Raw genomic sequence first — 64,453 nt, forward strand, 5'->3', positions numbered from 1 at the left:
TTTTTTTTTTTTTTTTAAGATTTTATTTTTAAGTAATCTCTACACCAAACTGGGGGGCTTGAACCTGCAACCCCAAGATCAAGAGCCACATGCTTTGTAGCTTGAGCCAGCCAGGCGCCCCAGATCAGACATATTTAAGTGCTCAGCAGCCACTTGTGACTAGTGGCTACTGTACCTACTTTGCTACTCAAAGTGTGGTCCTTACAGGGCAGCATCACAACTGGAAGTTTGCTGGAAATCTCAGAATCTCAGGCCCCACCCCACCCCTACTGAATCAAAGTTTGCCTTTTAAAGAGCTCCTGGAGTGATTTGTTTGCATATCAAAGTTTGAGAAGCTGACCTAGGGGTCAACTGCACTGAGAGGGTATTTTCCAATGAATGGCAGATAATAGCTCCCTAACCCTGAAATCACAACCACAGGGCCTCTCATTAAACACTTCATTTGTTGACTTCCCTCCTTTTCTTTTCCCTTCCTCCCTCCCTCCCTCCCTCCCTCCCTCATTTCCTTCCTTCCTTTCTCGCTTCCTTCCCTTGACTGGTTCCCACATTAAAAAGAAGACTTTTTCCATCAGGACTGCTGCTTCTCTCAGATGACAGTGCCAAGCTATTAAATTCTGCCAGCTCATCCTTAGTGAATGAGGGAAAGTGGATTCAGCGGCAGCCCTATCTTTCTGCCGTTATCCTGTATTAAATGTCCTTCAATTAGTATGTGCTGCGGGTCCCCTGCAAGACCCCCTGCTGGTTTATGTCACTTGCGCATTAACCTCATTGGTTACCAAACATCCCTATTATTAAGCCATTAAAAGCCAGGCTTGTTCACCTGCCAACCCTTTTAGTTTCCTTTCCCATCTCCTGGACGATTTTCTCAGATGGGATTTTTGTGATTCTCTCCACATCGCTCTTCTTTTTTATCTTGCAGGAATTTATTTCCTCTGTAGCCCCCTCTTCTCTCCCTTTCTAGTTCTCTATTCCCTTCTTCCTCCCCCCATGCAGCGTGCTGTCTTTCTGCAATTTTTTACTCCCAGTCTCTCTGCCCAGGAGAAGGTAATTACTTGGTTGAGAACAGGTTGGTTATAGCTGGGTGTGCATTCACCAAGCTGAAGCCTCGTCAGCAAGGCTGTTTCCAGCGACATTTGGCAAGTCATCGCTTTCCGACCCCAGCCAATTGTTTCTGCCAGTTTGATGAAATTGCAGAGCGGGTTGCAGTATTGCCAATTTGAAAGTGGATATTGCATAGGGTTATAGAATCATATTTTGAAAACCTGTTTTTTGTACATCTTGTCCACCTTACGTGTATGTTTTTAAAGAGCAATGTGATATAATTTTAGCAATGTGTGTGTGTGTAGTGTTAGGCTTGAAGTTTTAGAGGGAAAATTTGGGATGAAGGTAGAAATAGCCTGTGGGAATGTGCTTTATTTTCAAGTTGACATTTCACCAAGGGGGCAATGGAAGCTCCCAATTTGCTCCCCTTGCTCTGGTATCTCATGTTGCTGATGGCAGCTATACCGGTGAGCCAAATCCACCAGCCTCGTGGTTTTTTTTTTTTTTTTAAGATGTTATTTATTTATTTAACGGGGGGCGGGGAGGGAACACAAGCAGAGAGAGGGAGAAGCAGGCTTCCGCCCGACGCGGGGCTTGATCCCAGGACCCTGAGATCATGACCTGTGCTGAAGGCAGACACTTAATGACTGAGCCACCCAGGTGCCCCCAGCCTCCTGTTTTTGTATGGCCAGTAAAGCTAACAATGGTTTTTATATTTTTAAATGGTTGAAAAAAGTCAAAAGGCAGATATTTCATGACACCTGAAAACTCCATGAAACTCACATTTCAGTGTCCATAAATTAAGTTTTCTTGGCACACAGCTACACCATTCATTCACATATTGTCTGGGGCTACTTTCACACCACAGTGGCAGAGTTCAGTGGTCACAACAGATGGTATGGTCTGCAAAGCCCAAATATTTACTCTCTGCCCCTTTATAGACAAAACTTACTGACCCCTGATCATAGGGCACTGGTTCTCAACTCGGGCTACATCTTGGGGAGCTTTAAAAATATAGATGCATGTGTCCTGCCCCTAAAGATACTGGTTTAATTATTTGGGGTGTATCCTAGGAATTGGTCATTTTATTTTTTTACTTTTATTTTTTTAAAGATTTTTATTTATTTATTTGAGAGAGCGAGAATGAGAGAGAGAGAGAGAGAGAGAGCACATGAGAGGGGGGAGGGTCGGAGGGAGAAGCCAACTCCCCGCTGAGCGGGGAGCCGGATGCAGGACTCGATCCCGGGACTCCAGGGTCATGACCTGAGCCGAAGGCAGTCGCTTAACCGACGGAGCCACCCAGGTGCCCGGAATTGGTCATTTTTTAAAAAATTTTTTTATTGTTATGTTAATCACCATATATTACATCATTAGTTTTTGATGTAGTGTTCCATGATTCATTGTTTGTGCATAACACCCAGTGCTCCACGCAGAACGTGCCCTCTTTAATACCCATCACCAGGCTAACCCATCCCCCCACCCCCCTCCCCTCTAGAACGCTCAGTTTGTTTTTCAGAGTCCATCGTCTCTCATGGTTCGTCCCCCCCTCTGGACTTACTCCCCTTCATTCTTCCCCTCCTGCTATCTTCTTCTTTTTCTTTTTTCTTAACATATGTTGCATTATTTGTTTCAGAAGTACAGATCTGTGATTCAACAGTCTTGCACAATTCACAGCGCTCACCATAGCACATACCCTCCCCAATGTCTGTCACCCAGCCACCCCATCCCTCCCCCCCCCCCCCACTCCAGCAACCCTCAGTTTGTTTCCTGAGATTAAGAATTCCTCATATCAGTGAGGTCATATGATACATGTCTTTCTCTGATTGACTTATCTCACTCAGCATAACACCCTCCAGTTCCATCCACGTCGTTGCAAATGGCAAGATCTCATTCCTTTTGATGGCTGGATAATATTCCATTGTGTATATATACCACCTCCTCTTTATCCATTCATCTGTCGATGGACATCTTGGTTCTTTCCACAGTTTGGCTATTGTGGACATTGCTGCTATAAACATTGGGGTGCACGTACCCCTTCGGATCCCTACATTTGTATCTTTGTGGTAAATACCCAGTAGTGCAATTGCTGGATCGTATGGTAGCTCTATTTTCAACTGTTTGAGGAACCTCCATACTGTTTTCCAGAGTGGCTGCACCAGCTTGCATTCCCACCAACAGTGGAGGAGGGTTCCCCTTTCTCCACATCCCCGCCAACATCTGTCGTTTCCTGACTTGTTAATTTTAGCCATTCTGACTGGTGTGAGGTGGTATCTCATCGAGGTTTTGATTTGGATTTCCCTGATGCCGAGTGATGTTGAGCACTTTTTCATGTGTCTGTTGGCCATTTGGATGTCTTCTTTGGAAAAATGTCTGTTCATGTCTTCTGCCCATTTCTTGATTGGATTATTTGTTCTTTGGGTGTTGGGTTTGATAAGTTCTTTATAGATTTTGGATACTAGCCCTTTATCTGATATGTCATTTGCAAATATTTTCTCCCATTCTGTCGGTTGTCTTTTGGTTTTGTGGACTGTTTCTTTTGCTGTGCAAAAGCTTTTTATCTTGATGAAATCCCAATAGTTCATTTTTGCCCTGGCTTCCCTTGCCTTTGGCAATGTTTCTAGGAAGAAGTTGCTGCAGCTGAGGTCAAAGAGGTTGCTACTTGTGTTCTCCTTTAGGATTTTGATGGACTCCTGTCTCACGTTTAGGTCTTTCAACCTTTTGGAGTCTATTTTTGTGTGTGGTGTAAGGAAAGGGTCCAGTTTCATTCTTCTGCATGTGGCTGTCCAATTTTCCCAACACCATTTGTTGAAGAGACTGTCTTTTTGCCATTGGACATTCTTTCCTGCTTTATCAAAGATAAGTTGACCATAGAGTTGAGGGTCCATTTCTGGGCTCTCGATTCTGTTCCATTGATCTATGTGTCTGTTTTTGTGCCAGTACCATACTGTCTTGATGATGACAGCTTTGTAATAGAGCTGGAAGTCTGGAATTTTGATGCTGCCAGCTTTGCTTTTCTTTTTCAATATTCCTCTGGCTATTCGGGGTCTCTTCTGGTTCCATACAAATTTTAGGATTATTTGTTCCATTTCTTTGAAAAAAGTGGATGGTATTTTGATGGGGATTGCATTGAATGTGTAGATTGCTCTAGGTAGCATTGACATCTTCACAATGTTGGTTCTCCCAATCCATGAGCATGGAACGTTTTTCCATTTCTTTGTGTCTTCTTCAATTTCTTTCATGAGTATTTTATAGTTTTCTGAGTACAGATCCTTTGCCTCTTTGGTTACATTTATTCCTAGGTATCTTATGGTTTTGGGTGCAATTGTAAATGGGATCGACTCCTTGATTTGTCTCTCTTCTGTCTTGTTGTTGGTGTATAGGAATGCCACTGATTTCTGTGCATTGATTTTATATCCTGCCACTTTACTGAATTCCTGTATGAGTTCTAGCAGTTTTGGGGTGGAGTCTTTTGGGTTTTCCACATACAGTATCGTATCATCTGCAAAGAGTGAGAGTTTGACGTCCTCTTTGCTGATTTGGATGCCTTTGATTTCTTTTTGTTGTCTGATTGCTGTGGCTAGGACTTCTAATACTATGTTGAATAGCAGTGGTGAGAGTGGACATCCCTGCCGCGTTCCTGACCTTAGGGGAAAAGCTCTCAGCTTTTCCCCATTGAGAATGATATTCGCTCTGGGTTTTTCATAGATGGCTTTTATGATATTGAGGTGTGTACCCTCTATCCCTATACTCTGAAGAGTTTTGATCAAGAAAGGATGCTGTCCTTTGTCAAATGCTTTTTCTGCATCTATTGAGAGGATCATATGATTCTTGTTCTTTCTTTTGTTAATGTGTTATATCACGTTGATTGATTTGTGGATGTTGAACCAGCCTTGCAGCCCAGGGATAAATCCCACTTGGTCATGGTGAATAATCCTTTTAATGTACTGTTGGATCCTACTGGCTAGTATTTTGGTGAGAATTTTTGCATCCATGTTCATCAAGGATATTGGTCTGTAATTCTCCTTTTTGATGGGGTCTTTGTCTGGTTTTGGGATCAAGGTAATGCTGACCTCATAAAATGAGTTTGGAAGTTCTCCTTCCATTTCTATTTTTTGGAACAGTTTCAGGAGAATAGGTATTAATTCTTCTTTAAATGTCTGATAGAATTCCCATGGGAAGCCATCTGGCCCTGGGCTTTTGTTTGTTGGGAGATTTTTGATGACTGCTTCCATTTCCTTAGTGGCTATAGGTCTGTTCAGGTTTTCTATTTCTTCCTGGTTCAATTTTGGTAGGTGATACCTCTCTAGGAATGCACTCATTTCTTCCAGGTTATCTAATTTGCGGGCATAGAGTTGCTCATAATATGTTCTTATAATTGTTTGCATTTCTTTGGTGTTGGTTGTGATCTCTCCTCTTTCATTCATGATTTTGTTGATTTGGGTCATTTCTCTTTTCTTTTTGATAAGTCCGGCCAGGGGTTTATCAGTCTTGCTAATTCTTTCAAAGAACTAGCTCCTAGTTTCATTGATCTGTTCTACTGTTCTTTTGGTTTCTAGTTCATTGATTTCTGCTCTGATCATTATTATTCCTCTTCTCCTGCTGGGTTTAGGCTTTAGTTGCTGTTCTTTCTCCAGCTCCTTTAGGTGTAGGGTTAGGTTGTGTATTTGAGACCTTTCTTGTTTCTTGAGAAAGGCTTGTATTGCTATATACTTTCCTCTCAGGACTGCCTTTGCTGTATCCCAAAGATTTTGAACAGTTGTGTTTTCATTTTCTTTGGTTTCCATGAATTTTTTTAATTCTTCTTTAATTTCCTGGTTGACCCATTCATTCTTTACTAGGATGCTCTTTAGCCTCCATGTATTTGAGTTCTTTTCAACTTTCCTCTTGTGATTGAGTTCTAGTTTCAAAGCATTGTGGTCTGAAAATATGCAGGGAATAATCCCAATCTTTTGGTAGCGGTTGAGACCTGATTTGTGACCTAGGATGTGATCAATTCTGGAGAATGTTCCATGGGCACTAGAGAAGAATGTGTATTCTGTTGCTTTGGGATGGAATGTTCTGAATATGTCTGTGAAGTCCATTTGGTCCAGTGTGTCATTTAAAGTCTTTATTTCCTTGTTGATCTTTTGCTTAGATGATCTGTCCATTTCAGTCGGGGGGGTGTTAAAGTCCCCCAGTATTATTGTATTGTTGTCAATGTGTTTCTTCGCTTTTGTTATTAATTGCCTTATATAATTGGCTGCTCCCATGTTAGGGGCATAGATATTTACAGTTGTTAGATCTTCTCGTTGGATAGACCCTTTAAGTAGGATATAGTGTCCTTCCTGATCTCTTATTACAGTCTTTGTTTTAAAATCTAATTTGTCTGATATAAGGGTTGCCACCCCAGCTTTCTTTTGGTGTCCATTAGCATGGTAAATGGTTTTCCACCCCCTCACTTTCAATGTGGGGGTGTCTTTGGGTCTAAAACGAGTCTCTTGCAGGCAGCATATCGATGGGTCTTGTTTTTTAATCCAATCTGATAGCCTGTGTCTTTTGATTGGGGCATTTAGCCCATTTACATTCAGGGTCACTATTGAAAGGTATGAATTTAGTGCCATTGTATTGCCTGTAAGGTGACTGTTACTGTATATTGTCTATGTTCCTTTCTGATTGATGCTGCTTTTAGGCTCTGTCTTTGCTTAGAGGACCCCTTTCAATATTTCTTGGAGGGCCGGTTTCATGTTTGCAAATTCCTTTAGTTTTTGTTTGTTCTGGAGGCTTTTTATCTCTCCTTCTATTTTCAGTGATAGCCTAGCTGGATATAGTATTCTTGGCTGCATATTTTTCTCGTTTAGTGCTCTGAAGATATCTTGCCAGTCCTTTCTGGCCTGCCAGGTCTCTGTGAATAGGTCTGTTGCCAGTCTAATATTTCTACCATTGTAGGTTACATATCTCTTCTCCCGAGCTGCTTTCAGGATTTTCTCTTTGTCTCTGAGACTCGTAAGTTTTACTATTAGATGTCGGGGTGTTGACCTATTATTATTGATTTTGAGAGGGGTTCTCTGTACCTCCTGGATTTTGATGCCTGTTTCCTTCCTCACATTAGGGAAGTTCTCTGCTATTATTTGCTCCAATATATCTTCTGCCCCTCTCTCTCTTTCTTCTTCTTCTGGGATCCTAATTATTCTAATGTTGTTTCGTCTTATCATATCACTTATCTCTCGAATTCTGCCCTCGTGATCCTGTAGTTGTTTATCTCTCTTTTCCTCAGCCTCTTTATTTTCCATCATTTGGTCTTCTATATCGCTGATTCTCTCTTCTGCCTCATTTATCCTAGCAGGTAGTGCCCCCATTTTTTATTGCACCTCATCAATAGCCTTTTTGATTTCGACTTGGTTAGATTTTAGTTCTTTTATTTCTCCAGAAAGGGTTTCTCTAATAACTTCCACGCTTTTCTCAAGCCCAGCTAGTATCTTTAAAGTCATGATTCTGAACTCTAGGTCCGACATCGTACTAATGTCCGTATTGAGTAGGTCCCTGGCTGACGGTACTACCTCTTGTTCTTTTTGCTGAGGTGATTTTTTTCGTCTTGTCATTTTGTCCAGAGGAGAATAGATGAATGAGAGAACAAAATGCTAACAGGTTAACAACGTCCCCAGCAAATATACTGTATACAAATCAGAAAAGACCTGAAACCAGGGGAAAAGAAAGGGAAAGAAAGAAAAAAGAGAAAAAAAAAAAGATAAAAACAAAAACAGAACAATACAAAAAAAGCAGAATATGATCAAATATGATCAGGCTAGTGCATAGATCAGTGCCACACACTAGATTTTGGGTGTATTTTGGTCTGTTAGAAAAGACTGCTTCCTAAAATTTTAAAGGAAGAAAAACATATATGTACAAAATAAGGGTTGATACAATGAAGGGATGGAAGATGACTGTAAAGATGAAATTTATAAAAGATTTTATAAAAGGAATTGATAAGTTGTTTGAAAAAAGAAAGAAGAAGATTTAAAAAAAAAAAGGGAGAGAATGTGATCAGGCAGGAGACTAGAACAAAGCCATACACTAGTGATTTAGGGTATATTTTGATCTGTTAGAAGAAACTGTATCTCAAAATTTTAAAGAGAGAACAACTTATATATATATGCCAAAAATAAGGGTAACTATTATGAAGGGATAAAATATGACTCTAAAAATGAAAAATAAAAAATGGTTTTTTTTAAAAAAGGGATTGATAAGATGTTGGTTGAAAAAGGGAAAAAGAAAAATTAAAAAAAAAACAGTTAAAAAAATTAACTTTGATGAACTAATGAATCATGGTAAAAAAGCCATGAATTCTATGTGCAGTATTCCCCTAGCGCTGGAGTTCTCCTGTTCTCCTTGACCGGTAAACCTGGTCTTGGCTTGCTGGCTGTTTGTGCTGATCTTCTGGGGGAGGGGCCTGTTGCCGTGGTTCCCAAATGTCTTTGCCGGAGGCGGAATTGCCCCGCCCTTGTCTGTCCGGCCTAAGCAAGCCGCTCGGGTTTGCTCTCTGGAGCTTTTGTGCCCTGCAAGCTCTCGGTACAGCTTTGGAGGACCAGGGTGAAAATGGTGGCCTCCCAATCTCTGCCCGGAGGAGCTGAGAACTCGGGGCCCCGCTCCTCAGTGCGCCCCCAGAGAAAAGCAGTCACTCCCGTGTCCCCGGTCTCCGGCCGCACTCCGTGCTCACCCGGCCTGTGATCGAGCGTTTCTATCTCTGGCACATGACCGCGTGTGGAGTCTCCAAACCCAGCAGATCCCTGCGGTGCGCTCCCGCGCCGCTCCTCCCAGGGGAGAAAGGGGAGTCTCCCCGGATCTGCCACTTGTTGGGTCCCTGCTGGAGGAGCAGTGGCCCGACTGGGCCGCGGATCACAGTTTATGGCCACCCCGAGCTGAGAGCCCGCGCCTCGGCTCCGTCTCTGCAGCCGGCTTCCCCGCTCCGATACCCGGGAGCTCTGCCGCACTCAGGCACCCCCGGTCTTTCTGTGACCCCAAGGGTCCTGAGACCACACTGTCCCGTGAGGGTTCCACCCCCCGCTTAGCCACTGCAGCGACGTCCCTCCACGGAGCCAACTTCTAAAAGGTCTGATTTTGCGCTCCGCGGCTCTAGCACTTGCAAGAAGCGGCCGACGGAGGCCCCCTCCCCCGCCGTCTATCCTCCCGAATATCGCCTCGGATTCACTTCTCCGCACGTCCTACCTTCCAGAAAGTGGTCGCTTTTCCGTTCAGAGTTGTTGCTATTTTTTTCTTCGATCTCCTGTTGAGTTCGTAGGTGTTCAGAATGGTTTGATCCCTATTCAGCTGAATTCCTGAGACCAGATGAAATCTAGGTCTCCTTTTCCTCCGCCAATCTGGAATTGGTCATTTTAAAAACTCTCGGTGATTCTCCTTTGTAGCCAAGGTTTAGAACCACATAACCCAGTATAAGGAGATGTAAAACTTGATTCACTCATGATAATTTGAGGACCTAAAAAAAATACATGCTCCCTTACATAACATGGAAATACTAACTTCATTTCCTTTCCTTGCTTTTATCGAGTTGTTTCTGATTCTTGCTTGCTTGCCTAGTTGTGATTTCATGTCTTTTCCCTATCTGAATGTCTGTTTGGCACACATATTTCCAAGCACCATTGAAGAGAAGTAAGGGAAGCATGGTTGAATGATGGTTGCTTCTAATTTTAGGACCACCTCCTTGGGGCTTTGAGTAGGAATTCGTGGCTCCTGTGGGTGGAGGAAGGCCATGGTGGCAGGTGAGTGCGTAACTGAGAAAGTCTCTTCCTTTTTTCTTTTTTTTTTTTTTTTAGATTTTATTTATTTGAAAGAGTGAGAGAGAGTAGGGGGAAGGGGCAGAGGGAGAGGGAGAGGGAGAATCTCAAGCAGACACCCCACTGAGCACAGAGCCTGACATGGGGCTTGATCCCACGACCCTGAGATCATGACCTGAGCTGAAATCAAGAGTCAGACGCTTAAGCAACTGAGCCAGCCAGGCGGCCCAAAGTCCCTTCTTTCCTGACCACCCAGCGACATTCTGTTCACCCCTCTTCTGAGATGAAGCTTAGGAATTGACTTCTTACAAAACCCTTTCTGCCTGTCCTCCTCCTCACTCCAGACCTAATAGAACTGTCCCCTCCTGTCTTCATATCCCCCTGCAACTCCCAGAGGCTTTTCCTCGGGCAGCTGGGACACCAGTTGGCATTTACTCGTTTATATGCCTGTGTCCCTCCACTAGAGTGTTGTTTGTTTGGGGGTAGGGCCATGTCTTATTAATCCCTGTGGCCCTTGCTCCCAGCATCATGCTTATTATCCAGCAGGTGCTCAATAAGTATTTTATAATGAAAGAAGCAAGGAAGAAACGAAGCTTTGTTTTCTCAGGGCATCATGGTGTTTCCTGAAATGCTGTCACTGATACTCTAAGCTGCAGGTTGGAGACATAATGTATTCTTAGAGATAGCACCTTAAGGCAAATCACTCAAAGATGAACTTCTGGCTTTGGCAGAAAGCCTTAGTGGAAAGGCAAGGCAAGTCATAGGGATCTTATTGAACAATATCAAATTAAATGGGAACAGCCACCATACTGAAGACAGTCAGGACTACTCCAGGGAAGGGCTGAGCAGGTGTCCAGAGTGTCCCCACTGGAAAGTCTGCTTTGCTCAGGAGAAATTCTTAGCAATTACCTCTAAAAAATTCAGCTAGAGACTTGCCCATCGTTTGGTTTGAACCAGCCCTCTAGATTCCAGCTCAAATGGCCAACTTGCCCTCTCTCTGAATCTTTACTTCACCTACCTTTTCTTCTTTATTCTCTTTCCTCTCCACTGGTCTAAAAACTATATGAGTGGAGAGATTATGTCTCTTAAGTCACTACTGTATACCTGTACATAACATGGTGCCTAACACATAGTATGTATGCAATAAATAGTTGTTGAGTGAATGAATGAAGAATGAATTTGCAGGATCCAAAGCTCCATTTTCCTTCATCTACTGTGATGGGTCTTGGTTTCAACTGTCCAGCATCCAACTGGTGAGTCTAAAAGTTCAGATGTTGTTAACCTTGGATCCATTGACATTTAGTTGGTCCATAGATTGAATTTAAGGTGTCTATGACTGGGCATGGAAAAAAATACATCTTTATTTACCTCTTTATTTCCACTAACCTTTCATTGAAATGTAGTTTTTCTTTCAATAATAAATGTAGGCAACAAACAACAGTAGTGTATTAGTAGGATCTGTGATTTTGTCACCAGTTGAATCCTTTACGCTTGTCAGCAATTTGGAATTATTGTAGTAATTATACCTGCCACTAGATTTTGTTATTTAATGTGTTAATAAAGAAGCACACATACTACTATGTCATAAATTTATTGAATGACCAAATTAATCTTAATTAACCTAAATGAATGCATTAAAATTCTATTAATGTCATTTCCAAGTAACTCCTTTGTAATCCTACATATGTTACTTTATACATTTAAAAACATTCCTAGAAGGGGTCCCTAGGCTTCACCACATTGCCAAAGGAGTCCCTGGCACAAATGAGGTTAAAAGCCCTTATTTAGTTCTAGTTACAAAGGTGGATCCAGTTTAAAAATGAATCAAGGAATATACATATTTTTAAGTATATTATACTTCAAAAAAATTTTTTAATTGGTCTGAACTAATCATGGCAATCCCATATCAGTAATTAATTTAATAAAGTGTATATGTCCCAATCTCTGCCAATGAAACGTAAGAGGAAATTCTGCTGGGGCCCCTGGGTGGCTCAGCTGGTTAAGTGTCTGACTCTTGGTTTCAGCTCAGGTCATGATCTCAGGGTCATGAGATCGAGCCTCGTGTGGGGCTTCACCCTTAGCCTGGAGTTTGCCTCTCCCTCCCCCTCTGCCCCCCCCCCCTGCTTATACATGTACTCTCTCTTAGATAGGTAGGTAGGTAGATAGATAGATAGATAGATAGATAGATAGATAAATCTTTTTTTTTTTTTTAAGTAGGGATTGAAGCCAAACAGCCAAATTCTGCCATCAGGAAGTGTGTCAGGGTCCAGCTGATTAAGAATGGCAAAAAAAAAAAATCACAGTCTTTGTACCCAATGATGGTTGCTTGAATTTTACTGAGGAAAATGATGAGGTTCTGGTTGTTGGATTTGGTTGCAAAGGTCACGCTGTTGGTGACATTCCTGGAATTTGCTTTAAGGTTATCAAAGAAGCCAGTGTCTCTCTTTTGGCCTGATTCAGAGGAAAGAAGGGAAGACCAAGATTGTAAGTTTTGGTGGTGATAACATGACAATAATAAACATTAATATACCCAAAAAACCCCCAAACTTCCCAGGCATGGATGAGGGGGCGTCTGCTACAGACACCCTCACAGATTCTGCTTCTCCTGGTTCAGCTCAGGAGCTGATTCCCTGCTGGCCGCTGATCTCCTCTTCACACCCGAGTATGTGGAGCTTGGCTGACCACCCGAGGACCACACCCTGACTAACCACACAAGTTAGCAGCTGACGTGCACTGATGGACTGGTTTGGGCCCAATTCAGTATTCATTCAACTCCCTTTTGTGAGCTTAGCATCACCCAAACTTTGATATTCTTCTCTGGCCCCCGGGCTTGGAAAGCTGTGTGACGCCCTCTATTGTTTATCAATTGTATTCATCTTTTCAAAGAACCAACTCTTGGCTTCGTTGATTATGCTCTATTATTTTCTGTTCTCAGCTTTATTATCCAGCAGGTGCTGGGTAAGCTTTAAGTATTTCCTTCCTTCTGCTTTCTCTGCATTTGCTTTGTTGTTCTTTAACTCTGAAATGGAAACATGATCATTGATTTTCAGCCTGCCTTTCCTAACATATGTATTTAAAGCTATGATATCCCCTCTATCCACTGCTCTAGCTGCACCCATCAGTTTTGATATGCAGTGTCTTTCCTTATCATTAGTTCATTAGTTCAAAATGCTTTATAATTTCCACTGTGATTTCTTCTTTGACTCATGGATTATCTAGAAGTGTATTGCTTAATATTCAGTCAGTTGTGAACTTTCTAGTAATCTTTTTGTAACTGATTTCTAGCTTAAGATCACTGTGATCAGAGATCAGGCTCTGAATGATTTCCATCCTTTGAAATTTTTTTTTTAAAGATTTTATTTATTTATTTGACAGAGAGACACAGCGAGAGAGGGAACACAAGCAGGAGGAGTGGGAGAGGGAGAAGCAGGCTTCCTGCCGGGCAGGGAGCCTGATGCGGGGCTCGATCCCAGGACCCTGGGATCATAACCTGAGCCGAAGGCAGACGCTTAACGACTGAGCCACCCAGGCGCCCCTCCATCCTTTGAAATTTGTGGAGACTGGATGAACCAGTGTATGGCAAATGTTGGCAAATGTTCTTATGCGTTTGAAAAAGAATGTGTGTTCTGTTATTGTTGGGGACGGCCTCCTGTTCTGAACCTCTCCCCGTATTTCCTCACTGTTTTGTCTCTTCCCTCTTTTCAGACTCTAGCATCATATTCTGTAATGGGACTTCCTGTTGAGTGCTCCCCCATATCCAACACCAAGGCCACTGAACGCCTCTTCACCAACATGCAGGTGAGTTGCGTGGCGTTTGGACAGCCAGTGCCTTTTCTCTGGTTCTTGGGAGGCAATTAGGGGTGGTCACTCTGTACCAGGGAGAATGAGCCTTAGCATTCAGACCTCGAAATGGAGCAATAATACCATGAGAAACTGCTTCACTTCCACAGAGGGTGATCCAAATAAACATCCCCTTCCTCAATAAAAATACACTTACACACATAGATAAAGTTTCTGTCTGGGAGCAGGTGGCAAGTGCCACAAATGGCCATGGAGAGGGTGGGCTTGGGGAAGCTGGGCTCTGGCCCATATATCACTGCCACGGAAGCAAGATGAACTACACATTGTTTCAAGTGCCCCTGCGTGGCTGTGTGGTTGAAACCTAAAGATAAACTGGAATAAAGGTGCATCCTAGCTGTGATATTGTGAACCTGTGAAGAGTGTGAGAAAGGGTATGTATGTACATTGAGGCTTTAAAAATATGTATGACACTCCTCAGTCCCTTGCTGTTCTATGTGAATCTATCTAAACGGTAATGCCTACTAGTTAGCTCTCCTGACTCTGAATGCTGTATAGGCAGCTTTAACTCTATGTATGTTTTCCACAATCAGAATAATTTGGGACAAAATAGGCACAAACCGTCAGTGCCGAAGAGAATCATTAGAAAAGAAAGACAAGAGAGCTAAGGTAGATGGTGACAGAGCAATGCTCTGCCTAGGGTGATAGTAAGGAGACTGAAGCAAAGCAAATTAGGAGGTCAGAACTTCATTTCTAGGGGGTAGGAGTGGAGATGTGTGGAAGACAGGTTCTTGATGTGCTTGACCATGAAGACCTCGGCTCAGAGTCAATTCTTCTGTAATCTTGATGGAAGGGACTTGGGAAGGGTTGATGGAGAAACAGTTCTGAGTAGTCAAGGACTTTCCCTCCATGGTTGACACAAATTTACTTCTCCATACATGTTCAGGGAGCAGCTAGTCAGGGGTTCCATTGGGTCTTCCTTCTCGAGGGAAAGCTTGGAATAGAGTTTAATGTGATGAACTGTAGCCCCTCTTTCTGCAGTGGGACTTGGGGCTGCAAATGGTGCTTGTCGTCGTCATCTTCAAGTGTCGTCTCTAAATTCCCTTCAATTTCAGCTACTGTCTCTGCTGGTCTCAGTGGTTTGCCCAGTGATACGACCTCAACCCTCATTCCTGAGGCATCTGAGCCTTTCACAGACTGAGGCTGATGCACTTATCCATTCACAGTTTCCTTTGGACAAGGGAGTACCACGAGGTGCCCAAGCAGATCACTTGGGTTTCATGGATAGTCCTCCCTCGTCCCCACGCGCCACCCCTGTCATGTAAAAGCAGCCTTACCTCTTCCTGCTGAGCAAGGTCAATCTCCCCTGGAAGATGGTGACTCCTCTGTTTGCCTGCTGAACCCGAGACACAGGAAGCACAGAGTGTCCAAGTAGCTTCTTGCTGTGTCCTCTGAAGGGGTCTTGGGTGGCAAGAGTGTGCCCCCTTTGGGACGTCCTAATCGAGCAGAGCCCAGAGGTGAAGGCATGGAAAGCACAAAGCCCCCCAGTAGGTCACTGGGGATAATGGCAGGTGAGATCACTTCTCCTTCCACTTCTTGGTTCAGAGACCGACGTACTCTTCCTGCGGGGGACGCGGTACTACATAGAGGTCTCTGAATCGGTGTGTATACTGAAGCGTAGAAGATGGCACTCCATCCTCATGGAGTCTTGCCTCTGAGCCAGCACTTCAGTTGTACCTTTAGCGGACTGTCCCATTGCTCTGTCATGGCCGGTTGCATTCTGAACAGTACGGTATATAATACAAGCAGTGGATCCCATGATCATGGGCTCACTCCCTTACCTCCGGCGCTGTGAGATGAAGCATCCTGGTCAGATGCTATGTTATATAGGATTGTATCTTTGTGCCTTAGGCATTTTGTAAACCCTTGGATAGTAGAGCTGGCTGAGGCTCTGCAGACATAAAAGGCAAACCTATACGTGGAATGAATATCTGTTTCTGTGAGAAGGAACTGCTGGATCTTCCAGGGTGGAAGTGACCCAAATGAAATCAGCTGTTATGAAGTGGCCCATCAATCCCCTCAAGAGAAGTACCATGCTGGAGGCTCAGCATTGGCCTGTGGTGCTAACAGGTTGGACATCCTGAGGTGGCAGTAATAGGTTCCTTTGGGCCCATGTGTGACCTCCATCTCTGCCCCTGTGGTTACTCTGTTGTTTCCATTGTGCCAATTCTGTGGTGGCCCATGACAAACTCTGGATGCCATCAATTAACCAGGTCATTTTTGTCTACGTGGTTGGTCAGTGCTCATCCATGGTGAATGCTTTTTGGTGGGTGTTAACTTGAGAATCACAGATCTTGGTACTTTGTACCCACTTCCATATATCCATCCACATGCTGGAATTAGTCACCAGGCTCACCCAAACACAAGGGGGCCGAGAAATGTATTCCAACTTATATGCTCAGAAAATAGAGGAGGAACTATTTGGAGAATATCAGTGATGACTACCACAGTCTCCACTTGTTACACTCTGTTAGAGGGTTCTCAAAGCATGTTCTTTCTCTAGTGTTCTACAGAGTTTTAGTGAAAGTAAATGTTTACTTATAGCTTTCATTCTTCCTAGAATCCAAGCAATGTTTCCTTAGGGCTGGGTTAGAGACAGCGTAACTCTTGGGTTTTACTCAGAACAGTACTCCCTTATGCTTTGTTACTGGTAAAAGCAAGTTATTCCTTGCATTTTCTGTCCTGTTTGGGAGGGACTTTTTAAAAGCAGCTGTTGAATACTCATGCAGAGAGTCTTCTGGTGAGCCCACCCAACCGGTCTGCTGATCATGCCCATTCACATCCAAATCCCACTGAAATACAAGTCTCGCCTCCTACCACACTTATATTACTACTTATATATTTTTGGCCCTTGATTGATTCCCCAACTACAATATAAGCTTCTTGGATGCTGAGACTCTGTCTCCTTTCTCTTTATAGCTCCTGTTCCTAGGACAATATCCTAACCACATAAAATGCTTTGTAATATTTGTAACTAATGATGAAGTGATTCTAGAAAGCAAACTAAACAGGTTTTATGACAAAGATAGCCACCCATGCAAATAATGCAAGGCAAACAGTCCTGAAAGGATAAACGAGACCCAGGATGCTTTTTTCCCCCAGGGCCCCCGCTGATCTGATATGTGTGCTTTGACCTCTAGCAAATGGAACTTCTGTGGATTGAACCCAGCAAGTTGGAGGGCCTGGTTGACATTTTATGTGGTGAATGTTCAGAGGATTGCAGCTCCTCAGGAAGGTTAATCTGAATCTCAGAAAGCAGGACAACCTTCGCCAAGTCTCTGTCAGTTAGAAGAGTGTAACCATTTTATTTTATGTGCAAGACCTTAAGCTGCTCAAGGCAACATTTTCAAGTTGAAAAAGTCCATTTAGGGGCCCTTGCTTCCTATTTCTATTCCTTTCCCTATTTGAACTTTCACCCCAACCCAGAAGCAAAAACAAAATGCCTTCTATTTGGGAAAACCAAGAAATTGTTTTGCTGTTTTGTTTTATGACCCAAATCTATATATTGCTGCCTGCCACAGTGTTATTCCCCCCCCCACACACACACACTCATCATTCATAGCTACAGGGGTGAAAATAGTCCAAAATGGTATGTGATGTCTGTTACACATTTAGGTGCATAAATTTGGTTGTCAAGATGGTGATTTAATAGAAACTTATAGGTTCATTGTAGACTATTTTTAATGCCTGGAATTTTTTTTAAAGTGTGTACATGTGCATGTGTGTTGTTTTTATTTCTCTCTTCTTGGAATTGTCATTGCTTTGTAATATAGTCCCACTTTATTTATCATGGCCTGGACCTAACAAATTCTGGCTATGGACTTAGAGTAAATTAAGGAAAAAGCATTTATTCTCTTAAGAGTCAGGAAGTGAAACATCTTGATTTCATATCCATAATGTCAATGATAAACCCAAAGTCTTAAGTCCTGTGACATCAGGCATGGAAGTTGACTGTGGGATTTCTCATTTTGACATATTATTTCTTTGGGACTATAAATCATTGATATTGGACTAGCCCCCTGAGAATTCATGTTGTTGAAAAACAAAATTCATCGAAATTTTAAAGATTGTATTGGCTTTATTCAATGATTCATGGATCAGGCAGTGTCCATCCAGCAGATAGAAAGGAGCTTCAAGAAGCTGTATAAGATGAAAGACTGTTACAGGCAAAAGGGAGCAGGAACAAGGAAGTTATGCTCGGCAAAAAGCAGACTGGCTGTGGCAAGGTCGCTTTCCTTTAGGGGACAGCAAGGGTCCATCAGGCAGATAACCTACCTAGTGCTGACCAGGCAATTCCTGATTGACTGGTTTAAGGTTCTTTTTCTGTAACAGGTTAAAACTATAATAAAGTTAAGTCTTGGTTTGGTGACGTGGGGCTTAGCATAAGTGACTCCATTTTGGACCTGTTGTCTTGTTTTTAGCAAGGTTTGTGCCAGTCTGAATTATCTTGAGTATATTTTTAGTTTCATTCGAAATTGGTATTTAATGCTTTTTAAAATGTCGTTTCTTTCTCTCTCATTCACGTGCTCTTGTTCTCCTCCTCATGTTTATTCTCACTCTTGTTAATTAGTTTGATGTTACTAATCCCCTCTGCTAATTTCCTCACTGGTTTGGGATGAAATTTTTTGCCATTGTAATGCTTTCAAGCTCCTGAAATCAGAGTTCAAATTTTTCATCTTCACGTAAGTATTCCAGAATGAAAGTCAGGATATAAACTGCAAGATATTTTTCAAGTAATTTGAAGAATTCCTTAGTGGGAAGTTAAGTTGTAAATGCCTTCACTACACTCTTTTGAAATGTGGGGCAGGAATGAGTTATAGTATGAATGAGTTATAGTAATGAACAGCTCACATTTCTGTGCAGTGAAAAAGATGGTGGTGATTTTTCTACACTGTGTTTAGTAATTCACCTTCAGGAATTTTCAGGGCCATTCTCACCAGCTGAGGCTAGGGAGGAGAAGGGGAATCAGCCAAGAGTGCCACTAGAAATTGTGCTATTCATATCTAATCCTATTGACTGTCATCCCTGACTTTGGAGAACACCACCAATACAAGATAAGCAGTCAGAATATTATAGAGCAGTGCTGTCCAGAGGAAGTATAATGTGAGCTATATGCATAAATAAAAAAAATTTCCCAGTAGCCACATCAAAAAAAAAACAACAGGTGAACGTAATTGTAATAACATATTTAATTTCACATGATATGTCCATGATATTCACCTTTCAATGTGTGAAGATAGAAATATTAATGAGATACTTTATATTATTTTTGGCATAAGTCTTCAAAATGTGGAATGTATTGTACACATCCAGCATATCTCAATTTGGACTTGCTGCATTTCAAGCTTCCAGTAGCCACACCTGGTGAGTGAGTACCACAGTAGACACAGCAGACATGGAGGATATCTCATCCAATACTCACTCTCTCTCTCTCTCTGACAAATTAGGATTCCGGAACCAGAGAGGGCACACTACTTGCCACACTCACACTGTTGTATCAGAAAGCAAGACTCAAAGCCAGATCTTCTAATTACCTCTCAAGGCCACTTTCCGCTACTTCAAGAGGTTATTTTGGCCTGAAATCTTATTGACTACTTCCCCCCAAATCTCAATTTTATTTTGCCTCTGTAGTTTTCATCAAGAAAAATAATCTTACGGGGCGCCTGGGTGGCTCAGTCAGTTAAGCATCCGCCTTCGGCTCAGGTCATGATCTCAGGGTCCTGGGATCGAGTCCTGCATCAGGCTTCCTGCTCCATGGGAACCTGCTTCTCCCTCTCCTCCCTGCTCATGCTCTCTCTCGCTATCTCTCTCTCTCAAATAAATAAATAAAATCTTTAAAAAAAAAAAAAAGAAAAATAATCTTACAACAGGAATGAGAGGAAAAGACAGATTCTTATGTGAGACTTCCAACAATGATGTCATGGGGGCCCTCACCTGGTTAAGAAGGGAGTGACGATGAACCTGAAACCTACAATATTGTATGTCAAGTACATTTCAATTTAAAAAAAAGGAAGTGTTCTTAAACACTTCACTACAAGCACAGGAAAAAAAAGGAAGTGAAGAGATATTAAATAATATTTTAATAGCCCCTATCTGCTTTAAACAGGTTAAAAATCTATAAGCCTGGGCAAATTGTATCTGGGGTCATTGAAAGAACATGCAGATGAGGCAACAGAGCTGCTGGTGGTTACCAGGAAAATGATGGGGAAAGGAAGAAACACTAGAGGATTGGCACATATCCAGATTTTCCAACTGGAAAAGGCAAATGATACTAGTAGCAAATGTGTCTGTAGTACCTAATAGGTGCCAGGTTCAGGTTCTGAGTGCTCTAGATATGTTGATTCATCAATTCCTCACACCAACCTTATGAGTTAAGTATTAATACTGTCTTCACTTTTCAGATGTGGAAACCGAGACAGAGAAGTAATCTGCCCAAGATATATTGCTAGATGTAGATGGCAGAGCCAGGATTTGAGCTAGGGGGCCTGACTCTGGAGTCCAATTTTTTGAATTGGTATTACACTATGCTTCTCACGAATGAAAGATTTCCGGGGCGCCTGGGTGGCTCAGTCGGTTAAGTGACTGACTCTCGATCTCAGCTCAGGTCTTGATCTCAGGGTCGTAAGTTAGAGCCCTGCACTGGGTTCCACGCTGGGTGTGGAGCCTACTTAAAAAAAAAAAAAAAAAAGAAATTTCATTATTTGTCTAGTTCTCTGCCCTTTCATCCTCCCTTTCCCCATAGCTGGGAATCATCTGATATCCACTTGAAAGTTCAGCCCAAGCCAGGCTCTGGGGCAAGAGGTGTCTTTGGTAAGAGAGGTCCTAGTTCAATGCTTTGGTAGTACACCATCATATTTTATGGGCTACCATCCCCACCCTGACCTTGTACCTCAGTTCTGGGCCCTGGGTCCTTCCTTGCATCATCCATCCCTAATTTAGGTATTAGAGTCTGTTCTTGGACCCATTTGCAACTTGTGGACAGGCGATCCTGATACCCCAGTCTCCTCAGGTCATTGTACAGAACCTTCTTCTTGATACTACTTACCTGTCAGTTCTATTCTGTGTTACCTCTTGAGAGACCTCCATGACACCCAATTGCTTTTGCCAAAGCACTGTGAAGGATTATACTCCCCACGCACCATGTTCCATCTACTGGTCAGAACTTCCTCCCATCACTCAGATTGCCCCCATTTGCCCATCCATCCCAGCAACTGAGTCTAATTCCAAGATCAAGCCCCTCCTCCCCTCCCAGTTTGCTTGGTTTTCTGTATTGGTGAAACCTTCCTGTTATGAGTGAAATGCCATAGTGTCAAGTCTTTGAGTCCTTGGAAAAATTATGTGTATTATAAAACAGTTGATTTAGAAGCACTTAAGATGAAAAGCGAGGATTATTAAGAAATCCTTCCAAATCCAAACTCAGTCACCCTTTCCCCTTTTTAGATAGTGTTATTAAAAGTGCCAACAAGAAGAATGCCTTAGATATAGTATATCTGGATCTCAGCAAGCCATTTAACAGGGCTATCATGAAATTTTTGTGGATGAGAAGCAAAGAGTGTGGTCTGGATGATAGTATAGATATGTGAATTCATGTCTGGTCTTGAATGTCACTTTTGAGCTAGATCTCCAGTGCTGTTGTAAGGGTCTTCTTGTTGAGGAGGAAAAATTTTTTCTCCTTCAAGAGTCTTCCAGCTTATCTAAGAATTAAATTGTCATGAGGCAGATTAACAGGAGAAAATAAAATTTGATTACATACCTACATTCATGAGATTTTAGGCACACTGTGGTCTGTATGTCACCCTGAATTAAGAAGAAGGGGGTTAGGGATCTGGGACTTCACAGAAAGCTGAAAAAGAGTAAACATTTGGTAAACAAATGTTTGCTGGGCCATTTAGAAACAACAAGACATAGAGAAGAATTTTTACAAACAAACTTTGCTAAATTCCTCCCTGTCTACCACCCCTAATTTATATTATAATGTAGCACTCTATGGTGATAGCTCTCTTTCTGGAGCAGGTCCTTTATCTAAATTCTTTTAGGCAGTTAGGGGGAAGGTCAAAATTTCTTCCTGAATCTTTTGGGCCTTGATTGTTTTCAACTCAAAAGAATCTGCATACCAAAGGGGCACGTTTTGGGGCATCTCTCCCTTGGCCCCTATGCTCTTAATCCTGGCCTTTTCTACTTTTTATTAAACGCTCTAATAGACACTTATGAGGAAAGCCCAGCAAATGTGTAGGAGATGCAGAATAGAGACAAATAGATCCCATGGCCAGTGGCATACTCCGAAGTCAGGGGGTTCTCTACAGGCTAGAATGAAGGGCTAAAATGAACAAGATAAAATACAATAAGAATGCATGTAAATACATGTGCTTTTAAAAAATTAAACTATACAAAAACTGTATAAAAGGGACATGGGCTAACAGTATAGTGGTGGGGAGGTGGAGTCTTAGGACCTTAAATTTATTATAAACTCATCGTGAGCCAGAAGTGTACATGGCTGCCAAGTATTGAATGTGATCTTGGACTACATTAATTATAGTATAATGGGAAGGCTAATTCCGTTGTACTTGGTACCTGCCAGACTCTGTCTGTATTATTGTACTCAGATCATGGCAGGCTGACAAATTACAAAGGATCTGAGACAGGCAGCAGGGCGGAAAAGGGTCTGGAATTAATGGTATGCTGGAGCTGGCTGGTACTCACTTCTAGAAATTGCTAAATATTCAGGAATTTGGGGGCTGCTAATTAAACCGTTGGCAGCTTGAACTGGGCCATGGTGGGAGTATTGACACCATGGTAATTGGCAAATGCTAGAAATCAGGACCTTTTATTTTCTGGAGAGTGGGTTTGTCAGGACACCACTGTCAGTAACCCTCTGATATGAAGAATGATTTAAGACAGTTGTTGCATTCAATCAAGAAGAAAAAAAAAAAAACAACTCAAGGGCAGAGAGGATGAGGGTTTCAGAGCTATCTTTAAATAGTTTAAGAGTTTAGAGCACCTGGGTGGCTCAGTCAGTTAAGCGCCTGCCTTCGCCTCAGGTCATGATCCCAGGGTCCTGGGAACGGAATCCCTCGTCGGGCTCCCTGCTCAGTGGGGAGTCTGCTTCTCCCTCTCCCTCTGCTCCTCCCCCTGCTTGTGCTCGCTCACTCTCTCAAATAAATAAATAAAATCTTAAAAAAATAGTTGAAGAGTTTAGATTTTCTTTTTCAGCAGATGAGAGCCATGCTTGGCCAGCAGTCCCGTTTTCCTCTAAGGACAAGAACAGCTCCCACCCCGCCCAGCCAGAGGTATAGCCCCAGACTGCCAGTCACTGGTGAGAAACTCCTGTGAAGTTTCTCATATTGTCTTTAAAAGTTACACAAATTTTATATTTTACTTCATAAGGGATTTATATCTCTCTGACTCTAACAGTAATCCATTTAAAGAGGCACTTCTCAAACTTCTCTATGTATGAATCACCTGGGAACCTTGTTAACATGCAAGTTCAACGGAGTAGTTCTGGGCGGGAGGCTGAAACTCTGAATTTCCAACAAGCCCGAAGGTGCTGCTGGAGCTGCTGCTTTATGCGTACTTCGGGTAGGAAGGGTTTAAATGCCTTTACGTGCCTTTTCTTCCCCCAACTCCGTCTTCTAGTAAATTTGGCACCCAGGGTGATAGGGCTCGTGGAATGGGTGTTTAATCTCTGTCTCCCACGGAGAGCAAGCCCTTGGGGGGGTATACAAATGGACCTCTGAAAAGCTTGGAGTTGGAACTTTTTAGACTTATTTGCATTGCATTGTCTGCCCTCTTGTCGAATTCCTTTTTACTAAGTACAGCACTTGGATCTTATCCTCTCTGCCCATACTGAGTATCATTACAAAAAACAGCCAAGGAAATTCATTCTTTGACCCACTGCAGGAAAATTGTCAAGGACGTCATCCACTATGTTACATTCTGTTCTCTGAGAGCTCAGGGGAACTTTCTCTTAAGTTTTATTTCCAGGAATTGCTTCTTCTGAACACTTCATTCTTTTTGAACTTACTGACGCTCTGAATCTCATAGTTGAATGCACTTTCTTCTCTCACTCAGTGTTCATCCAGCACAGAACGATGGAGCACCTGCTAGGCTCCAAGCACCAGTGGGGTTGGGGCGGAGCAGGGAACAGAACAGACACGGATCCCTGCTCTCATGGAACCTGTATCCCAGTGGCTCTTCCCTTTGATTGTTAGGAAATACAGAGCCACTTTGGAGGCTGCCTCCAGCAACTCTGAAAGACCCGATAAAAGATAGTTCTGGCTTGAATCTGGCTCCCGGTTGTATGATTTTCCGAGTCTCATCTTCTCTTTACCGGATTCTCCCAACTCTTTATTTTTCTCTTCTCTACCATGTACATTTTATTTGTTGTCAGCTGCCTCAAATCCCCCGTGGAATGAGGCAGTATATAGATAGCTCATTAAATATGTGGAGTTGGAGAAATCAGAGCTAAAGCCAATGCAGTAAAGTTACAGGGAATTCAACTTTGGCCTCGTATACAAACAGTCTAATGTCCTGAAGTGAAATTGTTCACCTTATAATATGGGGACTTTTCTGACATCATATTGGCAGTTCAACTTGTCTGGGGAATTTTGACATGGTACTTCGTGACACAAAGGGTTTTTCTACTAGATAATAAATACCTCAGTGCCTTTCAATAATTGGATTATAGACAAATTTCCATGATTTCAGTTCTATAGACCACAGTGGCTCCTCCTTTTCCCACCAGCCCCAATATCTATTGGAGAAGGTGAATTCTTTGGGGGAGATGGGGGCCTTGGGGGATCACACATGTTGAGGTGGGGGCAGTTTTGGAGAGGGAGAGGGGCTTCCGCCAGAAAAGCAGCCCAGAACTCAAATCCTCCACCTGGGATGTGTTTTGTGACACTCACTAAAATCTAAACTCCTGCTTTTTCTTCTAACTTGTCTTGATCCAGTTCATGGTTTTCTTCAGATGAGTAAAATACCCCTGTATTTATAGTGGATGCTGTAAACCAGCCAGCCGTGGTATTTTTTTATATCATAAGCAGCTGCTCTCTGAGCCGACACAGAGTGAGAGAGGCCGATTTGTATTTTTACAGCCAGATATGAAACCAGCTTTCAGTAATTTGGGAAGCACGTGCCACCTCTTGTGATCCTCGGGGTGCTTATTTTGAAACAAGCCCTGAAGATTGCAGATACTACAGTTAATACAACCCTGAACAGTAGCCCTGTTTTAGCCACTTCCTCGAACACAGGAAATTTTAATGAATTAATTGACTTTATCGTCAGTATGAAATATTGGCACTTGTGATGACACAGATGATACTCTGTGACCACGTAGAGGCCGCATTTATGACCTTTGTAACTACATTCCACTCACTGAAAAATGACAACTGTGCTAAAGGAATACTTTCCTCCTTGCTGCTGCTTCTCCCAACGAGAGCTTTCAGCGAAGGGCATAGAAAGTCCTGCCAATAAATAACAAAAATTTACTGTCCTCACCATCATTTTACAGTCTTGCTCTCCTCAAAAGAGGAGCACAGAGAGCAGAATGGATGAAATCAACCTGCTTTGCTCAGCACCAAGGACATGTTATCACTCAAATGAGGTGCTGAAGGAGGGGGGCGGTTGAGGAGAAATATACAGACCCACAACGGCGCTGCCCCGGCCGTGTTTCTTGGCCATTGTTGTTGTCCTCATTACTCCATTTCCCACCCCGAATGGCTGGCTGCCCTGTTTCCAATGCCATAGAAATCAGAATTGTCTTCACCTTCTGAAGACACTGAAAGACAGAAATCCCTTGAGTCAGAAGCCATCCAAAGGGAATCATTTCTGTATTCCTTTTGTGGGACTGAATGTTCGTTCCTCTCCTATGTAAGAGACTAGGATGCTTTAGAAAGTGCGTCTTCAGATTCCTTGAACTGAGGAAGGAAAAGAGACAGAGCCAGAAAGAGCTTAACTGGAATGAAAAGCATTTTCCTGGACGCTGCCCTCCTGAATTAATCAGGTCCAGCAGAGGCGGCTGAAGGAGGTTGTTGGGGAAAAATTCCTTTCTCGTATGACTGGGTATTTCTAGCTGGGCTGAAAACAGAGGAATGCTTTCTCGCCCTTGGTCCAGGGCCATTGCAACCAGAATCAAAACAACTGTTTGCCATTCCTATAAGGAACTTTAATGATCTGAAAGGAAATAGCAATATGTACGAAAAGACCCAAATTTCTCTCCATTAGTGGTTTAAGGGCTCTTGGTATAGTGATTCTTGAAATCACAATTACAGTTCATGAAGTTTCTCTGACAAAGCCCAACTGTGAGAATTGGTTTGAGAAAAGGAGCACTGGGAGTTCCAGCCTTTATTTCAAAGAACCTCAGCTTTACCCTCCTTGTCGAAGTCCTTGAGAAAAATAGCTTGCACGGGGTGTGTGTGTGTGTGTGTGTGTGTGTGTGTGTGTGTGTGTGTGTGAAGTAAAATGTATTTTCCCTCCTTAGTAAGCATGTCTTTTTAAAAATGTAGCCCGAGTTCTCCCTTTTTTCCCATCATTTGAGGCTTAATTCCCATATACAGACTATTCTTGTCACAGCCAATCCCTTGTTGCTCTAAATACATCTTTTATTTTGCTGCAGATTTTCAGTAGCTTCTTTTATTCCTCTATTTCAGTAACAGTGACTGGTCTACCCAAAGTCTCACCAAGCAAGACATTTACAGGAGCAGGAGGGCTGGGGGCAAGGGCAGACAAGCAATTAGTTGAGTGTCTACAGCGGGTTGGCGGTACAATTTAAGCCTCCACCCGTATGCTGTAAGGCTAGTGTAAGCATCCCCACTTGATGGATGAAGAAACTGAGGCTCCCTTTTCAAGGAGATTCAGCCATTCTCCCAGGTTTCAACCATGCGAACCCAGGTAGTCTGACCTCAGAAGCCACACCCGTTGTGATATGCCAAACTGCGTCTTGTTCAGGACGGATGATGCAATCTCCATTTGACAGTTGGCAATGTAAAGGCGAAGGGGGTTTTTTAACTTTCTCAAATTCCCATCGTAATCCTTGCCCGGTTAATGTCCCTGGAAACCTGTTTACTGTACCAAGCCACTCAGCATAGCAGCTCAAGACAGAAGATCAGGCTGCATCCCATGTTGCCTGGGCAGTGTATGGGCTGCTTAAGAGAAGCTCCAACTTGATTATAGAACCTATCAAAAGTCACCTTCTACTTAATGTAAAGAATAGCTTCAGGTCATCGCTTTACCTGGGGATGGTGGAATCCTCTCTACTCTGACATTAACCAACTTGGTTATGTTACACTGTTGGTGGCCTACAACTGTTCATCTTTACTATTTTGTTGTCCTAGCTCATTACTGAGGTTTCCCATATTCAGGACAGCAGTGTGGGACTCCAGTTTCCCTCTTGAGCTATGCAGGCAATACACTCAATGAGAATAACTGAATCTGGCATCAAGAGCTGTGTTTTTACATCATCCTTGGGACCACAGCACAGAGAATAAATATGTACCCAATAAGCCTCAAGGGAGATGTTCCTGGATATTCCCAACCATACAGAGTCCTCAGAACAGGACAGGGACAACTTTCCCTTTACTTGGGCACCTCTTCCTTCGCCCTGGGCATCTGTGTCTGGAAAAGACCCCAGATTTCTACATAGCCTATGGGAGAGTCAGGTCAGGGCCGGAGATAAAAGTCTAGAAGGGGATTGTAGTGGAGGCTAATAGCTGATCATCACAATCAGTCCTCCCCCTTTTCCATAGTAAAAGAGTTGTTGCCAGACACAGTGAATACCTACCCATGTTCTTCCATTTGAGTCCCTCTGTACAGCTAAACTATATTTAAACATGACTGCCTGGCTCTGTAACATTACCTAGCATTCCTGTGGTCTCAGAGCAGCAGCATCATCTGAGAGCTTGTTAGAAATGCAAATTCTCGGGCCCCACCCCCCGACCTAGTGAAACAGAAATTCTGGGGGTTGGGCCCACAGTCTGTGTTTTAACAAGTCCTCCAGGGGATTCTGAGGCAGGCTAATGTTCTTGAGAACAGAGTGAGTAGAAAGAACGTGTGTTCCTTCTGTGACTGGGCCCAAAGACATTGAATACACCTCTTCTGTGCTCTCTTCCTACTTCCTTCAGGCTCCATCCAGATAAAGCCTCAACCATGCAGATGGTGACAGTGCTTTAGGGCAGAGGTTTTATACTAATTTGATGCTAAAGAATCTTTTAGATTCAAGTTTTCTTTTTTCTTTTTCTTTTATTTTTTAAGTAGGCTCCACGCCTAGCGTGGAACCCAACGCAGGGCTTAAAAACATGACCCTGAGATCAAGACCTGAGCTGAGATCAAGAGTCGGACACTTAACAGACTAAGCCACCCAGGCACCCCTCAGATTTAAATGTATGAAATAAAATTACATAAGATTGAAAAGAAAGCCATTTGTATTATAAAATATTCTTTATAAAACCAGATATGTGAAATAGTACTATATATATACATTTTAAGTAATGCATTAGCTAACAAGATCTGACAGTGGGTCTAATGACCTCCATAAATTTAAGATATCTGCAGTAACTATAATTATAATGTGAAAAGTATTTGTGGTCTCTACTGGTAACAAAATTCCAGGTACTGCTGATACTACTGTGGGTTGTTGTATACATTCATAATGTAAGGAATGCTAAGTTTCAATTAGAGATTTATGGTAGACTCAACAGTGGCCCAGGATATCCGTGTTCTAATCTTCAGCACCTGTAACCGTAGCCCTACATGGTAAAAGAGACTTCACAGCAGATGTGATTAAGTTAGGGTATTGACATGGGGAGATCATCCTGGGTTGTTCAGATGAGCCCTAAGTGTAATTCCAAGTGTCCTTACGAGAGGGTGGTAGGAGGTGGCTAGACAACAGACGAGGATGAAGCAGTGTGGTGATGGATGCTATGCTATAGACCTTGAAAAGGGAGAAGGGCCCACAAGCCAAGGAATGAAAGGGACCTCCAGGTACAGGAAAAGGCAGGGAAATGGACCTCCCTCTGGAGCCTCCAGAAGGAACACAGCCATGCTGACACCTGGACTTCAGCCCAGTGAAACTTATTTTAGGATTTCTAACTTCCCAAACTGCAAGAGGATAGATTGGTATTATTTCAAAACACTATGTTTGTGATGATTTGTTACAGCAGCAGTAGAAAACTAATACAAGCTTAGTTAAAGTAATGGTGATTTTTTTTCCCCCCTTATTCCAGTTCATGAACCTCCCGAATTCTAACCATGGGTTAAAGAACCCTTACCCTGGGGTTTGGAGAGCTACAAAGTGGAAGGACCTGGGTCCCTGAATGACTCAAGGAGGCAGAGCTGCCCATGAATCTAGAACCCTTTACTCTGGACTAATATTGAGAGAAAAAGAAACTTCTTTGATTTTTAAGCCACTGAATTTGGGGGGGGTCTCCTTGTTATAGTACCTTAGTTCCCTTATAGTATGTATAGTTCCCTTAACTATTAGGGGGGAATTCCTCAAGAGGGGTTAAGGAATGTATCTAAGAAAACCATATATGGATGGGAGAAGGAATCCAAAGCACCTCAGCCCATAGGACAAAGGAGCCAACAGTGCTGCTGAGCAGTTGGGTCTAGAAACTCAGAGCACAGACCTGGCAAGGTCAGGAAGCCAGGGGCTGAGTCTGGTCAGGACTGCATACTAGGGCACTAGGGGGCAAGGTCAGAGAAAGGTGAGTGATGGAGGATGGGGGAGCCTCGGGGCCTCAGCAGCATGAGGGGCCAGCCCCTTTCTGTGTTCAGAATTCCAACTCCCAGGCTGGTTCTCAGCCAATAAGAACCCCGACCTCTCTAGCAGGCATGCTAAAGAGCTTGGCTTGGGGTTTGCATGTTCCTATTTTATCTCACAGGTACCTGGGCTCTTGTTCCTCCAGGCATGGACCTGTGGCCTTGTTCCCTGGTTCTGAGACCCAAGTTGGGCCCCTTTGGTTTTAATGACCTTCTGGTTTTCCTTCTCAGCTTCTTGGATCTCAGAACTCCCTTATGGTTTTCAACTTTCCTCATCCTGGTGTCTTTGGTTCCCCTGGGTGAAAAATTTCAACTCCAACTCAGCCTCCCATCACCAGCCTCTTTAAAAACCTACCTTCGAGTTGAGTGTGCCCCAGCCTCGCCTGGAGTAGGTAAGGATTCTAACAAAGACATCTTTTCATTATGATTCCACCTTGAAATAAAGATAGAAACATTTCTCAAGAGTTTTGCTTGAAGATCAATATTGCTTCATTTAGGGGAGAGATATATATATATATACACATATATATATGTATATCTATATTTATTTATTATCTGTTATTTATTATTTATTTATTTCATAAAAGACATCAGCCAGTTGAAGTCAATTACTAAGGAATTATGAGGGTACATGTGCAGAGTACCCATATTTCTGAAATTTTTCTGTACATGTTAAAATGTGTTAAGAACTAAGGAAGTTAGCTGGGGAACTTAAACCTCACCTTTCCATTGTTGTGATTTAGACATAAGGGTTTTCCTGATATGGTTTCTTAACATTTATCAAAAAAACCAGTAGTAACCCCATAGTAAAGTAGATTAGACAGAGAATGTCCATGATAAAATTTTGGAAATGTTAACAGCCGATAAAAACTGGGAAAATGAAGTAGTAAGAAAAAGTTTTCTTCTGGAAATAATGTCTGGAGCAGCCATTAATGATTTTAACTACCCACTTTGGTAAGGGATTTGGTTGGAGCACCGTAAATATAAAAGCAACAAACAGAAATTTTGAACATTGGACATATATGAAGAAATAAGGAAAAGAATGTCTAGTCTTTTTTTTTTTTACAAGTTTTTTTTTAAGATTTTATTTATTTGACGCAGAGAGACACAGCGTGAGAGGGAACACAAGCAGGGGGAGTGGGAGAGGGAGAAGCAGGCTCCTGGCTGAGCAGGGAGCCTAATGTGGGGCTCGATCCCAGGACCCTGGGATCATGACCTGAGCTGAAGGCAGATGCTTAACCAAGTGAGCCACCCAGGTGCCCCAAGAATGTCTAGTCTTAAATCTGCATTTTGATTTTTCATATCAATGAATGAAAAATGTCTAAATTAGCTCGAGAGTAGAAATATAGAAATTATATTTAAAAAGTGATTATAATTTAATTGTACTTTTGTTTCACTTCAAGCTTCAAATGCATTCCTGGAAAGTTAAATAAAAATATATCCAATATTTTCTTGAGTACAATTATGATTTTTTGGAGTTTCCATCAATACACAAAAGTCAACTGCATTTATATTTAATTAAGTAAGTAAATAAGTAAATTCTACACCACACATGGGGCTCAAACTCACGACCCTAAGATCAAGAGTCACATGCTCTGCCAGCCGAGCCAGCCAGGCACTCCTATTTTTTATTTTATTTTTTTTCAGAAAGTACATGTTTTATTTTAATTCCAGTAGAGTTAACATACAGTATAATATTATTTTCAGGTGTACAGTATAGTGATTCAATACATTTATACATTACTCAGTGCTCATCATGATAAACGTACTCTTTAATCCCCATCACCTATTTCACTCACCCCCACCTCCCCGTACCTCCCCTTTGGTAACTGTCAGTTTGTTCTCTTGTAGTTAAGAGTCTGTTTTTTGGCTTGTCTCTTTTTTACTTTCTTTGTTTGTTTTGTTTCTTGAATTCCACACATGAGCGAAATCACATGGTATTTGTCTTTCTCTGACTGACTTATTTCACTTAGCATTATACCCTCTAGATCTAGCCATCCATGTTGTTGCAAAATTTCATTCTCTTTTATGGCTGAGTAATATTCCATTGTGTGTATGCATGTGTATATATGTATGTGTGTATATATATCTCACATTTTCTTTGTCCATTCATCTGTTGATGGACACTTAGGCTGCTTCTGTAATTTGGCTATTGTAAATAATGCTGCAATAAGCATAGGGGTGCATATATCTTTTCTTTTTTTTCCCCTCCAAATTTCTGGTTTAAAAAGGACTTGTTTGAGAAGAAAGGTCCCAAACATCAGGTTGTTCACAAAAATAACCTACAGTATCAGCTTTAGAAAACAAATCTTAAGACTATTGCGCTAATGTTTTTTCTAGAGGATGCATTTGACATGCCAACTCTCATTCACAAAAACACGTCGTTACATTTGTGAACAGCCCCATGTAGCACTCTTAGGCGGTGTTAGGGGTATAACACGTATAGCTTGAACTCAGAGCTGCTTTCAAGTGCTACTCAAGTAATGTGATTGCCTTTGCAGTTAGGGAAGCAGCTACTGAGCTCAAGTATGAATGGAAAGAACTGTACTCCCTGCATAACAAGAGATTATTTTGGAGACCGTTGATAAAAACCACACATCGTTTTTATCATTAAGTCAGAAAGAGGAATCAAAAGCAAAAGCAAAACTTACAGGGTAAGACAACGCCCAGGAGCATCAGAGGAAGCGACAATGAGACCGGGCACAGGGCAATATGAATTAATGAACATGGGAAGGGCAAGGATGGGGGCAACAGTAAGCGTGTGCTGAAGACGATACCAGGAGAGGGGATCTGGTGAAAATTTTGATCTTAGACAAGTGCCTAAGTAAAGAAATAATGGGACAAAAGTTCCAAACCCCACTGTGTGCTTAAGAGTCATCCTCGCCATTGACACTGTCCCTGGTCATCCTTTCCTCCCTCAGCCTCTTTTTCATCATCCCTCACTCAACTCCAGCTGCTCACCACCCCCCCCCCAGTCTTCATTGCCATCATCATCCGGGAGGTCCCCCTCCACAGCAGAGCCAGCTGTAACCCTCTCACACTCCACCTTCACAGGAGTCTCATCTTCAGGGAGCTGCTACTCTGCTCCTCTTCTCAGTGACCATTCTTCATCTCTACGCCTTGTTTGCTCTGTTCTTTTTCAGTTTTTTTTCTAGGTTTTCCAGCAGAGAACGTACTTTTTGTTTTATCTGGGTCAGCTCCTCCTTAATGATGTGAAGGTCGTCTCCTTTTAACTTTCCAGACCTGGAGGAAGATCCTCACTGTCCACTCTTAGAACTGAAGCCCCCTTGCCCCTTCCTGAGGTGTTTCCTGATACGCGGTGGGATTTTGAGGGAACTACAGCCCGAGCAATAGGAGGAGGAGAAGCACATGCTGGGTAACTCTACTCCATCCTATCATAATAATCCAAGTGAAAAGAAGAGCCATACAGCTCCGCTGCAGATCGTTTTGCACGTGCTTCTCCTCAGTTCACTTTTGGCTCTGGAGACAGATTAGTATCTAAAACCTGGCCAGCTGTCATTCTGCCATCCTCCCCTGCCCCAGCAGCTTGGGCATTTCTCTCATTAACATACTGAACAAAGGCAAAGCCCTTAGGAACAGAGCAACCCACAATTTGGCTATATTGGAGAAAATTGCCTCCATGTCCGATTTCTTGACCCCAAGAGTATTGGGATTCCCAGTGAACTCACGGGAGTTCGTGGAGCAAGGATCTGTCTTGTTGGTAACATTGCTGGCCGTTGTCATTGATGATAAGGTTTCTCACAAAACCAAAAGTTGTAGCTGAAGATCAAAAAAAATCTGACTCTACGTAAAGTTCCACTAACATGTATTTCAAGTGATTTGTAACCAGGGTGGGGGAGGGAGAAGAGATTGGATTCTGAATCTCCTCCTCCCGGGTTCTACCTGGAGAAGCAACTGCTGCTTGTCAGCAGTACAGTGGTAGCCCCTCAATCTTTGTCTTTTCACTGTCTTTTCAAAGTAGTGTTTTCATATTCTTTGGGTAAATACCCCGTAGTGGAATTACTGGATCGTCTTGTAATTCTATTTTAATTTTTTGAGGAACCTCCATACTGTTTTCCACAGAGGCTGCACCAGTTTGCATTCCCACCAACGGCACACGAAGGTTCCTTTTCTCCACATCCTCACCAACATTTGTTATTTCTTGTCTTTTTGGTTTTAGCCATTCTGACAGGTGTGAGGTGATATTTCATTGTGGTTTTGATTTGCATTTCCCAGATGATGAGTGATGTTGAGTGTTTCTTCATGTGTCTGTTGCTCATCCATAGGTCTCCTTTGAAGAAAGGTCTGCTCATGTGTTCTGCCCATTTTTAATTGGATTTTTTGTTTTTTGGGTATTGGGTTGTATAAGTTCTTTATATATTTTGGATACCAACCCCTTATTGGGTATGCCATTTGCAAATATCTTCTCCCATTCATTAGGTTGCCTTTGAGTTTTATTGATTGTTTCCTTTGCTGTGCAGAAGCTTTTTATTCTTATGCAGTCTCAATAGTTTTATTTTTGCTTTTGTTTCCCTCACCTCAGGAGATAATACCTAGAAAAATGTTGCTACAGCCAATGTCAAAGAAGTTACTACCTGTGCTCTCCTCTAGGATTTTTATGGTTTCAGGCCTCACAGTTAAGTCCTAATCCTTTTTGAGTTTACTTTTTGTATAGTGTAAGAAAGTGGTCCAGTTTCATTTTTTGCATGTAGTTGTCCAGTTTTCCCAGCACCATTTGTGGAAGAGCCTTGTTCCCATTGCATATTCTTGCCTCCTTTGTCGAAGATTAATTGACCCTATAAGTGTGGGTTTATTTCTGGGCTCTCTATTCTGTTCTGTTGATCTATGTGTCTGTTTTTGTGCCAGGACCACACTGTCTTGATTGCTATAGCTTTGTAGTATATCTTGAAATCTGGCATTGTGATACATCCAGTTTTGTTCTTTATCAAGATTGCCATGGCTATTTGGGTTTTTTTGTGATTCCATACAAATTTTAGGATTATTTGTTCTAGTTCTGTGAAAAATGCTGTTGGTATTTTGATAGGGATTGCATTGAATCTGTAGATTGTTTTGAGTAGTATGGACATTTTAACAACATTTGTTCTTCCAGTCCATGAGTATCAACTGCATCTTATATGTCAGCATTTTTGCACATCACGAAGGAAGTTTTGAAAATTTATTTATTTATTTGAGGGCAAGAGAACAAGAGAGAGAGAGAGAGAGAGAGAGCATGAGCGGGGGGAGGGGAGGGAGAGGGGGCAGAGGCAGAGGGAGAAGCAGGCTCCCCACCGAGCAGGGAGCCTGATGTGGGGCTCGATCCCAGGACCCTGAGATCATGACCTGAGCCAAAGGCAGACACTTCACCGACTGAGCCACCCAGGTGCCCCCAGGAAGGAATTTTTAAAAAGATACCAATTAAAATGGTAACAAGAGTATGTAAGTTATCTAGGAATATGTCTAACAAAAATGTACAAGAATTCCATGGAATAAATTTTAAAATTTTATTGAAAGATGTTAAAGAAAATCTAAAGTTAAGTCTATGAACATACTATGTTCATAGATGGGGGATTCAATACTGTAAGTAGTTCACTTTCTTCAAATTGATGTATAAATTCAATACAATCCCAACAACCTTAATCTTGGCATGCTGTTTCTAAAATATTTATGAAGAATAATACCCAAGGGTAGCCAAGATGCTCCCCAAAAAGAGAAAGTAGGTGGTGGAATTTGACTCTCTAAATATTATATAACTGTAGTAAAGACAGTGTACTCCTGATAAGGGCTAGAAAATGGAGCAGAAAAGACACCCCAGACACAGACTCATACATATATGAAAACCTGATATATGACAGTTATAATTACAACTGGGAAGGAAAAAAAAATAACTCTTCAATATATAGTACCGGGAAAATTGGCTATCCCTAAGGGAAGAGAATGAAAATAAATCCCTACCTCACCATATACTGTACAAAATGAACTACTACTTTATTATACACATATATCCAGTCCAGATGGCTTTAAGAAATTAAATGTGAAAGACAAAACCTAAAAACTTTTGGAAGAAAACATAAGGAAATATTCATGTGACAACTCTGGGGGTAGGTAATGATTTCTTAAATAAGACAGAAAAAGTTCAAACTTTAAAGAAAAAGATTGATACATTTGATTATATTAAACTTCAGGATGTCTGTACATAAAAGAGCTTCATTAAGAGAGGGAAGAAAATAGCCACAATTTGAGTGAGGATATTTGCAATACAGGTAGCTAACAAATAATTCTTACCTTATGTGTATGTTATCTATGTTATACACACACACACACACACACACACACACGTGTGTATATTCTATTGCTGTGTAACAAATTACCTCAATACTTACAAATTTAAAATGACACATATTTATGATCTCACAGTTTTTGTAGGACAGGAATCTGGGCGTGGTTTAGCTGGATCCTCTGCTGCAGGGTCTCATTGGCTACAGTCATCTCAAGGCCCCAACTGGGAAGGATCTTCCAAGCTCAAACTCATGTGGTTGTTGGCAGGATTCAGTTCCTCAATGAGTTGTTGGCAGGAGGCCTCCCTCAGTTCCTTGCCACATGAGCATCTAACACATGGCAGCTGGCCTCATTGTGAGGAGTGAGCAGGAGAAGGCGCCAGCAAGAGAACCTGCTAGCAAGACACAAATTATGATGTTTTGTAACCTAATCTCAGAAGTGGTATCTCATCACTTTTGCCATATTCCATTTGTTAGAAACACATTACTAGGTCCAGTCTATATTCAAGGGGAGTGGATTACACAAGACTATGAATACCAGGAAGTAGAGATCATTGTTGGTCATGTTAGAAGTCTATTACAATGTATATCAACCTAGGGGTGCCTGAGTGGCACAGTCGCTTGAGCCTCCAACTCTTGGTTTCAGCTCAGGTCCTGATCTCAGGGTCGTGAGATCAAGCCCCACGTCGGGCTTCATGCTCAGTGCGGAGTCTGCTTAGAGTTTCTCTTTCCCTCTCCTCCTCCCCTTCCCACCCCCCTCTAAGATAAATAAATAAATCTTTTTTAAAAGACAACATATATCAACATAACGGGAAATTATGCAAAAGACATTAACAAATATTTCATAGCTAGGGAAACACAAATGACCCACAAACAATGGAAACACTTGTGCATGTGCGCCAGGAGAGGTATACAGCAATACATACAGCATCCTTATTTATAATAGGCAAAAACTGAAAAAGCAAATGTCCAGCACCAGTAAAATGGATAAATCATGGTATAACCATACAGTGAAATACTGTACAACAGCGAAAATGGATAAACTATAGCTGGACACATCAATGTGGAGGAACCATTCCAAAGCATAATACTGAGAGAAATAAGCAATTCACAGAAATAAATGTATGGTCTGATTCCATTTGTATAAAGTTCAAGGACAAGGGAAGTCAAATAATTTATGTATTTATATATTTCTCCCTCTATCAGAGAAATGATCAACAAAACTAGAATAATGGTTTTCTGAGGTGAGGGACAGAATACTATCGGGGAGGAGACACACGCGGGTTTCAAAGGCGTAGGGCAATGTGTGTTTAAGTACATTTCTTTATTATTATTTCACCAGTGAATACACAATACATTGTTTTGTATATGAGGGTTTTTTCATGCTAAAAACCATAGGGAAAAATAAAAAAGCTCCTGTTTACTGAGCATTCCTCTGTGCCAGCCATTTTGCAGATGCTCTCTTTGAAGGAATGAATCCCATGCTTTTTTTTTTTTTAATGCTTCACCTCTCATTTTCTGTTTATTGTTTTTTACTTTCAGGAGCATTTACCTAAAATAAAATAGAACAGATTGTGTTTAAAGCAAGGGAAAAATCATGTGATAATAAAAACAAGGAAGAAAATACTAATAACTCAAGGAGAATTTTATTTTTATACTGAATACAGAACCTAAAACCATGTCATCTACTCACAGAAGCCTCTGAACCAAAAGGAGCGACATGGAACAATCAGACTAGATCAGAGGTTTTCATCCTCGGCACTATTGACATTTTGTGCTGGATCATTCTTTGTTGTTGTATCTGTCCCGTGCACTGTAGGATGTTGAGCCGTGTCCCTGGCGTCCACCCACTGGATGCCAGTAGCGCCCCCTTCACAAGTTGTGGCAAATGAAATTGTCTCCAGACACTGCCAGATGTCCCCTGGGAGGCAGAATCATCCCTGGTTGAGATCCACTGAACTAGATGGTCCTGGCATATTCAATAGAAGTATACATATGTGAACCTATCATGTGTCCCTTTCCTATTCCCTTGGTAGTTCTCTTTCCTTCGTTTATTTCCTTGACATTTATTGAGGTACCTTCTCTAAGAACTAAATGTTAAGTAGCTTTGCTTGTTATATCATCCCTCCAGGTTTCTTTCTTTTTTTTTTTTTTAAGATTTTATTTATTTATTTGACAGAGAGAGAGAGAGAGACAGCGAGAGAGGGAACACAAGCAGGGGGAGTGGGAGAGGGAGAAGCAGGCTCCCCGCAGAGCAGGGAGCCTGACGCGGGGCTCGATCCCAGGACCCCGGGATCATGACCTGAGCCGAAGGTGGACATTTAATGACTGAGCCACCCAGGCGCCCCATCCCTCCAGGTTTCTCGAACATATTCATTTACCAGCAGAGATAACAGTGCAGAAAGAAACCAACAGTTTATAATTACAATTCTGTATTTCTTTATTTTCACATCATTTTAAAAGTAAATGGAAAGGTTTATACCTCAAGAGGATTCAAGGATGCATTAGTGACCACTTGTAGGTTTTCACTGACCTTAAAGGGGGCCACTTAGGCCCTGTCCAACTCAAGGCTAATGCAGAGTTTTTGAAGTTTTGTTGGGTTTAGCGTGTGAGGAGCTTTCACTTGTGTAAATTGGGTGACTGCTTTAATTGATTAAATCATAACCTGAGCTAAGTCGATATGCTGAAGGCAAGGTTGACCTGTATTAAAAATTTAGGGAAAGGACATTTTAAAAAGTTAATGCACGCACTTATAGGCATGCATAGTTCTTTTTCCTACTCACACACAAGAAAGAGTTTCAGTCTCTGTACATAGTAAGTGTAGGCTGCAGACTTCATCATGCCCTTTGGATGTTCATTTTCTTCGTTTAGTCATTTTAAAGACTTTTTTCTAGCTGTGCCTGACTTGCTCTTTTTCTGTCCTTGCTTGTATTTTTAAATTGTGCATTTACAAAGAATAAAAAGAAACTCCTAACTTGCAGTGTAATTGTGCACAAGGAGTGTATTTTGGTCCCTGCCGCTGTGTCAGCCTCAGAGTCGGGATGCTGTTGCCATGGAGACAAAGATGTTGAACGGGCTTCATCACCTTTGCCCTGCTATTTAAAATCATACTCATAGCAAAGCTCTGGCAGACACAGGGCTTCTTCTGGTAGGTCAACCACCTCCTCCCTTTTTCTCTTTTAAAAACAACAATTTGGCAGATTGATGCCATTTTTATTTATGACTGTTATAAAATGTAATGTAAATACCCTCTCGCACAGAATGAATGGGTAGCTCTCTCTTTGTGTTGTCTTTTTCCAGCATGAAACTGAAATTCCTTGAGAGTTTGCCAGAACCAGTCCCTTTAATGGGTTCTGCTCAGGGTTCTAGCCTCTCTCTTGGCTTTTGGAAAGTACTAGAGCAGTGGGTAGAGAACAGGGAGAAGCCGAGGATATTATAGGATGAGACAAAAAGCAGTAGAAGTTAATCACAGGCTTTTAAAATGTTTCAACAAGCCCCACTGTGTTTGGGGAGTAGGCTGCTCTCAAACACCCCTGGCAGAGGAGTGGGCCAGTACTACCTTTCTGGAAGCAATTCAGTAATAAAAGCATTAAAAATACCCTTGCCCCATCAATGACAATTCTAGCAAATTTTTGTAAGAGGACATACATGCAAGGGAACAAAGATTTGTCTACAGGATTATTCATCACAGTTTTATTTATGCTGGCGGAAAACTGGAAACAACCAGTTCAGAAACATGTCCGTAAAAGGGGATTGGTTAGGGGCACCTGGGTGGCTCAGTCGTTAAGCGTCTGCCGTCGGCTCAGGTCGTGGTCCCAGGGTCCTGGGATCGAGCCCCGCGTCGGGCTCCCTGCTCGGCAGGAAGCCTGCTTCTCCCTCTCCCACTCCCCCTGCTTGTGTTCCCTCTCTCGCTGTCTCTCTCTCTGTCAAATAAATAAAATATTTTAAAAAAAGGGGGGGATTGGTTAAATTAATTCTAGTACATCACACAATGGAATACTAGGCAGCTGTATTAAATAATAATGTGGCAGTCTATTTCTTAGCCTGAAAAGCTGTTCAAGCAATGTCATTTAACGAAAAAGAAAGGGGCAAGTTATAAATCACTAAGTGCGTTAGTATTCCATTTAAAAAATAATTATAGAAACATACACCTGTACCCATGGGAAAACTGGAAAGTTGTATGTCAAATTTTGGTTTGAGTGTTACTTTAATTTCTTTTTTTCTCTATTTTACATGTTCTACAGAGACCATTACTTATATAATATTAAAAGTCAATTAATAAAAAACTCATGCTTATATAAAATATTTTTAATTTAAAAAAATTCTAGGAGCTTTCCTTAAGAAAAGGACGTTTTACTCAATGTCCTGAGAATTCCAAAATTAAGTTACTACCTTTTGCTCTCAAATTGATTCTTTAAAAAATTTTCTGGGCAGTTTATTCTTTTGGACCCCACAAAACACAGCCAGGTAACTCCAGTTACAAGCATTGAACCCACTGAATGTTTGAGCTCCTCTCCACCAGTGTCCAGAATAGCCCCCCAGAAAGCAGGGCTGGCCCTGTCCATCACTTGGCCAGAACCCCTGGCTCCCCAAGTAACGGCCTCTGCCATTGCCAGGGCCAGCTCTCTGCGCAGGGGAGGCGCCAGCTGCCACCGAGAGTTGAGGTGAGCTGTAGAGGAGGGGATTTAATAGTTCCCTCTCTGCCCTCTGAGCACCCTCTCATTGCCGATGCAGGGATGGGGGTGGGGAATAAAGCAAACCAGAAATAAACTGGTGGCTAGGATGTGATTGTAACTCTCCATGCTCACACACACACACACACACACACACACACACACACACACACACGGGAATTTGTGTTAAATTCCATTACCAATGGCAGTTTTTTCCAATATGACAGGGTGGGAAGGGGGGTGGGTGAGGGAGTGAGTATTCCTTTGTCACCTGTACTTATTTTCTTTCCTAATGAAGACATTTTTGTGAGTCCAAAGTAATGTGCAGAAGCATTTGATGTGAACAACTGACACGAGCTCAGTGCTCATTACTTTCATGACTGCCCCGCCCCCCAATTTCCTCCACACCATCACAGCAAACAAGATAACTACTTGGGGGCACTACAGAGCATACAACAATCTAAACGAGATTTCCGTGACCCACCGTAAAGCAGAGACACCATATTAACTGTGGAGATCTTGAAACTGCCTGGTGGGAGGACCAGCCTTTCTGTCACCCCTTTGCTGCGCTGGGCCCCTGGAGGGGTGTGGCCTTCATTATCTGACTGGCAGGGAAGCTGAGGTCCCCACGCTGCCCCAGCCTGCCTCAAAACTTCACCCTCAGGTTTTCATAGACTGACTGCCTTCCAGGAGTCCAGAGGTGGCGCTGTTGCTGGGCAGGCGAGGCAAATCAAAGGCAGAGAGCCCCATCAGGTTTCCATAAACTGGAGTGTTTCAAATGGCAGCCCGTAATCCGAAGGGCAGCATCTGCCTCTTTGGATTTTGAAAAATACTATTGGCCAAAAGGTACAAGATGGAAAGGCCTAGAACAAAGCACTAAAACACAGGGGAGAAAAGATATGTCCATACTAACTACAAGGCAAACTTGCTTTTTAATTTCCCGAATATTGCCTTATATATGGTACTTTTTAAAAAGGGTCAGAATGTATCTTTATTTCACATTAGCTCAACAAAATTTTACTTAAACTCTCTGTACCTCACTATTTTCTTCTGTAAAATGGTAATAGAAATAGAAACTGCTCCATCGGGTTGTTCTGAGAGTGAAAGGAATAAGTATGTGTAAACCCCCTAAAAGTGCCTGGCAGATGATGAACGCTCAATAATTATTACTATCACTATCATCATTCTTGTCATTATTGCACATCCCTCAGTACCGAGTCCTGAGTACTAAGTACTACCAGGCACTCTGCTGAGAGCTTTATGTGCAGTAGTTGAATCTTTTTTATTGCTCCAGTCATTCCATTGTATGAACACTATTATTTCATTCTCCCACTGACGGATGTGTGAGCTCTTTGGATTTGTTTTTTTTTTTGGGCGGGGGGGCTATTTTTAACAAAGCTGCTATGAAGCATTTTGTACTTAGTCTTTACAGGACACACGCACCCATTTCTTTTGGGTACATACCATGGAGTGAAATCACTAGATCACTGTTCAGCGTTGGTAGATATTGCCAAATAGATTCCAAATTATTGCCAACGCTTATTTATTAAGCACCTATTTTGTGGTAAGCACGGAACCTATGGGTTCCGGAGCTAGAGGCTAACCAGGACACAGTCCCTGCCCCACGGAGTTAGAAATGTTTGCCCCACTGGATAGCACTTGAAACATCTTGGCTTTTACTCTCCCCTTCTCTCTCCCAGTGGAATAGTGTGAGTGCCACATACCCGATTGATGAGCCAAGGGGCAGAAAATATAAGCAATGTGCTTATAAGTTCCAGCATCACAGAGCAGGTTGGCAGCAGAACTAGAATAAGTAGAGGAACAACAACAACAGATAAAAATGAAGACAGCAACAGCAACCACAAAATCCCACTCTTACCTCTCTACAACGGCAACATAAACCTTCAAAGGGAAGCCATCCTCAGCTTTATGCAGTAGCAGGCGGTTCATGCCCCCACTCGCCTTTATTAGACCAGTGTGCAGCATAGTAGAGTGTGTCTGAGACCCCCGGGGCCCCTGAAGCCCTTCTCAGTGCTTTTGAAAATCCCAGAATTAAGCTACCTGAGCTAATCCCTGGTTTGTCTCTGGGAGAAGGCAAACAAGAGGAACCTCAGGAGCTACCTTTCCCGCCATCCAAGGAAACTAGATAGCTTAACAAAAAAGAGAGAAATAAAACATTCCGGTAACCACAGTTAAATGTCCGATGTGCCACAGATGGGTGCATTCTAAATTCAACAGAGGGCTGAATTGATATGAGCAGTCAGGGGTGGAAGGAATAGACCAGGGTTTCTCCCCCTTGGCACCGTCGAGTTTTGGGTTGGCTAAACTCTCTGCTGTCAGGAGTGTCCTGCGCATCATAGGATGTTCAGCAACTTCTCTGGCTTCTACCCAGTGATGTCATTAGCACCGCCTACCTCCCATTTGTGACAGCCAAAAATGTCTCCATACATTGCCAAATGTCCCTTAGGGGACAAAATTGTCCCTGGCTGAACCGCTGGGATATACTTAATGTTAACAGTGTGGGACAGTTGAATTTTTATATTTTCCCTCTTTTTAAATCCTGGAGGTGGGTCCTATTATGAAGCAAAAAGGCCAATATTTCCTATCAAGGAACTTTGATACTCTCTAGATAAGTGTCGGGAACACTTAGTCTTTTACTTCTTTAAGGGAAATACAGTAGAATGCTAATACCGAGTAAGAAACAGAAAATCCCCTTTCAATTCTCGAAATGTCTGAATTATTCAATTTTTCAATACAATTTTGTTTCAAATTCAGCAGAGTAAGTTCTTCAGTCACCCCTGCTGAATAATGGCTTGCAATTGTGTATCAGTTGTATATTAATAGATCTTTTCCAAAGGTTTTAAGGTCTTTGAAAACAACTTCCTCCCATAAATGCTTTGTTCTTGTTGGTATTATCGATATGTATGATTTTCCCTATCCCCGAAGGAAGGCATTGGTAAACAGATGCTAAAATTGTGTTTGGACTTTGTCTAATTCTGTTCAACTGGGTCAGAGGGATTATCATTTTCAAAGAAGGAAGTTCTTTTCCGTAATGGTGAAGGCTTAACAGTGTGTATCTGTCTTATTCATTCAGTTTAAAAAAAAAAAATTATTGAATGCCTACCCGGTGCTCTGCCCCCGGGGATGTAGTGATGCCTGCGACAGGCTCCGGGAGCGCGCTGGTGGTGGTGGGTGGAAAGGGCACCATTCAGGGATCAGTAGTGGCAAGTTGTTAGTTCTGGCTCTGCCAGTTGGCCAGCTCTGAGAGCTGGAGAGGGTCACTTCATCTTTGTAGAACCATCTATTCACTGACATAGGTGGATTAACTGAAATGGCAGGTGGGTTTCGCCTCTAGTGCCAACTCGCATCCGGTACTATTGGCCGCCCAGAGTACTTGATTATGAGGTTCTGTCTTCACTCAATGGCAAAGATAGCTATCATTGATTACTGATGTCTGGCGTGGGTGCACCATAGGAAGTGGACGGTACCCTAACGAGTGTGCCATCCCTGGATTTCTAAGGCTTCGGATTCTGTGATTTGCAAGCAATCTCCCCTCCTGTCTCAGTATAGTTTGGCGTGGGGGAAGTGAGGTAATTGAAGTTTTTTTACTTTAAAAACAGGCTATATTTCCCCCGTCTTCCACTTCTAAATCTCTTGGTCCTAGAAAAGGATTTTAAAGTATTCCCCAAAAGGTTAGTTTGCAATATTTTCTGACATCCTGCTCCATCTTTTGAAAAGATCAAATAAGGCAAAACTTGACCTCCCTTCATTCAGGGCCTTTTTGGGTAAATGATTTTCCAGGGCAATGAGAGATGACTGTTTTCTTAATTTTGAATAGATGAAAATAGACACCAATCAACAAACCTTTGGCTAAGGGGAAAAATCTCTTTAACTCACATTTTGCTTCAATTACGGTGAGGACAAAGGAGCACATTGCACCCTGTGCATGAATAGATGCTTCATTATTCAAAACAAGCATCAAAGAGCATTCCGTCCCCTATAGAAAATATGCAATCACTGTTTAATTCAATGGTAGGATGCAAATTTAAATTCCCAGAAGGGGAAGACTGTTAATGCCATTTAAATTGGTTGTAAATTACAGATAATACGCTTGAGACCCCCGAATACAGATTAGTGGAGTATTGCTTTAGGAATTCCATTCGACTTTGAACTTAATTGTGTATTTATCTATGAAAAATAAAGCCATGAAGGCTTGTTTACAGCTACATTTTATTGCCTATCTTTTTTCTTTCTGAAGCAAATATTTCACTTTTAAATGCCACAGAGATGGCACAGCATAATATAAGGAAATGTAATGATGTTAAAGACAGATCAGTACCCTCAGAGGCAGCTCTTCATTAACAAACAAACAAAACAAAACAAACCTAAGAGAGGAATTTAATCAAGAGATCACACTAGCTGACTTTTCTTTTGACTTCATATCTATTGGTGTTTCTACAGCTTAAAAATCCCACAGTCACAAGACAATTGTGAGTTTCAGAAATTAGAGGCCGGGATTATCTCTTACTGCTAAAGTCTATCAGCCACTTAGAGGTTGTTTCTCATTTTCACAGAGTAACTAATCATGAGTGGGATGCCTGATGGGGCAAGTCTTTGTTGGAAGAATTATTCCTTAAAAACAAGGGCTTTTCAGAAGGAGAAAGTGTTAGATAAAAATGGACACTTTTCAGCAAGGGTTTCTGAGCTCCCAGCTTGAAGAGGAGCGATTTCCCTCCTCCCAGTTCATAGAAGTGAAAACGTTCCCTGCCCCCCCTTGATGTGGTTTCATGTCTCAGGTAGGAAATAGGTTACTCGGGGTGATAGAGATAAATCAGCTTTGAGGCTCGTGTTCTCTCCTCTGGCAGTCTGTAGGGCGTGTTTTTATTGTGTGTGTGTGCGCGTGCACGCGCGCGTGTGCGTGCATGTGTGTGTGTGTATGTGTGTGTGTGAAACTGAAAGGTATTTTGAAAAAGTTGCCATTGATATATATATATACACAGAATGCAGCCAAGCTGCAGAACAATGGAGGAATGCCTAATTCATTATGCCAGAAAATGGATCGTTACCATCAATACCACATGGAGTTAATCATTTCCAAAGAACTCTAATGCCAGGCTATCCATAACACTGCACCTAAATGGAGTAATGTTTTATTTTTTCTTTGATCTGTCAAAGGTACTTCAAGCTTTGCCAGGACCTTAGAGACACTATCAGCATTTCATTGTATAGTTCCTATGAATTACACAGACCTTGTGATATCACAGAGGTTAACTGAATTTTTAAAATCGCTGGTATTGTTTTGTTTACTTGTCATTTGTTTATGCTTTATAAAATAACACAGAGCCTGACATACACACCCCTTTCTTTTTCTGGCTATTTGCATTTACATTAAACAGGAGTTTTTTCCTCTGTGCCCTTAAGAGTAAGGATGAAAACAGCCATTTGCAGCCCAAGGCTTAAAGAAAAGGTGGATAAGATCCAGCTAATCTGCTCAGGAGACTCGACAAAATATGTGTGTGCTAGGGGGCAGATTTGTGATTTAGGATCCTTCTGCCTTTTCCTTCATAGGCTTTGGATCAGAACAATCCTGATGCACATAAAAAGTAAACAAGGAGTAGCTAGCTTCCCGTTCTTAGGCCCTCGGTGCTCTGTGCATCTGTACGTCTTTAAGCCTTACCGGGTGAGGCTGGAGGCTGGCCTCCTGCCCGAGCTGTGCCCACCTGTGCTGGCAGTGAGTGATTAGCACCACGATGGCCATTTGTCTTTTCTTGGTCTCTTCTGGGTGTGGGTTTGGGACAAGCATACTGTCTTCTGGAAGAAGCCACTGACCAGCATTCCAAAAAGGCTGGGTAGGCCTGCTCTAGGTCCCCGTAACCTGGCCCCCAGCCCTCAAAGCTAACAAGAACAGGGAGGCAGGGCAAAGCAAGTACCAGACTAGGGGCATGAGACCTGGGTTCTTGCCTGGCCTCTGTCATCTTTTCTATCAGATCTCTGGGCCTCACTTAAAAATGTTTTCTCATCCTGAAAGTGAGAAGAGCTATTCATTTGAACTAACCTTTGGTGAGCACTTAGCACATACTGGACTCTGCCCTGGATCCTGGACAAAAATAAAAACAAGACATTCTTTTCATTAAGGGATTCAAGGTGGAAGGTTGTAGGGAGGGGTGTAGACAAACTTGTAGACATATAATGATAATAAAATGCAGTGAGTTCTTTTTTTTTTTTTTTAAAGATTTTATCCATTTATTTGACAGAGAGCAAGAGAGAAAGCATGAGGGAGCACAAGCAGGGGGAGCTGCAGATGGAGAAGGAGAAGCAGGCTTCCCAATGAGCAGGGAGCCCGATACAGGGCTCAATTCCAGGACCCTGGGATCATGACCTGAGCTGAAGGCAGACGCTTAACCAACTGAGCCACCCAGGTGCCCCTAAAGATTTTTTTATTTATTTGAGAGAGAGAGAGAGAGAGAGTGCGTGCATGTGCAAGCTTGGGGAGGAGCAGAGGGAGAGGGAGAGAAGCAGACTCCCTGCTGAGCGTGGAGACCATGGGGCTCAATCCCAGGACCCTGAAATCATCACCTGAGCTGAAATCAAGAGTCATGCCCCAAAATGCAGTAAGTTCTTAACCCTGGTATAAACAGAATACTGTCAAAGCCCAGAGGACGGCCAGTTAGATTTAAGATCACTTCTGCACATCCATTAAGAACATAGGCTTTGGGATGCCTGGGTGGCTCAGTCGGTTAGGCAACTACCTTCGGCTCAGGTCATGATCTCAGGGACCCAGCCCCCATCGGGCTCCCTGCTCAGTGACGAGTCTGCTCCTCCTTCTCCCTCTGTGATCTCTTTTGCTCTCACTCTCTCTCAAATAAATAAATAAAATCTTAAAAAGAAAAAAAAGAGCATAGGCTTTGAAGCCAGACCAGTTGGTTTCACAACCTGGCTTCTCCCTTACTAGCTGTGTGACCTTGAGCAAGTTACTTAACCTCTCTGTGCCGTCGTTTCTCATCTTTCAAATGGAGGTGTTAATAGTACCTACCTCTTTGGATTATTCAAACAATTAGGACAGTGTCTGGCATGCAATGAACCCTATATATGTTCATATATAGTGATAATGTTCGAGAATTCCCACAAGTCCATGGGGTTGTAAAGGAAAGAGTGAATGAAAGGGAATCCTTAACTTTAACAAAATATAACTACATTTCAGAGAGAATGAAGATGAACGTACATTGTGTACTTATTAGGTGGTCATCTGGGTCAGTAACACCCCTGTATCCCTTGGATGCCCATAAGTCAAGGCCCAGGCTGCCACTAGGAGCGTTTGGCCTGGTTAGGAGCGTTTGGCATGGTTAAGGGTGTTCTGCATTAAGACTAGGGAAGGACCGTTCTCATTCTTTGATCTGCAACCGGCTCCCAGAGAACACACACAGAGAAGCTAACCATCCCTTTGCCCACCCGGCTAGGTCAGACCGTGGGAGAGAAGTCTGGAGCAGGAACATTTTCGGGCCTCACTGACTCCCATGTCTGAGAAGGAAAATAGGAGGGTGGGTGGGTCTTTATGCTTAGAAGTTGCAAAAATGAAGCCAGAACTTGGCCCTGGTGGGAAGGAGGGCCATGGGGCTGGCTGGATGTCAGTGGACTCAGGCCAAGTGCGGGCAGCTGTGGGCTGCTTGGGAAGGTCCTTCTGGGAAGTGGGACGCAAAGAGAGAGAGGGAATTGGGGAGGCTCAGGAGACTGGGATGGGGTCTTGATGGGGAATTTGAGAGAAAGGAGACCAGGTTAGACCTTGGAGATCCAGTACTGAGAAGGGCAGGAAAACAAGCCACAGTAAGCACACACCTGCGATGAGCAAGGAGCAGAGAGGGTCAGACTCGTGGGAAGAGGGACGTGCTGGTAAATATTTAACACCCGGCCCCTTTGGGAGGGCGGGCAGGGAGGGCACTCCTTCACAGAATCTGCTGATTTCCTAGTGTGAATCCAGCTGCTGTGGCTGACGTGGAGCTACCAGAGTGATATCACACAAAGCGGAGTTGGGAAGAACTGCCCCGTGGTGCCAATCACACGTTATTTCCACCTGCAACGTGTGCAGTAGAGATTCGGATAATCTCAAGTGCCTGGAGAAGAGTAAAATGTAACAAAAGAATGAGGAAGTAACAGGTTTTAAGTATTTATTACCTTAGCTTGAATATAATTTATTTAATCGTAAATTTCTAGACTTTCCTTTTAAATAATGACCACTGTTTACAGCTGGGGTGCAAAATTCTTAAAAATTTAACGATTGGCCTTTGGAAGCTGGCTCCAGAGCAGCATTGAAATACTCATCCTCCTCTTGATATCTAGATGACAAGCTTCTTGTGAGGGTCAGAAAAGTATGTGGAAGCATTTCAAGAACTGTAAGCAGCATGTACGTATTATATACAATGAAAAATTATTCTCATGGGGACAGATAACCTAGTGGTCAGGAAGGCAGTCTCTGGAACCGGCCTGCCCAGGTCTGAATCCTGGCTTTACTCTTGTGAGGTGCGTGCCCTTGGGCAGACCCTTGCCCTCTCTGAGCCTCAGTTTCCTCTTCTGTAGAGTTTCCGTGAGGCTTGGTTAATATTGTAAAGTACCTAGAACAGTGTCTAATGCACGGTAAGCGCCTTTTAAGTATTGACTACAATTGTTTATCAGCGTGAGCAGCAGCAAACCTGCAATTCTTCCAGAACCAGATCTTAGCCTCCACTGCCCCCCCAACTTGGTTTTAAAGAGACAGCTCCTCTCTGTGGTAACAGATTTGCTACTGTGCTAACAGCCAGTGCTTTTTAGATAATGAACCCTGAGGCCTTTTGGGGCGATAAAGATGCTGCTGGAATCAGATTCCATGGCCACTCACCATAGTAGCCGGTGGTGGGAGAGTGATCTTATTACATGCCTGGCTGGCTCACTTACTTCACTCGTGACCTAGGCAGAGGCTGGAGCCAGGGCAGAGCCCCATAGTTGGAGGGGCCATCAGCTGCCCCAAAGAAGCTGGTCATTTACTGGCTCAGGACAGGAAATGGCGGCAGAGACTGCTCAGCACAGGCCCCGGGGCTGGGCAGAGTAAGAAAGCAGACAGGAGGAGAGAGAGAGACCGGGACAGCATGAGGCAGGGGCCAGGAGCCAAGGCCGCCACAGCAGCCACCGACCGCTTCAGGGAGTCCCGCTTCCAAGGCAGAAGGTTCTCAGGCAAAGAGTCAGAGTCAGGGACAGATTTTGGTGGGCAGGGAGGAAGGTGGTTAGGCAGGTGCTTAGAGTCTCCTCACCAGGGACAAAGAAGTCAGGTCCCATGACAGATAAGAACAGAAAGGCAAAAGTGAAGAAAGGCTTAGTCCACAAGGCAGAAAAGTCAAGGCAGGCTGCTAAGGCCAGGTTTTTTCCAGCTCAGGCACTGCAACCATTACAGAGTCCTGAGTTCCACAGAGTGAGTCAGAACCAACATTTCCTCTTTCTTTACAAACTAGAAAAGAGCAGTGTGGTATAGATTGCCTAGATGCTCATCAACCCCATTTCCCCTTCCTGGGTGCTCAGACTGTTTCCCTGTGGCCCTTACAGTTAGGTTAGAACCATGTGACTTAGTTGTGGCCGTGGAGTGTAGGCATAAGTGATGCTAGCCACTTGTGAGCCTAATCATAAAATCTTCTCAGTGACTCTCCCTGCTCCCCTCTCCCCAACTACCCCCCCCCCCTCTTCCCCCCCCCCCCCGCCTTTCCTTTCTGCCATGATCCTTTGTTCAAGGTGGTGGTGTCATAACATGGAAAGAGTCTGGATCTCTGGGGTGGGGAGAAAGCCACTAAGGAGAGCTGCCTGATCTGGACTGGGCTAGGACATGGGTAAGAAATAAACTTGTATTTTGTTAAGCTGCTGAGATTTAAGGGCTGTTTGTTTCAGCACCTAGTAAGCATTGCCCTAATAAAAAGAGCAGAATAAAATGGAATGAAGTGGAAAGGAAGGAATATAATGGAATAAATTACAAGACAATAGAATAGAGACTATCAGGGTGCATTACAGGTAATAAAAAGTAAATTTGTTTGGTGAGGCATTTGTTTCAGTTCACATGTATACTACTTCTCGATATAAATTTTATTTTTTGCTGGAGGAAGAGATGAAAAGCAGAAGCTTTCAGTAAGATAGGGATTGTATATCCAGCACCTTTGTAAGTATAGACTTGCTGGGCACCCTACTAATGGCTTCATTGAGCCTGCCCAGTCTACTTTCTCTTCCACTGGAAATAGCATCCCAGTCTTAGTCTTTGTTTTTTTAAAGTAAACTCTATGCTCAATGTGGGGCTTGAACTCATGACCCCGAGGTCAAGAGTCATGTTCTACCCACTGAGCCAGCCAGGTGCTCCTCGGTCTTAGACTGATAGCTTATGTGGGGCTGGCTCTAGCCCTTGAAATCAGGGTGAAGGATGCATGTATGAAGCCTGGTCAATTAAGGTGTTCCATTCTGGAGTGTCTCAGAGATTGGTTCAAGGATGAACACATGAGCCAAGTCGGTCCACTCAGAGCTAATATTGGGACTTTGGCTGGAGTGATCGTAAAAAGAAGTGTTTTGTTTCTCCTGGTTTGGGAGCTTTGGGGATATAAATCTTTGGGGAGATGAGCTCCAGGTGACCATGTGGCCATCACAGGGGAGAACATGCCTGGGAAGAACCATCACTGAGGAAGGCAGAGCTGGAAATTGAACAAGACAAAGCCCTGATGACATCGTTCCAACCCCTGGATCTAGCCATGCCTGAAGTCATCCCTATGGTTTTTAATTGAGTGCATAAATTCAGCAATTGGCTTCTTCTAGATCGGGTTGGGGTTTTGGCAGTTGTAACTGAAAGAGACCTGAGGCTGTGGTCTTCCCCATCTTTAAGATGTCACTTCCTTGGTAAAATGGGCCTCAGAAAAGGATTAAAGTAGAAAACAGCTGCTTTGCCAAGGAAAAGGGGCTTCAGTCACTGAAGAGTCAGGCCTTTGACATATGGAAAAAAGTGTAAGGTAAAATCCAAGGAGAAACTGGTTTTTTCTTGTTTTCTGTTTTGAGAGGATGAAGAACAGATGAGTACCATTAGAACTAGTAATGTATTTCTCTTCATGTATTCAACACATATTTACTGAACACCTTCCATGTGCTGAGAACTGTGTTAGGCTCTGGAGATACAGCACTGAGTGATAACAGAGCAAATTTCTTCTGAAGAGCTTACTCTGCGTCAGATCCTGTTCTCAGAACTTTATGCTTATTAATCTTATTTGTCCTTCATATGTACCCTGTCAGGCAGATAACGTTTATTTCCTGTTTTATACACGACAGAACTGAGGCACGGAGCCGCTAAGCTAGGAAGAAGCAGAGCTAGTGTTGAACCTTGCGATACTGGCTTCAAGTCTGAGTCTCAAACGCAGTAAACTGTACAGCCATTTCCTTGCTCACTCTGCACTCACAGCTGTTCCTACAAAGGACCATCCTCGAAATCTCTTGGGATCTCTGCTCTGAGTTTCTTCTTTCCGAATTCAGTTTAACAAAGTCTAACCTTGACTTTGACTTGAACTGTAACATCACTTGTTGAATTCCAGGCACTGCTCAATTTATCTTTCTGAAATTGGTATAACTATCAGCTGCTAGTATATGTGACTCTGGGTATGAGAAGGATAAAAAATCGCTCACGGACACAGTGTAGTGTAGTGGTTAGGAGCGTAGCTTTTGGACTCGTCTTAGATACCGAGTTCTAATTTCTGCTCTGCCACTTTCTGGCTGCGTGACCTTGTAGAAGTTACTGACCTTCTCTGAACTTCTTGTTTCTTCATCTTGGAAATGGGGTTAATGATTGCAATTCATCTGGTTGTTGCACAACTGAAATAAAGTAATAAAGCGCCGGGGGCAGAGTCAGCACCCAGTAAATACTGGTTGTTAGAGCTCTTTTTTTTTTTTTTTTTTTTTTGGCTCTCAGCTCCTTGTTTGTAAAATGAGCTGGGCAAGATGCTCTCTGAGGTCTCTGCTGGCATATGTTTGTGTGACTAGTATTTTCCAAATGCTAATTTGGGAATGGCAAATTCCCACTGTCATGGTTTTTCTTTTAAAGAATTATTTTCTGTTGTGTCTCCATAAGGTTGGGCTTTAAGTGCTAGTTTGCAGCCAAAGGAGCTTTAAGCCTTTCATATGACATCATAAGTTTGTGCCCATAAAAGTGACAAAATGCTATATACCAAACCAGTGAGGGAGAGAATTCCAGGGGCCAGTGGTTCTAATCCAAAATCTGGGTCTTCTCTCTCTGGTGGGCATGGGTGGCTTGGCTTCCCCGCGTCCTTGACTCCCACAATGCTGGAGACACTCTGATCCCCAAGTTAGAGGTGGTGGCACTGGGGGATGGGCAGAGGTTGAAGAAGCAAGGGAGGGGCAGGGAAAGACCAGAGGAGGAGGGGGAGAAACAGCGGAAGGAGGGGCCTCAGGAGAGTCAGGGTGGGCAGGGGCCAGGGGAGAGGAGAAAGAAGAGGGGGGAGAAACAAGAGAGGAGGTGGGGAGGGAAAAGAGAGGAAAAGGCTAGGACTCAGCTAGAACATGGGCAAGGAAGGACTGGGAGCCAGGAAGAACTGGGCAGACCGATTGGGGAAGTCAGCTCCGACCTTGCCATGAAATGTTCAATCTGTTATGGTAGAAGCTGATTTCTGAACCATCCTATTGGAAACCATGGAACAGATTCAAAAATAGGAGACCATAACGGGTCGAGGAAAAATTAATGACCATAGAATGTTCCTTTTTTTTTTTTTAAAGGTTCTATTTATTTATTTGTCCGAGAGAGAGTGCGGGTACACAAGCAGGGGGAGCGGCAGGCAGAGGGAGAGGCAGGCTCCCCGCTGAGCAGGGAGCCCGATGTGGGACTCGATCACGGGACCCTGGGATCATGACCTGAGCCAAAGGCAGACACTGAACCAACTGAGCCACCCAGGCGCCCCCATAGAATGTTCCTTAAAAACCAAACTATCGGGGTGCCTGAGTGGCACCCAGTCACTTAAGTGCTCGACTCTTGATTTTGGCTCAGGTCATGATCTCAGGGTCCTGGGATGGGACCAGTGTTAGGCTCTGTGCTCAGCGGGGAGTCTGCTGGAGATTCTCTCTCCCTCCCTCTGCCCCTGCCCCTACCCTCCCCGCTCACGCACTCTCCCTCCCCCCAAGTAAATAAGTAAATCTTTGAAAGCCAAACTATCATAATGCCATTGACCTCTTTTGCACTCTGCAGAGTCACTCCCAAGCCGTGATTTATTGACTGTTGAAATGCATAAGCAAATGCAATGCAAACAAAAAAAAAATAGGTGGAAAAGACTACATGTCTACACTTCTCAGAGAGACACTCTTAAGTGGTGTGAATTTTCCTTCCTTCCTTCACTTACTCATTGCTTTATCTGCCAGTCACTCATTGGGCACCTATTCCGTACCATGCCACCTGGTAGATGGTAGGGGTTCAGAGATAACTAAGACACGTTTCCTGTCCTGTGGAAGAACGAAAATACAGTGTCAGTTTGGGCACTCCTCCCATCCAGATGTGGGGGACCATATCCCTTACCCTTGAACCTTATGTGGCCTTTATGCCTCACCTGTAACCTACAGAATGAAGTGGAAGTAACATATAAGGTTAGGTTATAAAAGGTGGTACATCTTCTGCTTTGCTTTCTGGGACATTCACACTTAGAGCCTTGAACTGCTGTGAAAGAGATCTGATGGCCCTGAGGCCACCGTGGCGTGAGGGAGCCCAAGCAGCTACATGAAGAGGCCATGTGTATATGTTCTGATTAATAGACCCAGCTGATGTCCCAGCCAACAGCCAGGATCAACTTTCAGGTGTGAGTGAAGATCCTTCAGGTCATTCCAGCCCCGAGCCACTCAGTCACCTTCAACCGCTGGGTCTTCCTAATTTAGGTCCCAGACAACATGACACCAGGGCAAGTCATTCCCGCTGTTGTTCTATTTGAATTGCTGACAACAGGGTCCATCCATGGACATAATAAGTGTTGATTTATGTCACTAAGTTTTAGGATGATTTGTTATGCAGTAGTAGTAATTGGGACACTTTCTAGTGATCATTAAAATCCCAAATAACCCTGAAAACACAGTTATTAAATTACCACCATGATCATCATCCCCAGAGGTATTCTTCATTTGCCCATTCATGATACTTGCTGGGACTCACAGCAATTTAAAGAGTTACTGTCCTCAGAAAGTTGATAGCCTGACATGGGCAGATCCAACCCAAGGGGCTTAACACTTAACAACCAGAATGTACCAAGGGGGCCAAAAATCTGGTCCTTTAAGAAGCTTTATTAATGCAGCAGCCTAAAAATGACAACTAAAGCCCTTCCTTATACCATGATTCAGGGATATGCCAACTGCTTAAACTCACTTTCATTTCCCACCAGTCTGTCTTTTTGTATAGCATGGATACTGACCACGACAGGCAAGCGTGGCAGAAAATATGAGTGTACCATAGATTCATACAATGCTAAATCTAAAGGAGGTGCACAGATCACCTGCTCCAGTCCACACACACTTGCCCTTTGAGGACATTACTGAGGTCCAGAAAATTGAGTGCCAGCTGGTGACCATGTGCCAGGACCCAGGGCCCCTACCTTGTTTCTCTCCAGCCTCCTTTCCCTGCACATCAGGGAAGGCATTGTACTCAACGTGGCAGCATGTAGAAATTCCAGGCCCATCTCATGGGGTCCGAGAGAGCTGGGACGGAGCTCAGTTCGGCTACTTCCTAGCTGTGTGAATGTGGCCCAGTTACTTAATTTCACTGAGCCTCCGATTTCTCATCTGTAAAAGGAGGGGTGATTACAACGCTTTACCAACCAGGATTCCTTGTGGGAGTGCGTGGAGATGATGCGCAGGAAGCACATAGCTTCACACCTCACCTGGTCTGCAGTAAGCACTTAGAAAGCCCAGATCGCTCTACAGTGAAAACTTTTGGGCTGTGCCTTGAAGAAGTGGTTTTTGGGCTGAGTGAGAAAGTGTGGTTTATTTTTTTTTCTAGTTTGAGGGTGATCAAAAGGGGTGCAGGCCAGCACTGTGCCAGCCTTCTGGGAGAAGGAGGCGGCTGCTGGCTTTAGCTGAGCACTGGTGACGTTGCTGCCTCGTCGCCTCTGTTCTCTGGATGCTGGCAGAGAACTCGGCTTGTCCCTTCTGAGACACTCCCCTCCACCTGTGAATGACATTTCAACTCCTCTAGGCCTGATGCACCTCCTCGATCTAATTCCTTGCCCCCTGCCTTAATCCTCCTTGTCACCCCTCAGAACTTGAGGGCTCCCTGTGGATGTCTGTCAGGGGCTGCAGTGTGATCAGCTCCCTGCCTCCTCCTGCCAGTGGAGTCCCAGGGGAGCAGCACAGTGCACCCTGGGGGAAATAAAAATCCAACTGCTCCGCTCTGGCTCCTGGCACTTCAGAGCACCCTGCTGACCTCAAATCCTGGAGCAACCTCCAGAGCTCAGCTATAAAGCAAGGGAGGGAAGCGCTGGGCACCCCAAACAGAAGGAAGCTAAGAGGACAGCCCAAGCTAACGTTTCTATCCAGGTGCGTGGAATGGCTCTTATGCCAGGAATGGTGCCAATTACCAGAGAGAAGGGGCTAAACCTCCTTTTGGCTCTCTGAGGTCCACGCAGTCATTCACGAAAATTTCTTACAAATGTACAGTGTTCCAGGCATTATCTTTAGCACAAAAATGAACAAAATGGCGATGGACCTGCTTTCTACAAGCGCATAGTCTTCAGGGAGAAGCCAGACTCAGAAACGACCACACAGTGTGATCGGTATTGAATTTGCCATATGTGTGACAATAGCAAGGGACACAGAGGGTGTGGCTGTTGGTGCTGTCAGAGGCTGAAGGAGGGGTTAGGAAGTCTTCATAGAAGAAGTGGCATTCTTACTGAGTGTTCAGTGATGAGCAGGGCTTGGCTAAAGCAGAAAGTGTGACCCAGGCCTAGGCACCAGCATGTGCAGAAAAGGACAGCAGTCTGAAAGAACTTGGAGTGTTTGGAGGAGCACAAACCGCCTGGGGGAAAGGGAAAGAGGTGGTGGGAAATGAGGTTAGGAAAATGATAGGGGGCCAGACTTGAGAGCCTTTGGCTGCATATATAATCTAGAGGTTGTACTTTATTCCATTGGTAAAGTGGAGCTCCTGAAGGTTATTGAGCAGCGGGAGGACATGTAGCTTTGTATTTCAGAAGGGTAATGCTGCTCCCAGGGTAGAGGGGGAAGCACATGGGTCTGAATTAAATGCAGGGTGACCATTCAGCAGGCTCTGGCTTCATCCAGGCAGGAGGGGATGAGGACATGTGGCAGAGACCCGCCGGACAGAGGCTGGTGGAGTTCCATCTAGCAACAGCCTGATCAGATTTAACTTATACACACTCTCTCTGTATCCCCCAGACCCCAACTAACAGTAAGTGCTCCATAAACATTTGTTAAAGGAATGAACAAATGTGGAACATTTTACCTTCCAGGGACTTTCATGATGTGAATTGGAGACTCTGCGGGACCTCAAATTGTGCTTGGATCTTGACCTCCTAATGTCAAATGTGGAGGCTTCAGTCTGTAGCAGGACAACCCAGGGCTGTTGCTCTGCCCTGGTCATTCTAGGGAGCAAAAGCCTCCTTATTTAGGAGGGGCAGTGGAATCAGGCCATGAAGTTTCCCTGGCATCTGCAGATTTTGTATGGAGGTCAGAGAAGAGGGAGCAGAAATCGGCCAGGTAATTTTCACCATGAGGCCAAAGTGCTATGGACCTAGGTGTTTGCTGTCTTCCACTCCTGTCTCTCATAGTTCCAGGGTCCATTGTGAGCTGTTAGCTCACTTTTGTGTCTGTTAAGTCCTGGGTAGGGGGGAAGGTCTTGGTTTGGCTACCCCCTCGGAGCAGGTCCAGAGACAAAGACTCAAATGCAAGTTGTTTATGTGGAAGGCAGTCCCAGGAAACCCTGGTTGGAAAGTGGAGGCCTGAGAAGGGGAGAGAAGGAAGCCACAACTGCACGTGACAATAAGCAAGTTACCATGTGGGCTCCTGGAGATCAACCCACTCTCTCAGGGAGGAAACTCTCAAGGGTAGTGTTGGAGACATTTCAGACTTACCCCACCAGTGGGATGAGAAAGCTGGGGTCTTTCTCCACCAACTCCCATCTGTCAGTGTCTGAGGGCTGTTTCCAGGGGCATGCACTCTCCAGCACTTCCATCTTGCCCTGAGCACCTGCTAAGCATGTTCTTCTAGAGACGTTCTCCTGGAGATGTTTGCAATAAACAGACTTGGGTGTGTAGAAGGAGGACAGGTAAGGATGACAACAGGATCTCTTACAGGCACTTACAAGCACAGGGAGGGCATCCAAGTCCACCCCAGGGGGATTCTTCAGTCCCAAGTTCAGGGAGGAAAGTGGGCATGATAGACCCTGAGGTTTGATGGAAATGCATCGCTGTTTTCATATGTAGTATTGAGGTGCACGTGTTAAGAGCCTGGACTTAAAAAAAATTATCTGTTGTTTGTCTCATTCAAAGCACAAATCAGATGATCACCTGGGCTTTGGCATCTTTTCTCGCCCATGAGCGAGTAGACTGGAAGGTGGTACCGTTGTGTGGCATGGCCAGGCTAGGGGCGGGCTTTAGTATCCCTCTAATTTCCATCAGCCTTTCTCCAGAGCCACTTTGAATAAACACTGAGACCACAAAGAAGCCAGGTGACTGTTAGCAAATGCAGCCAAACAAGTCACCCAGCCCACCTCAGACCCCGTCCATAGAACAGAATGCTATCCCAAGGCCTAAGACATGCCACAGCCGCCGATCCTCAGAGCCCTTGGACCAGTCCTGGGTAAATCGGTGAGACCTAGAACCCCCTGTGGCATGTGCTCAAAGGTCAGGTTACTGGGCTAGGCTCCTGAGACACCGAGATTCGGGGGGTCTGGAGTGGGACCCAGTGATGGACATTTTAGACCAGACTTCCCCATGATTCAAAGTAAGTGTTGAGAAGCACAGGCTTAGAAGCTGCTGGGCACAGACAGAGGAAAAGAAGAAGGGGCAGGAAAAGAGGCAGAGAGTGAAGAGCTGAGTACATGGGGATGAGGGAAGGAGGAGACGTGTGGAAACTTCCAGTGGGGTGGGGTGGGTGGCCAGGAATGTGCGACGCCTGGGGCCTTCTGTCTCAAATGAGTGCCTTAAAGTCCTGAGCTCTACGAAGCAGGCTTCCTTCTAGTAAACTCTGAAGGCAAACATGAGTATTTGAAGGTACACGATCTAAGGGAGGCGATTTAAGTAAGGGAGCTGATCGGGAGATCTTGGGCCTAGGGAGAAATCTCCTCTCTGCAGTGCATGTGTACCCAGCAGGACTGCCCACGGGTTATAGCTAAGAGGGAACTGACCTCTGAGAAGCAGCTGGGGAGAAAGAAGACCTGGAAATGCCTGACTGGACTGAATGCATTCCATGGTTACAAAAGCATCCATTTTAGCACAGGTCACTTTCTTTCTACTGTCTGAACCTTAGGGGAGCTAACAACACAGCCTTATGTTGGTGACAGCAGACACACGAACAAACTAAAACCCAAACAAACAAAACTGAAGTGCCTTCAGAGCTGCTTACACCACTTCAGTCTGGGGGGAGGATGAACACGGACCAACTCAGAGACCACATGGGTCAAGTTTAGGCAAGTGAAGGGCAGACTTCTGGTAGAGATTGGTCCAGTGGTTCTCACACTTGAATGTGCATCAGAGAGATGCACAGATGCACGGTTTTAACAAGACCAGGAGGGCTTGTTAAAACACACTGTGGGGCCCCACCTTGAGTGTCTGGTTCACTAGGCCTGGGGTAGGGCCCAAGGATTTGCTGATGCTGCTGGTCTAGGGGGTCATACTTGGAGAACCACTGGGTTAGACCACAGTCTAAGGTTTAGACCAAGGTCTGGAATGTCCAAGGAACAGAGATATGAAGCTTTGTTGAAAAACCGGGCAAGAGGAGAAGGTATCAGCAGACCCTAGTTAAAAACGTGGTGGAGGGATCCTAAAAGATTAACACCTAATATCCCCTTATCTTAGATGAACATTTTTACCTGCTACCTGCATGCTTGCTTCTCAGGGGAAGGGGATGTTATGTGGTAGCTCCCTTGCCCTCCACGCTCCTTCAGGATGAAGATGATATACCCTCATCTGCTCTCTCAAACCCTGGTTCGGAAATTAGGTCATTCCTGGCCTCTGAAGACGAGACTGGACACTGTCATATGAATAATGAACTCTCCGGAGACCCTTAGTCTCACCCAGTAATTTTCAATGCTCAGGACAGACCTGATCCACTGTCTCATATTTCCAGGCCCTTTGCAGAATCCTGCGGGTCAAAAAAAAATTTTTAACTGCCCTGCCATTAACGCGGTTTTGCCAGGTATAAACTTCTCAGGAAATAAGAGTTGAGCTAGGGAAGAATTACTTCTCAGAATATACAAAAGCATATCTCCTCAATTCTAGGCTATAAATTAGGCTGTTGGGAAGGAACACGGTAGCTCTTTGAGGTCACCAGGGTATGCTTTGGGGCAACAGAAGAAAGGCAGCCACTTCATAAATCCCAAAGGGGGCTTTCAGTTCAGCTTCCTCTGTCCGCCCGCTCGGTTCTATTCACGACTGTGCCGCACTTGCACATCTGCATTCACAATCCGACTGGAGCTCTTCACTTTCACTTCGGTTTGCATCTGTGGGTTAACCACAGGTAGATCTCCAAATCATAGGGTGAATTAAGGTCGCGGATTAAATTGGGAATAAGACATTGAAGGCGAATCTCTTAGAGCAGTTCTTCTTAACAATTTGAGGGGCTCCCAGACCCCTCTGGGAAGCCCACAAAATCAGTGGACCCTCTTCCCAGGAAAATGCACTGATGGATATAGTATTCTGCATATAATCGTATGGACACCTCAAGCGAAGAATCCACAAGTACATACCAAAGAATAATCCCAATGGAAAAGAAGAGGCTAGGCTTGGGGGGTGGAGGAAGAGGGGCAGAATCACGAAGAAGGGCAAGCCTCAGGGTGAACAGCCCCTCTCTTAGTTAAAGTGACGTAACACTGGCTGCTATAACAAACAACTCTCCAAATCCAAGCGTGTTGATAACGTAAGAGTCCTTTGTAGGTGTTCCTCGCCAGCAAGTGAGTGAGCTCACCACGGCAAGTGAGTGTTTCAGGAATCAGGCTTCTTCCACCTTGTGGCTCTGCTGTGCCCCCAGAGTCTCTGTCTGAGTCCTGTGCAAACAGCACAAAGGAGAGACACCACAGATGAGGCTCACATACTTCTTCAGAACCCCAGCCTGGAAGTGCTACATATCACTGCCAGTCGTATTTCATTGATGAGAGCTGGTTTCAGGGCCACAGCCGGATGTGGGGCTGGAGAACATATTCTCCGTCTGGGTAACCATTTCTTAGCGACAACTCCAAAGGGAAGTATGAACTTGTGGTGGCCAGAAAGCTATATCTTTTCCTAACCGCTGCATGCGTGTAAAATCAGGTTAAAATAAAAGGCAGGCACTGCCTTGATAGGGAAAAGAAGCCCCCAAGAGATATTATGAAGGCCCAGGCATGTGTAGACTAGTGCAGCTGTGGCTCTTCCTTGCTGGTACCACATCTTCCAGTCTCAGAATTTTCTAGAACCAGATGGTCAAGTTCCCTCATTCTCTCTAGCTCTATCCTTCCTTCCTCCTCCTCCTTTTTTTTATTTTTTAGAGGAGGGGAGGGGCAGAGGGAGAAGGAGAGAGAGAATTTTTTATTGTTATGTTAATCACCATACATCATTAGTTTTTGATGTAGTGTTCCATGATTCATTGTTTGTGCATAACACCCAGTGCTCCACGCAGAACGTGCCCTCTTTAGTACCCATCACTAGGCTGACCCATCCCCCCAACCCCGTCCCCTCTAGAAACCTCAGTTTGTTTTTCAGAGTCCATCGTGAGAGAGAGAATCTTAAGCAGGTTCCGCACCCACTGCAGAGCCTGACAGAGGGCTCGATCTCACGACCCTGAGATCATGACCTGAGCCAAAATCAAGAGTCAGACACTTAACGGACTGAGCCACCCAGGCACCACCGCGCACCCCCCCCCCCGCTGCCCCGCTTCCTCCTTCTAAACAAAAGTGCTATTTCCAGGAGCAGCTTCCCATTTATAATGGATGCTTTCATACCCATCCATCTGAACCAGAATTTGGTTGGTTAATTGAAAAAAAATAATTAAAACCAGGAATCATTTTTTAAAAAATGGGACATGCAAACTGTAAACCTTTTATTTAACTTAAAACATGTAAATAAACATTCATTCACTAAACTTTTGATGTACAGCCAAGTTGTTTTCTTTGAATAAAAATCAGCTGATGAGAGTTGCAGGCTTGCTTTCTTGCATGAGCTGTATCTAAAATACACTGTCTATGATTTCCAGTTTTGGAAGTGGGGCAAGACTTTAAGACACCTGTGAGGTGAGCTTAGTGCCCAATCCTCTCAATGTTTTGATGATTTTTCAATCTCTTATGGTTGTTTGGCAGACTCATGATTCAACGGCATTTTTAGCTACCTGCTACTATTAACATCTTCCAGAATTTCAATTTTGTTCCCATAAAACAGCTCCTTTTTGCGTTCATATTTTATAATTCACATGTTGTATAAATTACTTAATTTAAGTAACAACTGGAACAATTGTCATATACAGGTTTGGAAGCAACCACGATCAGCTCTTAGTAAGTGTAAGCAGTGGGAGCAGAAGTGTGCGTGGAATTAGAGTGTGGCTCTGGGCATTCATTGGGCCATGGACCTCAGTTGGCGTGTTTTACAGAGGGAATAGAGAGCCTTGGCGTATTTGGTGTGGAGCCAGCCTCCAGTGATCCTTGCCTTTTGGTATTCCCAGCTTTATGTAGTCTCGTCTCACAAGTGAATTCGTGGCTGGTCTGAGTGACCAAGAGAATGTGGCAGAAGTATCGGTTGTGTGGCTTCTGAGGGTAGGTCTAAAGGGTGTTGGGACTTGTGTCTTAGTGTCTTAGATCACTTGCTTTGGGAAAAGTAGTCATCATGCCATGAGGACATTCAAGCAGCCTGATGGGGAGAAACCCACATGGAAAGAATCGGAGTTCTCCTGCCAACAGTCAGCACCAATCTGCTGCCTTGGAAGCAGACTGGCCAGCCCCGGTCAAGCCCTGCTGTAACTGTCGCCTCAGCCAACATGACTGTATTCTTATGAGAGACCCCAAGCCAGAGCCACCTGACCAAAGCTGCTCTTAAATTCCTGACCCACAGAAGTTTTGGAAGACAATGAGTGGTTATTGCTTTAAGCCACCAAGTGTTAGGATGATTTGTTACACAGCAATAGACAATGAATACATTTGGCAAAACGGTTACATGTCTGTCATTTATTTTTTTTTAAAAGATTTTATTTATTGGGCGCCTGGGTGGCTCAGTCGGTTGGGCGACTGCCTTCGGCTCAGGTCATGATCCCGGAGTCCCAGGATTGAGTCCTGCATCGGGCTCCCTGCTCGGCGAGGAGCCTGCTTCTCCCTCTGACCCTCCCCCTTCTCATGTACTCTCTCTCTCTCTCTCTCTCATTCTCGCTCTCTCAAATAAATAAATCTTAAAAAAAAGATTTTATTTATTTATGTATTTGACAGCGAGTGAGAGAGAGAGAGAGAGAGAGGGAACTCAAGCAGGGGGAGAGGGAGAAGCAGGCTTCCCACTGAGCAGGGAGCCTGCTGTGGGGCTCCATCCCAGGACCCTGGGATCACGACCCAAGCCGAAGGCAGTCGCCCAACCGACTGAGCCACCCGGGCGCCCCCCATGTCTGTCATTTAGAGAAGCTTCCGCGGTAATGGGGCTATCTATTGTGCAGAAAACTGCCCTACCTGCATTTGCCTTTTGGAGTGGTGGCCACAGACCATGTGTGAGATGGTTGAACAGGGAGAAATAAGATTAGAATCATGGAGGAGAATGGACCATGGGAGACTTAGTCTAGAAATCTTGGCCTTAGCACCAGACTCAGCCAAGCTACCAGGTTCAAGCTTGACTTCGGGCATGGTCAGATAACCAAGGCTTCTTTATTCCAAGTGTAGTCCGTGGAGCAGCCGCATTGGCATCACCCGGGAGCTTGCTGGAAGTTTAGCATCTCAGGCCCCATGTCAGGCATAGTAAATCTGAATCTGCATTTCAGCAAGTTCCCCAAGGGATTCATATGCACTTTAAGGTCTGGGGAGCACTTCACTAAAGGATTATTTGTGCAGGGACTTGGGAACTGAAGGGAACACATTCTGAAGGGATTGCTTCTAGAAGGGGTGTCCTTTTTCTGGAACTAAAATCCGTAACAGGAACACTGTGGAATCAATTCCTGAATTAGGAGAGGTTGGATTTCATGTCCTTCCAGATGAACTGCAGTTTTCAACATTCTGTTGGTCTATTCTGTGATCCTCGGCTCCGATTTCATTCTGTCTTAGATGGCTACGGTACCTGTCCCAGGAGCCCAGATCCTGAGTTTCACCGCCTTCTTTCTTCCTACCTCTTGCGTCGCTCTTGTTTGCTTTAGTAAGGCAAATTCATCAAAACCCAGTGATGTTTTCCCGCTACTTGAGGGTATAGATTTGGCTCCAGGGAGGGAAAAAAAAACCCCACACGTTCTTCAGATTGTGGTATACCTGGGACACATGGCTTCCTGAGAGGGTGAGAAGGCAGGCTGCTCCCTCTTGCTATTGACCGCCCGAGACTCCTCATGAGCCACTGTGAGCTGGAAGGCAAGGTTTTTAAGGAGGCTGGAGGAGTCATTAATTATGTTATCACAAAAAAATATTTGGTGCTTTTTTTTTTTTTTAACATTACAGCTGCCATTGCTGCTGGTAATGCCCTTTTATTTGTCCAGGGGGGCTTGCTCCCATTAGATTAGATTAAGTGTCTCCTTTGAGGCACAGTAACAGATTTGGCCCAGGCTTTAGCTGCTGGCTGTGGTTGACTGATACCCAAGCTTTTGACTCCCTGCTGCGTATCTAAGCAGTACAAGCTGTAGTCAATGCATTTAATCTACATAAAAAGAACACAAATTGCACGTTAGCCTTTTTGAGTCCAGTAATCAGGTC

General features: G+C 43.7%; 1 pseudogene; it reads right to left on the reverse strand.

The window, feature by feature from the left end:
- Positions 1-32,287: 32,287 nt before the first annotated feature.
- On the reverse strand, positions 32,288-57,577 carry LOC112812627 (heterogeneous nuclear ribonucleoproteins C1/C2 pseudogene; annotated as a pseudogene).
- Between the last annotated feature and the right edge of the window lie 6,876 nt (positions 57,578-64,453).

This window comes from Callorhinus ursinus, unplaced genomic scaffold (genome assembly GCF_003265705.2).
Source record: "Callorhinus ursinus isolate GAN/ISIS: 27379988/994484 unplaced genomic scaffold, GSC_fseal_2.0 scaffold16, whole genome shotgun sequence".
NCBI lineage: Eukaryota > Metazoa > Chordata > Mammalia > Carnivora > Otariidae > Callorhinus > Callorhinus ursinus.